The following is a 72,089-nucleotide window of genomic DNA, read 5'->3' as shown; positions in this document are numbered from 1 at the left end:
TGCCAGGGCCGGTATTTTTATCGAGATTAATTATTCCTGTCTCGGTAGAGTTTGGTTTGTCTGGTAGTTGATCTCGCATAAATACACCTCTGAAAAATTTTATTTTTTTTTTCTTTACTTCACTGATCAAATCTAAATTTGAGGCTGGTAGACTCGACTTAGGCCGAATCCGTACGGGGGTCGTCTTAGATAAAGGCCGGATCCTTTTTGTCGTTTTTGCAACATTCTCTCGATTAGCGGAGAGAGGGCGGGAAGTAACCCTCCCTTTTTTTTACCGTATCGTCCTCCCACCACTTTTTCTCCTAATTTGGAACCTATGCCCGAGAGCGCGCCTAATCCTAATGTCTTTCCAATAATCGGAAGGGCCATTTTTATCAGAGGGAGAAAAGGAAGAAATCCGCCTGTTTTGACCATATCTCTGTTGGCGCCTATGGAAAGGCTCACATGAACGCCAGAATTTGCTGATTTGGCCTTGGTAAATCGTTCACGTTGACCTCTAGTTAGCGACAGTTTGTTAGGCCCACCGTGAATCTGATCGTTTTTCAGTGTTAATTTCATACCGCATCGCTTTGATATCGCTGTTTGGAGTTTTTTCATCTGACCTGGGGTCAGAGTTACACTGACGTGTTCGTATGGCATATTAATAATCGCTTAATCTAAATTTGGAATTTGTCACATGTTCTCGACAGGAGCATCGATGACTCTCATTCTGCCGCTGATTCCTTCCAGTATCATTGTTCTATCGCTGAGGATTACCGCGATGGCTCTTGCAGGTCCGTTTGTGTTAATTCTGGCTTTGAAATGGATATCGACAACAGATTGTTTTACCAAGTCGAGATGCTCCAGGGAAAAGTAATAGATAGGATAGCGAGTATTAAAATCCAACTGTGATATTTGCAATCCCGTATCGATATTTTGATCGCGGCCCATGAAACTTAGCAATCGATGATACGCGCGGGCAGTCGAATAGTTGTCAAAATTAATTGATATTTCCTCCGCTGGTTCTTGCTGGCCGTTTATCCTTAGTGAAACGTTTGTTGCATCGAAATTATCAAATATCATGTGACTGCGATTTTGATTATATCTATCTGCGTTTTGGAGAACAACGAAGATGTGCCTAGGTGCCGAAGCGCCCTGTTGTGACGCAATTCTCCAGGTAAATATTCCGTTGATATTAACATCGCAGGAGTCGGTCATCGTTGTCAACCAGGATATGACGGATTTTCCGCCTTGATTCATGAATGATAATAATTTTTCTTCCTCGAGCATCGATGGAGTTATCGCTGGCATCCACAAGGTAAATTTTTCAAGGACCACCTTACCAATATTAACATCAAATGCGCTCACTTCTCTCCAGATAGCTCTGTTATTACCTTCAGGGTCTCGAATAAAAGTCATCGTGTGTTTTGCCCCGTAAATAACTTTTCTGAAATGTCTGCAAAATCCAAAAATGTGAGATAGCGGAATTGCACAGGAGAATCTTCGTTCATCGCCAGTCAGCATAGCTCTCCGCGTGGCAAATCCGAGGTTATAATCGACATTGGAGCCAACTATTATATCCTCAAAAGCAGCAACAACAGCAGGAGGAACAGCGCGATCAACAGGTCGTCTTTTTTCATAAAAGGTAGAATCAGGAAAGTCGGAATTATCCTTGGCGAACATCATACTAGGACCGGCTGATCTGGTAAAATCATCCGAGTACCTGGCTAGGCCTATAATCGTCGTTGCTACATCAACGTTGTCCGTAATTGATTCGATCTCTCTTCCGTCAATCATGTAAGTGGCGCTCTTGAATAAAGCCATGATACCATTGTTAACGAATCCGACTTGAAAATCTCTTTCATAATTGGTATCGTTTGTCCTAACAATTTTACCAACAACTTCGATATACGCCTCAGATGGAAGAAAATATCTTGTTGTATCGTGAACTTGAATTTCCAAGCGATTATTCATATTCGGTGTCACTGCTTCGTACGAGAAATACTGGAAATCCCGCACGGATGTGTCTCTACCTACAGGCTCGTCCATGTCAAACACTTCATTTGACACTTGTGCGAACATTTATTATTAAGAATATCATCTAAAACGAAGACCGCTGCCTGAAATGAAGCTTGTATTTGCTAGATTTGTCTTAGCAACTTTATTTGCTAGATTTGTCTTAGCAATTTCCTTTGCTAGATTTATGTTAGCAACTTCATTTGCAAGATTTGTATTTGCAATTTCCTGCGCTATATTTGTCTTAGCAACTTCCTGCGCTAGATCGTTTATTTTTTTATTTGCTGCGTCGTTTATGGCTTTACTGACTTCGGGTGGCATTTCTCTGGTGATGGGTAATTTGACGGGTTGTTTTTTGCGCACTAAATTTAATATTTTACTTTTGACAGCATTGAAACCCTTGCTGGCCAAATTACCGATACCAGAAATGGCAGTCTCGCCGATCTTTCCTATTGCTTTTAACCCGAACTGTTTGATCACGGGTCCGATTTTAGGTATTATTCGCGTAACGAGACTTCCAATGATATCACCGAATCCATTGCCGTGGATATATTTGTACACGGGCAATCTAGAGTTTACTATGCGGACCTGTTTGGGTCTGCGCTGATGTTTGTGAACAATCATGTTATTTCAATTGTGTTGTTTTAATCGATGAGCTCATCGACAAGTTCCTTGTAAATGTGAGAATTAATGATGCCACCGCGGAATAATCGCTGACAAATATCTGAGGCTTCGTTGATTACTTCGCGAGAGTTATTTCCGGCTCGTTTTCCTCCGATTAATACTTCAAGGCGAGATACATCGTTGACAACACTGTCAGGGCAAATTGTATATCCGCTTCCTGTTTTTGGTTCTGAAAATGACGATGGCGATAACGCTTCCTCGAATACTTCTCCTGACGATGTCCCTGACGACGTTAATGGTGATTCTAAGGGGAGTTGAAAGGAAGGGGGGTGAAAACCCGGGATTAATATATCACTCTTCCTTGTAGATGATAGACTTTCCCTTAGCTTCATTAATTTGTAATCACCAACATCCGATATAAATTTTTCAAAATTTTTATCAGAATAGTCTATTGGTTTTCCTAAAGTGCCAAAATAAATTATCGCCAGCCAATCAACTTTTTCGACTTTATCAGCAATAAATCTTCTCAAAATAAATCTTCTATTTTCAATAGAATCATCCGCAGCCATCTGAATTTTTGAATCATAGTTTCTAAGTAAATGCAATATGTTCGTGTTCAAATAATTATCAGCGGTTACACTAGTATCAAGTTTTATTGGATGAAGTTCATATTCTTCCTTCATCCTTATATCTTCGGAAAGTTGTGCCTTAGGTTGTGCTGGTTTAACTATCGGTGCCTGTGGTTGAATATCTTCTTTTTTCCTTCTTGATTTTCTCTCTTTTTTCTGAGGTGGAATTTTTTCTTTTGGTCTAGCTCCTAATTCCTGTGGTTGAACTATCGGTTCCTGTGGTTGAACTATCGGTTCCTGTGGTTGAATTATCGGTTCCTGTGGTTGAATATCCTCTTCCTGTGGTATTACTTTTCTCTTCCGTGTTTTAGTTTTTTCTTCCTTCTTCTGTTGTTTTCTTTCCTTCGCGTGCTGTTTTATATCTTCCGCTAGTTGCTTATTATGATTATATCTATCGTCTGCTGCTTCTAAAAATCTTCTAAAAAATGGATCCCTTTCACTCGCCTGTGTTTTTTCCGCATAAACTTTATATAACATACCATACCAACTATTACGAGTTTTATATTTTTCCTTTCCTATTTCAGTCAAATATTCATTTCGAATACTAAACATATCTTCCGCAAATTGACCAATTCGATCTATGGTATACAGTGTCGAGAGCGGTCGTGATATTATTTCCCATCCCTCATCGGTGAAATTTTCTCTTAAATTCTCGATACTAAACTTCCCTTTTTTTACTCCCGGTTTTCCTAATACGGTTTTTCCCTTACTTGCTCCAGAATCAATTGCAGGTTGTTGCCCTTGTGCTGCTGCTGCTATTGCTAATCGATCGGGTAATGTTCGTGATTGTTCCTCAATACCTTTCAACATAGGAAAAATTCCCTTTTTCTTAGTATCCGGATCTTTTTCGTCGCCAAATACAACTTGCTCGATTGTTCCGGTAACTGGCTCCAACCATTTCGATGATGCCTCGGCAATTCCATGTTGTACATCTTCGTAACCACGAACATTTCTCTTAAATAATCGTTTTGTCGGGATAAGCTTCTTTAATGCCGCTAATTGCTCTCGCGCTAATCTTGCAGAATGAGGCTCTCCAACTCTACTAGTTTTCGGACTCATATTATTTTCAACTATATTGTTTTAATGCGAGGTAAAATTAGGATCAGCAGCCAAACTTTGCAAACTTCATCGACACCAGAATAAATTCCCCCCCCCCCCCCTAAAATACTTGTTTGGAATCATTGAATTTGCACACAAAAAATTGCAGTCGGGAGTGAATTTACGCAAATTAATTCTCGCAGGAAGGCTTATTTTTGAAATCTGAGGCTTCTACGGGAAATGTTCTCGTAGGAAGCTTTATTTTGGCGGAACCGTCTGGTCTGTAGAACTTCCCTGCTGCTTATATATATATATATATATATATATATATATATATATATATATATATATATATATATATATAGAGAGAGAGAGAGAGAGAGAGAGAGAGAGAGCAATACAACCTGCTATCGAACAAATGAAAAAAAAAGATATTTAATATTTTTTTGTTTCTCTCGATGCAAATTTTTAAGAGTGTTTTATACGTGTGTACCTTCATGATTTATCATATTTTATGTTGCTACAGTATCACGTGGCTGCAGAGTAAAAACAAAACCACAACAAACAAAACACACTCATTTTGAATTGACTGTGTAAACATAAAGCTGTTAAGCTGCAGTTACTCGTCCGTAGCAAACGTAACCACTATGGACAGAACACGTCATCATCTTAGTATGAAACATTTGTACACATACTCACCTGTACACTCATAGCAGTTATTTTCACCTGTACACTCAAGGCAGTTATTTCAAAACGACTTTGAGATGTTCGGATTTAGTCGACTTTGAGTGGTACTTAAGAAACTATAATATAAAAAAAAATGTTTCTTCTAATGACAGTTTATTAAACATGTGTTTCCTACTTGCAGAAAAAAAGAGAGTTAATTTTAACGTATAGTTTATGCTATGATCACTTGATGCCCTATGGACAAAAATGTATAGTATAATGACCAGCATGCGGTCATAAACCGTATAGTTTATGCTGTGATCACGTGATGCCCTATGGACAAAAACGTATAATATAATGACCAACATGCGGTCATAAACCGTATAGTTTATGCTGTGATCACGTGATGCCCTATGGACAAAAATGTATAGTATAATGACCAGCATGCGGTCATAAACCTGATCTGGACTGAATCATCCCCTGCTTATGTTTACTGATATCAACCAATCTTCAACCTGCTATAAATACTATTAGGGTTAGTCCATGTCCAGCTGTGTTCCTCCTTTATCTTACTTTCCATTTACACTACCGGAAAAAGAAACCATCTGATTATCTTCGACAGGCTAATTCTTTGAATATTCATGATCAAACAGCGACGCAAAACAACAATGAATTAAAAATGAAAAGCATCACTTTTTAATATTACAAATATGAAATTAGGCATCAAAGAAAGGTTTTGCCAAGTAAGTTTCCTAACTGTTGTCAATGTCCTTTTCAACAGATTTATAGCGTATGAACAAACTTATTTTGGGATTATTGTGAATTCAGTCAATGATATTTTCGATTATATCATTGTGATACATCAAAAATGTTGGCAAATCAGCACATTTAAGACTATTAGCAAATTAGCATATTCAACTTTGGAATTTAATCTGAACACCACTGGAATTCATTTGGAACACTGTAAATTTGGACTTGTGATAGAACTGGTAGGACCATTTGCGATTTAATTCACAATACTGATAGTTCCACTAACATTGTCACGTTGCATTCTCGGGAAATACATTACTTTTTGTTTTATTAAACGTACTGGATTTCTTTTTTTTTGGTGTTTTTTGTTACTTAGTTTGAGACCATAAACTCGCAACAGAAAAGTATAGGTTCATCAGGGATACGAATAGAATTTTTTTAAAAAAATGATTTAGTTAATTGCGTTTCAAACTATAATTGACTTTCTTTTAATTTTACATATTTTAAAAATTTTGAAACCAGCAAGCTTTCGCAATGTCAACTGAAGTGGAGAATGTTTAAACTTTTACACCGGAACGGTTCAAGTCTTTGAAAAGAGATGCATTGTTTCAGCTTGCCAAAGATCATCCTATTTCGGAAGTAAAAACATTTTTGGTAAAACAAGAAATAAAAAATTATTAAGTTCAATATTTGGTGGAAAAGAATATTTTGGACTAAAGTGTCTTGGGTATAAATGAATTCCAGTATTAAAAAAAACCAGATTGAACTAGTGTTAAGAAAGCTTAAACTACAGAAGGAAATGATGGAAATTCAAATCACACCATAAAGAAGAGAGAGAAATACAAAAGCAGTGAGAGAGAGAGAGAGAGAGAGAGAGATGCAAACGCAAAGAGAAAGAAGACGGGGAAATGGAGATACATAAGAAAAGGAAATGCAAATACAGACAGAAGGAAGGGAACAATTTGAACTGATAGGCGGAAAGTACTCTTACGTTCACAAACAAGTTCAACATTTGACGTTACCAGAAATAGCAGGTCAGTACCCCCTTTTAAAGAAAGAGAAGTAGATAAATATTTTCTTCATTTTGAGAAACTTTCTGAAAATTTGAAATGGCCAAGAGATCATTGGACTTTATCATTACAAACTAAACCTATCGGAAATGCTCGTGAAGTCTACACTTCACTGTGGACACAACATAGTACTAATTATGATGTGGTTAAGGGATGTATCTAGACGGTTTATGAGTTGGTACCTGAGGCATATCAACAAAGGTTTAGGAATTTTAGAAAAGACACTGGACAAACCGATGTCAAATAAGAAAAGGAAAGCGAACAACAATTTGATAGGTGGAGTTCAGCATAGAATGTTGATCAATATTACGATAATCTCAGACAAAATATATTAGTTGATACAGAATTGGATTCAGGGTAACTTCATGAACTATCTTGATGAGCAAAAGGTCGAAACATTAGAAACCTGTCCTCGTATAGCTGATGATTATTCCTTGACTCAGTTTCATTTGTCAACAAGCCTTCATCGCAGCACGTTTTGGTCCAAAAAATAAAAAATATTAGTCTCCTGTGAATAATTCTAAATCTCAGTTTGATATAACTGTTAGGAATCAAATTTCTGGTAGGAATTATCAGACATTAGTATCTCTTCCTTCTGCACTTATTGTAAGAGGAAATGGAACGTTATATCTGACTCCTACCGACTGAAAAATAAACAGCATATTATCGATAAAGCTAATCCAAATGTTTTTATTTCAAAGTGGCGAAGTTCACGTCATTGTATTGAGAGCAATACGTTGGTTGGGTCAAACAAACCCGTGTAATTGTATTCATGTCCAGTGGTCCTATATCACTTATTGGTGATTCTGCCATACCTATCCCTAATAAAATAATGAGACACTGGGGTTTCGCAGAATCTTTTATTCTCAGGTATTTCGCCTTTATTTTAAGTAGTCTTCTTCTAGTGAAAGTGTTCTTATTCAGGGCACAGAGAGCGGTTTTGTTGATATTTCTCTAATTGTTTACATTTGTCTTCAGATTTAGTCTCAGGTAAAGTGACTGTCGGACAGTGAATTCTTAGAGCATTCAGGGTATTCATTTATTACTATACAATGACCTATCTGGGGATAAGCTTGTGATTAATTCACTTGTAATTGACCAGCTTTGTTTGGATCAGAAAGTTTTTCCTCTTGAGATTAAAATCACTGATTTATACACCGCTTGCGCAGGTACTAAAGCTATGGCAAAAAGAGCTCTTGATATACAATTTTCGTTCCTGGGTAGTAAGTGTTATGACTTACTTGATAATGCTTAAAAAGTATTAAAAATGGCTCTTATTCCCCATAAACTTTGATTTTTTGACCAGGAAAGTTATATTTTTAAATTTACCTATTTCCAATGAGAAAATGCGCGAATTTGTATATTTTCGTTCACATAAAATCAGAAAAGACAACATATGAATCAAAATTAACATGTATTTATACTAAAGTAATACAAAAATGACTACAAAAGATTTAAAGTGAGTAGTGTTTCGAGATTCACGAATATACTGTAAATCACGTCACGAATCAGGCGCCAAATGAAGTCTTCCATCATGTTCTCGTTATACTGTCTTTGGTAGCGACGTTCAAAGTCCAGTATATCCTCGTGGAAGCTATCGCCTTGTTCCCCCGAGTACGTTCCTATGTTCTCTTTGAATTTATTAAGATGAGCATCAAGGATATGGGCTTTGTGGTACATCCTGCATCCCATTGTGATGTATTTCTTCACCAGAGTCTCAACCAGCTCCACATAGTTCTCGGCCTTGTGATTGCCCAGTAAGCCCCGAACCACTGCAACAAAGCTGTCCGAAGCCGCTTTCTCCATACTAGCGATCTTTTTGGGGAATTCATAGCACTCGAGGATCTTCTTTATCTATGGTCCGACGAAGACACCGGCTTTGACCTTTGCCTTAGACAGATTAGGAAATAAGTCTTGAAGGTACTTGAAGGTTGCCGACCCCTTATCTAGAGTTTTGACAAATTGTTTCATAAGGCCCATTTTGATGTGCAGTGTTGTCATCTGCACTTTCCTGGAGTTCAGCAGTGGCTCCCACTTGACGTTGTTCCTTCTCACATAGAACTCGGTCCGCTGTGGCCAGTCATGTCTGTTGTTGTGCGCCTTCGTGTCCCTGCGGTCCCCAAGGCAAAGATAAAAGTAAAACTTGGTAAAACTGTCTTGGAGACCCATCAGGAATGTCCCCATTGTGAAGTCTCCGACGACCTTCCAGCCGTACTCATCATACCTCAAGGCGTTCAGCAAGGTCATGATGCTGTTGTAATCCTCTTTGAGGCGCACCGAGTGAGCAAGGGGAAGAGACGGGTACATTTAGGAGCAGCACGGCTTTGAGGCTCCTGGATGAGCTGTCAATGAGGAGGCGCCAATCATTCTGTTTACAGATGATTCAAATTACATCGAAGAGACTGAACACTGTGACAGAAGCAGAGCCCATCTTGACGGGTGAAGAAGCTGGAAAAAGCTTGGTGACGTTTCTTCTGATCTGCGACTTGCATACTTTCATCCAAAGAGTTCCACAGCTTGAGCTTAGACTTCAAACGCTCAGTATCGGATTTGGTGAGACCAAGATCTCATATCAAGTCGTTGAAGTCTTTTTGGTTTGGGTAGTATTGGTTTCTCTCCTCAGTTCCACCTCTGAACTTGTTTTCTGGATCTGCAACATCTTCCTCGCTCTCTGACTTGCTGACCTCTTCTAAAGACGGCTGTTTTCTCTCTCAGGAGGAGTGGGTAGTGAGGAACCGGGGCGATTGTTGAAGGAAGGTCCGGATACGTGATAGCAGGTGCATTCGTGCCAGTCCGATGCTTGGAAGGGTCCACCATGCAGAAATAACAGTTGCTTAAGTGTCAATGTTCCCGCCAAATTCTTGGGACAGCGAACTTCATACCTCTCTTTTCCCCTCTGCAACATCCTACAATAATACATTTATTTCACCCATGTCTAGTGTGTTAGAGATTCTCGTAACATTTTTCATATATATTTTTCCATGACATAGAAAATTGTAAAACATTTTTAAATTAAAACTTTTACAGCAAAATAATTTTAACAAATTTTATAACATAATATTCCGAGCAACAATTATCCATCTTACTTCCAGAGTTTTTGTTGCAGTGCTTGCAGGTGAAATGAGGTGCCAAGGATTTGTCTTGATCCCGACAGGCATGCCGAAATATGCCTTATAGGCCCCACACATCTTAGCAGATGCTTCCACGGAGTCTTATCCGCTCCTGTCTTGAAAAATTGGCCTCAGACATAGGAAAATGCCTCTGTCGGATGCTTGAAGCCTCTTGGTGCCATCTCAGAAATATGCAGATATGTATCCACTTAGGCAGCTGAACTAAACTGAACTGGTGGGCTTAAGGCCCCTGTATTTATACTACTATTTGTATTACAGGAAAGTTTTGGAATTTTCTAGAAGTTACTCCAAGTTTACTTAGCACTGAATATATCTGGAATGTTCTGGAAAATAGGTAAATTTCAAAACATCTCTGTCCTGGTCACAAAAGCATAGCTTGTGGGGAATAATAGCCATTGTCTACACTTTTGAGGCATAAGCAATTAGGAAATAACAATACCCAGGAATTTTTTTTAACACAGTGTTATATGAATATGAGCATTTGTTTCCTGATATTCCAACTGCCTCATTACTGGATGAAAAATTTCAAACAATAATGTTTGAAAAAAGGAATTCAGTATTTGCTGGAGAATGATTTTATTGAACCAAGGAAAAGTAACTGGAGGTCAAAATGTATTCTGATGCCGAATCCACATAATACTTTCCTCATCTGCATCTACTATAGAAAAGTGAACAGTATCACCAAAATAGATTCATTTCCGTAGCTAAGAATCGATGACTGCATTGAAACAATTGGAAATGCAAAATAAGTCACCAAGTCACTGACTGACAGAGCAAAGGAAATGTTGGTATTCGTAATTCCAGATGGACTTTATCAATATAAAGTGATGCCATTTGGGATAAAAGATTCGCCTTGTACTTTTCAGAGTTTAATGAACATGACTTCGTCTGGTTAAGATAAGAAATATCATTATATCGATGATGTCATCATATACAACCACAACCGGAAGAATGACTTGCAAACGATTCGGACATTATTTGACCGATTCTGTGATGCAAATTAATTTAGGTAAACGTGTCTATGTTACATTTATTGGACATATTATAGGACACGGTGAAGGTAAACCTGAGTCCAGGTCAATGCTATCCCTGACTTTCTAGTGCCTATCAGTATTAAGTAACTAATTCGAGTTTTTTGGTATGGCTATATTTTATCGGAAATATTGCTCCAATTTTTGGAAAGTTGGCAAACTCCTGCTCTTGGTTTGAAAACAAACAGCATTTTTCCCAAGGTTTTTAAATTTTCTTTTCCATGAGTGTTAATGATATAATTTAAGTCCAAGTTTCAATGGTTTGACAAATGTCATGAGGCTTTTGATAATTTAAAGACCATACTTAAGAGTGCACCGATTCTTTCAGCCCCAAATTTCAGTCAATCATTTAAAATGTATGTTAATGCAAGTGATATTGGGGTTGGTAGAGCATTGATTGAAAAAGGAAAAAATGGCGTTGATCTTCCCGTATGCTATTTTTCTAAAAAAATATTAAAGATATACTAGAAAAAATATTCCACAGTTGGGAAGAAAGGTTTTGGTTTTAATATTGAATTTGTTGCGCTTTAAAGGGTATATTAATTAAGCTCCTTTTCGATTATTTTATTCGGTGATTACAGCATCTTACATTGAGTAGCACTATATAGTCACATGTATAGAAATATTGGTGTATTATGCATATTTGGTATCATTTATAGGAAAATTTCCTAGATAAATTTAATTATATATATATATATATATATATATATATATATATATATATATATATATATATATATATATATATATATATATATATTATTATGTAAAAGGTTAATTGTATTGCATACATCTTTCCTTTTCTTTATGAGGGGCGGTAGTTTTGCATATGTATGCATTGTGTGACTGCCCTTTGTCTATAATTGAGGGTAGGAGTTTGGGGCCTACCTAACTATTGTCATTTTCTTAAAAACATGTTTACTTGGGTTTGAGTGCTAGACACAGACATGGTACTGATCTCAGAAGGTTGTAGAAACGGATTGTGTTTACAGTTTCGGGTAATTTTCCTAAAAAGATCGTGGACATTTTACATAGGTTATCGAGACATAGATCAAATATGGATGAATATAAATGAATCTATATAAGGTTGTTTACGTTAGAATTATTATTTCCTACTTCAGCTTCTGTCTATTGGAATCATTCTTTAAGATCTGCTCAGTTATAATTTGAGAGGATTTATTTAAAATTTTCATTAGATTTAAAAAGTGCTTATTGACGTTTGGATTAAAACTTAAATTTTGGGATTATTATGAATTCATTCCATGACATTTTTTATTATTTGTTATTATTTCATTGTGATACATCAAGACTGTTGGCAAATCAGCATATTTAATACTACTGTACATCAGCACATTCAAGACTGAAATTTACTTAAACACAAGTAGAATTAATTCTGAGCACTCTAATATTTTCGACTTGCGAGAGAACTCTTAGGACTATTTGGGATTTAAATCTGAATACTTTAATATACTTTTAAAATTGTACCTTGCACTTTAGTGTAAAAAGATTATTTGTTGAATTTTACAAAACATTTTAACTTTCGTTTTTCTTTCTCTTACTTAGTTTCAGACCATAAAGTGTAACAATACAAACGTCTCGTAATACTTTAACAACTCTAAAATTACTTTAGTTAAATCTGAAATCAAACAAGTTTGTTAATTCTCAGTCAATCGCTTAATAGGAAACGTTTCTGAATGAATACAATGCTAAGTGACAGTGATTACTTTCTCAAGCATTTTAAGTAGTATAGGAGGTCAGGAAGAAGTTAAAAAATTGGTGAAAATGAGTTTGTATTCTGTATATTCAGACTTTTAAAAGACGGATGACATATGGAAAGCGAATTTTAGGCTTAATAGATCACCTCTTTCGCGTATTAGATAACAATGCTAAGTAATCAGAAATGAATGATCCCTGTTAGTCTTTTAATACTGCATGCTGTAAAAGGATCAAGGTTGATAGTTCTAACAAGCATACCTACCCTGAAAATAAAAAGGAATAGTAAAATAATATCTTGAAAAAATCTCAGAACCAAATATAAAATGATCGAAAATTAATCAAAACATACATCAGCTCACTTCCTGAGAGCACAATATATAATATCATATTTCGTGATAATAAAAAATAAACTCAACAACACGATATATCAATTTAAGTTATAATATCAAGCAGTAAACTATCAGATCCCGCAATCTATCGAGTTTCTATTCGAACTCAGTAAAATATCGTAGTCATGGTTACAAGAAGGTCATCGTACGGCGGAAGTGAACCGATGATCAAACAAGAACATCAGCACGAAATGTATCATCACGTGCAGTATTCCAACATATTAGGTTAAACGTCAAAAAATATGTTCCGACCCCCGGCCTTTAATCACATGAAATTCCTGATTTAACTGATAAATTAATTTACAAAGAATATGTTTGAAAGTCCCAATTTATTCCTAAATAAATACTAGCTAATAGTTACTAACAAATACGAAAGGAGAAATGTCTGAGTTGGAGTGTGTACTTAGGTTCAGGAGTGAAAACGGAGGCACTTCTACACTTCTAATGTAAATTACATAAGATTTTCAAACATCTGGACCTTTAATATACATCAAAAACAGAAAATATTGCTTGTTCTGGCCAATCTGTTATTGGAAACATCTTCGTCTCTTTCCGATGCAAGTCGAATGCCTTAAAATCCGAAAATAAAATACGAGAACGTTCCTGCACTTGGTCATTTTTAATGTTATTCCTGAAACCTTTCAATGGACAAAAATTGAAGAAATCGTTCAGTTTTAATGACATGAGAGAAAACAACTGTCATGGTGGCAGTTCAAGATGGTCCCTATTTTTAAACGAGACCATTCTCTTGCACGTGACGGAAAAGACCAAGGACGTTCCAAAACAATGACGACCATAAGCTATAATAGCAATAATTCAATCACGACTACCGTGTTGTTTAGGCTAATTTCCCCATAGGACGTATATGTGGTTTTATCCATGAAATATGTGTATGATAAACATAATCTTACATGAACAACGATTCCATATATATGCAACTCGTGCCATAAATTAAATTTAAAGCCTTGGTGTAAAATCCACCTTTACTGCAATGTGTGTGTGTGTGTGTGTGTGTGTGTGTGTGTGTGTGTGTGTGTGTGTGAGCTTACATATAATACTATATCAATAGTCATTTAACCACGTGACCCGAAATAATGCTTGTTCTCGCCGATGAAAAGCAGCATTTGCTATTTGTATAAAAGTAACACCACCTCTACCATAAAAAATAATAATGCTATCATAATGATTCAAAAACAATCCGAGATCAGACAGTAAGAGATTCAAGTTCATCCCGAAACACAGTTTGCCAAGCATAAACTAATACTTTGATTCTATTCGATACTATATAATCCAAAATACAATCTGTTATTCTTTCTCAAACACTGTATGGACAGCTGCCTTTGCCAAAGATCTTAAAATAATCAATGGCCTCCATAACTGGAAACCACTCTGGCTCAATTGAAAAATTAGTTTTCCCCTGAACTGGAACTGTCTGAGCTCTCCAGCAAGCTCTGTAAAATGGCGTCAGCTGACTGGGACTGAATTTCACGATGTCTAATCTGCTCCTCCAGCTTGTCACCAACAAACTGAAGATTCATGTCAATAAATCCAAGGTGCTCTTCAAAATTACCGAGGACAGAGCATTTTCTTGCCTCTTGAAAGTAATCTAAACTCCTTTTTAGGTTGTGTCTCTGTTTATGGTATTCTCCCCGTGCGATGAAAAATAGCATTTGTGACCAGTTTGTCGAGTCCTCCCAACAATTGTTTTCAAAGAGGTTTAGATAATATTCAGACAAAGAGATATCAGCCTCACTTACAATTCGAGTTTCAATATATCTGATTTTCTTGAAATCAACACCGAGGGAAAAAAGGGCCAGAAACAAATAAACTTGGTTCAGAAAGGACTTGATGCCAAAGAACTGTTCTTGCTGGTAGTGACTGATAGCAGTGAGAAAACACGTCTTCACTCTTTCAGCTATTGACTTTGCTGACTTTGTGCCCTTTGCAGTGCATCTAAGAATGGTTCCCAAGTACATTGCCTCGAAGAAGTATACAGCTCCAGTGGACAAACATGGACTTAGTGTCATCATTGCCTGATGAGCTTCTTCCAGTAGACTCGAAGCTTCCTCAAATTTTTTAGCTTGAGTACACAGTTCCATTTTCAGTGGAAGAATTCTCGCTAAATGCCAATTAGACATTGACGTCTTTGGAAGAATTTCTATTGCCTTGTCAAACATGTCGCATGCTTTGCGTGGATCATTTTTGTAGAATGTTGATACACACATTTCGCTTCGATACAATAGTACCTTAATGTCTGGATTGTCATCAAACTTTTCGAAAGCCTTCTTCGAAACGAGATTAAACGTTTCCCATTCTCCCTTTTCCCGAAGGAAGAAAAGTTTATTCCATAGCTTTGTACACAACCGCATCAGCCTTTTATCATTTGGTAAGACCTTCTGTACATGCTGCAAAATAGGAATTTGCGAATCGTGATTTGGTCGAGCGGTTGTGAATAGACTCACTGGAAAATCTTGCTCATGAAAAGCGTTTTGTTGTCCTTTTATGTTTCTGCGTTGATCCTTCTTTGTCTTCTCCAAAAAGCCCTGTTCTGCTTTTTCACTTTCCAAGGCGTTTAGCAACAATCTTCTGGATTCAATACGTCTACATTTTTCTTTTGGATTATCTAGGTCAATAATATCGTCTTTATTACAATAAGCATCTTTAACTATTCTGGGCTCTGAATATCTTCCGTGGATTCGTTTTTCAGTCAAACGACCATATGCTTGGTCCGCCATCTCCTGACCATGCATTTTTTCCTCACACGAATAGTACTCGTCATCTGAGGTTTCCTGTCCATGTTCTATTTCAGCACATGAGTAGTATTCATTATCCGATGCCAAGGATTCACAGAAATTGTCCTCACACGTACGCACTCCAGCATTTGAGGTTGATTCCGACTGACAACAACAGGCCAGAAAAGGATCCAGTCCATCAGTTTTTATCTCAGATAAAAGATATTCATATTTTTGCTCTAAGCTGGAGCGAAATTTTTCGTTTACAAGTTTCAGGTTCGGATTTCCCACCAGTAGTCTGAGTAATGTGCAAACACGTTCTTGTCTTGGTACATTGTTGTTGTTTATATCCTCAAGCTCGTCGTCCGAAATTATCCCCTCTTCATACAAGAAGTGAGATACATCGTTTGGAATAAGATTCTTTTTTAAAAGACAATGGTGGCATACGGCTTGAATCTCCGTCCCGTTATTACAGTTTTGAAAATTGTCTTCGTTTGTCCTCAGTTTTTCAACGATGAACTTATAGTCTGGTTCAAGGGCTCGAATAAATGTATCGAAAGACTTTTTTGATGAACCCCTTCGTTTTAATATGAATAAAAGTCGCGTGTTTTGGTCTCTTGTGGTTACTCTCGAAATGATGTCTTCTTGCTCCCCTGAACTGATAACATCTTCCTCGAGCAATTTGTCCAACACACTGCTTCCAGCCAGGTCGAGAGTATCCACCAAAAGGCGGTGATTTTTTCGAAGGACTAATTTATGTACTTTATTCATGGCTGACGTTTACAGCATACCTAAAATAAAAAAAAACAAAATTATAAAAAAATTTGTTTTATAAATATAAGAACATTATTTAAGAGCAAAATTCGTTTCAAACATTGGTGACAGCCTGGCGAGAAGCTACCAGTCGAATTATTGTCTAATTGGATTGGATAACACTTGGTATTATCTTCAGAATAACTTCCGATTTCTTTGGAATCGAGTAAGCGCCAGTTTCCCAACAAATGAGTAACACGTGCACACATTTTTAATAAAAAAAACTTTTGTCAAGGTCGAGGTACATTATTTATAATCTTAAGCAACGTATGCGCACAGTTACGGGCTTTTGGTGTATGGGCCTTTTGTCTGCAGTCCGCAGGCATAGTAACTGCATCTCAAACTTGTGGAGGTTTCATGTCCCAGCCTGAAACTGAAACTCACGCGGACAGAGGTGAGACGTCAGTGATCTATATAGGCCAGCGCCATGAGACCACTAGGCCACCCGGGGCCCTTTATATACTTATACTTTACAGTATCATTCTATAAAAGACAACCACGCTGCTCCACTAGGCCACCCGGGGCCCTTTATTTACTTATACTTTACAGTATCATTCTATAAAGGACAACCACGCTGCTCCACTAGGCCACCCGGGGCCCTTTATATACTTACACTTTACAGTATCATTCTATAAAGGACAACCACGCTGCTCCACTTCTATGAGCAATTTAAAATAACTTTCTCTGTCAGAGAAGATAACAGTTAATTAAAATATCGACAGAGCTAAGAAAGCTTCTGACTAGCACTGTTTTATCTCAAATAAGTTTGGGGGTGGGGTGGGGTGGGGGAGGTGGTGTTAAAAATATTCACAGATAACGTAATACAACTGCATAGTATTTACTACATAATTCATTAATATTCTAGGAAATGTTTAAATTATAAATGTTATGAATATTAAAAGTCATCGTTAGACAGTGAAAATTATCTAAGTGTGAGACCATAACAACTCAAGGCCCCGACATGTCTTCAATGTATTTTTTTTTTTTTTTCGTCTTGACTAGCACGAGTGAGGGGAGATTACTGGTCCCGATTAACTATCATCAGAGTTGCAATATGGTATATTTCGATGGAAAGGTGAATGTCTTATGTTGTTGTTGTTGTTGTAGGGTTTAACGCCATTTTTCAGCACGATAGGCTATACATGGCGGCCAGTATTAATGGTGGAGGAAGAACCCGGAAAACCCCGGAAAGAACCACCGACCCACGAGAAGCAATGTCTTATGTGATTCAACAAATAATATCCATTTACAAATTGTATCAATGATGTCGCTTTACAGACTGTATCAATGATAACGTTTTATATTTCTTTTACTACTGCATCCATCCACATTTTACAGGAGGTATATAGAAAACTATCTTAATCTTGAATGTGTCAGTTATTCATTTTAATTGGATCTATTTTATGAACGGAGTAACTCTGACGTAGTAAGGATTGTATAAGATAAATCAGATTACAATCTGCACTCACGTATACGTCTAGCCCAACTGCAAACTGTACAGACCCAGATCTGCCGTTACATACTTCTCTGGCAGATCTGGGTCGCTGCAGTTTGTTAAGAGTAATTAATAGAACACCAATAAAGACCCTGATCTACCGGAGCTTATGCGTCAGCAGATAATGGTCTATGTTGCTTGCAGTTGGACTCGCCTTTTAAGCGAGTACATACGGTCATCTAATTGTGCTCAACAGTTACAAGGTACGCATAGACGAGTATCTGAAATAATATTTGGAGCATTGCCATCAGGAAGTCCTCTTGACTTTCTCATTCAATGCAAAATCGGCAACGGTTCTCGGTAGATAAGAACTTGGCAAGGCTTGAAGCAGGAGGGGGAGAATGAGGTTAATTATGAAAAATCTGAATGCTGTCAAGTTCGTTACAGATTGTGTAACCACTTCAAAATGTGGATAAACGAATTTGAATAAGGTTGTCGTTTGGCTGAAATGCCTAACTATGTATAATTGAAAACAAATCTGCCCAAGAATATATCTTGCAACACAAAAAATTTGCAGCTATGTATAAGAAGACTTTTTAAATACAAATTTTTATTTACTTATATGAATATTAAGATCCATCAGTGAATTTCAGCATAAACCTCGGGTATGCTGTATACTCTCAGCATCTCGTCTGGCAATGCGCGTGATGATGATCATCACCCTCGTCCATCGTCAGCTTTATCATTATTATTATTATTATTATTATTATTATTATTATTATTATTATTATACCCGTATTATTATTTTACCCTTTCAATTTTATTATCAAAAGTGTTATGATAAAAGTTTTTGTATTATAACCTTCTTCTCATCTCTTGCTATGAGAAGGAATTACTCAAAAGTTAACAAATGTCTTTGCCCAGAGAGAGAGAGAGAGAGAGAGAGAGAGAGAGAGAATTTAGACTCTCTTCAAAGAGGTGTCACTCATAATGGTGTAGATAGGGCTACATCTTGGGAAAAATAACGATGCGAGAGGTACGTTGGAATCGACTGCAAGGAGAGACAGACTCTTTCTGATTCTGAAAGAACGAACTAATTCTACGCAAGCACGTTCTTAATTTATACGCACTACATAAAATAAATCAAATATACATAACACTGGGTGGCTGAGTGATCTAAAGTGCTCGCCTTGACCGACCTCTGCCATCTCAACTCCGTCCGCGTGGGTTTGAGTCTCGGCCTCGACCTGTATGGGTATGTCAGAAAGCTTGCTAATAGCTTTCCCGCGGGTCGGTGATTCAAACTGGAGTTTTCTGGAGTTCATCTTCCGCCAGTTATTCTGGCAGCCATGCAAGCTATGGCGTTAAACCCAAAGCAACAACCATTCTGAAAATCAAGGGAACTAGTCATATGATAAGAAGATTCTGAGATTTTTGCTAATGATCTAGGTCGAAGCCTTCTACCCCACCCCCTTGACATTGTATTCACATCACACGCGAATGCATGCGAGGCACGCGCGAACACACCACCGAACGTAGCTTCAGTGGCGTTACTCGGGTTGGTGTCACCCAGTGCGATAGCTCATGGTGTCACCCCATGGTCCTCCTTCCGTAACAGACCATACAGAATCCTTAGCAATGTCATTTTGGTGTCACCCCCTCTGATGGTGTCACCCGGTGCAGTCCGCACCCCCCCCCCCCCCGCATCCCACTAGCGACGTCACTGCTGTGCCTGCTAGTCATGTATTTAACTATGATCGGTTATCCGCTTATGAAATCCGACTAGACCGAGCAGTGTGTGCTCTGTAAAATTTGCGATTTTTCATTTTGGTGTCACCCCTCTAAGATGGTGTCACCCGGTGCGGTCCGCACCCCCTTAGCGACGCCACTGCGTAGCTTTAACATTTTTTCAGTCATATCGCTACGATGTCTGCAGTGTGACAGTTTATAGCGATGTCTAGCGCTGGGGCATTATGCCGCAGACATGTAGCATGATGTTCCACCCAGTCACATTATCCTGACACTAGGCCGACCAGTCATAACACTAACCTCTTAAAGCTGAGCGCCTAGCGAGGCAGCTGCTAGAACCATTTTTTAAGTCCGTGGTATGAATCGGCTGGGAATGGAACCATGCAACTACCTCCCGCATCCGAGGCGGACGCTGTATACAAATGTAAACTATTTAATGAAAATGGAAACGAAACTTTAAATATGCTTACCTTATCCATTATATCCTATTTCACGTTGTTTGTTATCTTTTTATCCATTTAAATCTATTACTGAATTTATTTTGACAGTACAACACAGTATCGAAAGTAAAAAAAAAATCGGATAATCCCATACTCATAACATAAACTGTATGCCTTCAGTTCTATCATCCATGACCACCTTTGTTAAACACTCGCAGGAAGTCATATCTAAATTTAGCACACGAATCAATGGTAACTCGGGCACCTGTACATAAATATTTGATCCCTCATATAAAGAATACGTTGTTGGATCAATCACTGTTTAGTCCACTCACAACCCATATGTCAGAATATATTTCGTAAGATCTAGTATGAGAGTCATTTTCCCGGAAATACATGTACAAAGGGCTCCCTGAATGAGAGGCAATTCAAGGGGTTGCCACTCTCTTTACATGACGAATCAGTAACGCATAATTTCTTAAAAACACGTGTAGGTTATATTATCACAATCTCATTTGAGAGCTTCAGGTAAATTAATTTTTCATCTACCGTAAAAGTCGAACATCTCTCTTGTACCATTCATTCACCACTGCACTTTGTACGCAGCAAATGGAAATGGTAGGTTATTAAAATTTAATAATGTGCTTTTTGCTAATTCTGTGAACGTATTTATTATTATTATACAATTTCTATATTCATGGTACACAAGGAAAAAAAACTACCTAAACGCTTTTGGATAATAACAATATTAAATATACTTTCATATTTTAATGCGACAAAACCAAGCACAACGTCTGGCAACAACATCATATGTAGAACAAATTCAATAAGAACAATAACGACGGCGATGACCATTAGAATGCTCATACTTGGTTGTTGTGTTTTGTTTTGTTTTGTTTTCTTTGAGGTTTGTTTGTTTGTTGTTTTTTTAGGGTTTGTGTTTCTAGCTATTTTGCTTTTTAATATTTTTTTCGATGAGTAAAGAAATGTGACAGTATAATACACTGTGAAGTTACAGAGCAGCGATTACCCAGATCCGCAAGATCAATGGGTTCAAGGTACAAGGCACATCAAATAAAGCTTTAATGATTATACTGATATTTCAAGCTGCACTTCGCATAGCCCAGTAAATTTAACATCGGCGTTAGAGATTCTACATTTTAGACCTCATCAAATGTCTTACTACTGTACCTTTAGGGTATGCCCTTCCGTTATCAACGATACCGCTGGGCATAACTATGATGGCGCTCACTTATTATGCAACTGCAATGCGCTAAATGTAATACTCTGTTCTCATTGGTCGACCAAAAATGGATAATATCAGGTGGCGCAGTACGTCATTTCGGTTTACCAGTAAGAGACTAGTTTTCTACGTAGCACTGACATAGGGAGCTATAAAAGTTAATTAACATGCCACAAGATACATTAAGGAGTTCCAATTGGATAAGTTCATTGATTTCTCTTAATACGGATTTCCCTTTTACTTCGAAATAGAATACCTAGTTACGGCCATTACCCCAGCTCCAGCGTGATATCGTATTACATATTATTATATGCTCATTTTTCTCTCTCCGTTAACTGTATATTTTTTACATTGTCAAATTCGTGCAATATTTTACGATACTGCACTCGCGCGGACTTCATGTTGAACTCACTTGAATGAAGTAACTACTTTCTATTTGTAAACAAACAATGGATACATAGGCCAGAACTTTTTATTTATTTTATTTCTCTGAAGATGAAGTAAACCAACTGTTTGAGCCATTTGAAAGTAGAGATGCCAAAGTTGACAATGTGGATAAATGGATAGACAAATAAAAAAACTTTCGACGAAACAGGCGACTGAACGTGATATCAGAAATGGGCAGCGATGGCTGTATGATAACTACTTTGTAAACAAATCATGTACACTTATGTAGTAGGCGCTTAACGCTGTGGTTGATTAAATTTGTTTTTGTATGAACTAAAGCAGATGTTTCGTGGACTGCCACATACCAGCTGATTTGCTACATTCCGCGTTAACTTTTTTGATACAATGTTTCGGATTTAGGCGGGCGATAGACGCCAAATTTCATAAAATTACTGGGTTCCTACAAATAACATGCAAGTGACAAGGAATAAACTGTCTTCTTTAGCTGGTAATAAGAATGACCAAAAAATATACTTACAGTTTTACATCCTGAATTTCCTGAAAATGTAATTTCTTAGTTCTGCAAATCCGAATTACATGAGCCATGTCATGGGTTCTCAAGCTTAGTTTCACATTTCGAAATTGTACTGCAATTTCGATTATATTCCAAGTGTAATTACATCATCCTTACTGCACTCAAAATGAAAAAAAATCAACACTATATTCCATAGCGTCTTTTTGATAATTGCAATTGAAAGACTTCATATTTTTCCCACATAATGATTTCAAACTGAACATAAACGCACATGCAGATGTCAACATGCGGCTCCATCGCCGCTGAAATCTGATGTACGTCATGCAGAATTGGCACAGATAAATTCAGTTCATAATCACGAAATTTCGTAGAAACGATAAAAATACCAAAATCTATTCATTCCAGATCAAATGGAAAAGTTGTTGCAATGCGCATTCATTCACAATATGACTCCAAATTTCAATTTTAAGTAGACCAAAACGCCATTTTCTTTCGAAAGTTATGTCTAGCGCGCGACTAAATTCAAATTTATCTAGGCGGAGTTATGTGCGCATTAATAATGTTGTTGTGTAATGAAGAATCTGCACTTGTGTATTTAGTTTGGAATACGGCATATATTCAGTTACTTTGTTTTTGTTTTTTGTAGTGTATTTTTGTTTACATAATTAAGCCCTAATTAGGAAAAGAAAATGAGCATATAACAAAAAGGTTACTGCGTATGTATGGGAAAATATGAACTCGTTTCGAAGTTCGTGCAGAATTTCCATCCGAAAAACTTGTTCATATTTTCCCATTCAAATGCAGTAGCCTATAATTGTCACACTGTTGGGACACTTTACATACTGATACGTCAACATATTAACATATCAGATGATTTGAATCTGATTGGTCCAAATAAACACAGGAAATATTTTGCACAGTATTCTCCTTACAGATTGGTTACGGCCGCGGGAATGTTCGTTACAGTGCCTTTCACTATCAACATTTGGCGGCCATCTATCAAAGCTATTGCCCAAACGGCACTGAGAGTAAAAGAGTTACTTCTCGTAACAAATGAAGTCAAATGTATCAGTCAGTGCATGGCGGTCTGTGAGGGTATGAACCTGTTAGTAACACCCCACCCCTATGATCAGCTTGATTAAAATGTGAACTTAAATAAACTCACCTCTGTTTCTAAACATTTTGGTCTCCCAACTGACAGAAAGATATAAAATTCAACCATTCTTCCACACAAAAAACACTACAAATCAATGCCAATATTCGATCACAAATACATTAAATCTGGAATTACTATACTCAGCAACGTCTGAAGTCTAGATTTAGCACAATTTCCCGTTATATCTGGTGTAGCCGATAATATTTCAATTCTGAATTCTGCTATTCCTTGACTAAAATCTCAAACACCTTGCTTTTGTTGTTGCTGTGATGGGCTTAACACAATTTTTAGCACACGATAGGTTTATACATGGAGGCTGTTATAAATAATGAAGAAAGAACCATGAAAATTCCGGTAAGAAACACCGACCCACGCAAAACTACTGGCAAGCTTTCTCACATATCAGTATTGGCCGAGTCCGAGACTCGAACCCAAGCGAACAGAAGTGAGATGGCAATGTTTGATAAAGGCGAGCGCGTGTGAAAATTCCTTAAATAAAACGTATGGTTGCGATGCTGTTACGTAAATAACACAACAACCTTATCGATATCAGAGATGTAATTCCTATGTGTGTCACGGAATTGTGTGCACAGAGTTGCATTTGTATTGCAATTTAATGCCAACATAATATGGCTCCTTGTTGCCGAGTACAGCATTACCTATGGTGTATGTTTTGGTTCTGTGGAACGATTGTGACATGTTTAGCTTAACGCACTTAGTCAACCGACTTACTGTGGCACATGCAAAGTGCTGACATTAGCCACTGACTAACCGCTTGTTTACCGTCAGTGGTTACCGCCACTTGCCAATGTATAACGTTCTAACGATTCAATATAGCCATGGGCTCCTTGTCATTATGCTGTCTCATTTACTACAGAATTCTCTGAGCTGTATAGACTTATAAAAATGATACGAGTAGCTGCCTCGCTTGGCGTTCAGCATTAAAGAGGTTAATATTAGTTCTGGTCGGCATGGTGTCAGTATAATGTGCCAGTATAATACCTCTCTCTCATCCGGGGAATCCCATCATATTTCAAAACTGCTATTGTAAAGTCTCTGCTGAAGAAACCAACACTCGGCCATAACGATTTAAAGAACTACCGCCCAGTTTCTAATCTCCCATTCATATAAAAAAAATCTTAGAAAATGTTGTTATATCCCAACTTGTCTCTTATCTGAATTCAAACTATCTTTTTAGAAATGCAAGTCTGCGTATCGCCCTTGCCACAGGACTGAAGCTGCTCTTCTAAAAGATGTTAATAACATTCTCTCTGCTTTGGATAGCGGAAATATTAATCACCCTTCTTGATTTGTCTGCTGCAGCATTTGGCACGATAGACCATGATATATTACTCCACCGTCTCCAGCATGTATTTGGTATTCATGATACAGCCTTACTGTGGTTCAAGTCCTACTTGGTCAACAGGACACAAATTGTGTCCATAAATGGAATACACTCCAGCCCAGTTGACCTATGTTCTTGGACCTGTTCTCGTCATTATGTACACTCAGTCGCTCTCAAGTGTTATAGATCATCATCCAGTGTCTCACCAATTGTACGCTGACGAGACCCAAATATACAAATCTAGCCACCCAACTGAAGTTGATGCTACCATCCAAGGTGTAGAGAGGTGCATTTCTGATGTGAAATCATGGATGACATGTAACAAGCTGCAGATGATGATAAAACAGAGGCCATTCTGATCACACCACAAAGACTTTCTCATTCACATCCTTTACCTCAAACAATAAAAATCAGCAACATCAATATTAAATTCACACTGTCAGTACGAAACCTAAGTATTACTCTGGACAGTACTCTCACATAGCACCATGTTATGAACATATGCAAGGCTGTATGTCTTGAGCTGAGATGCATCAGCTCCATTCGCAAATATCTTTCAGTTGATGCCACTAAAACACTTGTGTGTTCATTAGTACTTTCAAGACTGGACTATTGTAATTCAGTTCTGTCTGGTTCATCTCAATATCTACTCCAGAAACTTCAAAATGTTCAAAACACAGCTACTCGGATCATCCTTACCGTACCACGATCAGAGCACACCTCCCCGCTGCCCTGTACCCTACACTGGCTATCCCTTCGATCCAGAATCAAACACAAAATTTGTTCTCCACGCTACATCTTAATGATGGACTCCAGTCCAATATACCTATCCGACCTCACCCATGTGTACACACCGGCAAGATACTTACGCTCCTCTTCTGACAATCGTATACTCATTATTCCCACTATGAAAACGAATTCATATGGACGTTCTTTTGCATACCAGGCCCAGTAACATGGAACGAATTGCTCACTGAACAAAGATACAGTGATCCCATTCAAGAGCGCTCTTTAAACTCACCTACTTGGACTGTAAGAACAAACTTAAAGATCTAATAATGTTTCCTACCTTAAATATTTTCAGCTTGTTTTATGTTTTCTAATTTCATGGAGGTTTTTTTGCAATCATATCATTATATATGTTTTTTTTATGTTATAGGTGTTGTCTGATGTTGTAAAGTGCTTAGAGCTTCTAATGATTAAGCGCTATACAAAGTCCTCATTATTATTATTATTATTATTATTATTATCACTATAAACTGCCACACTGCAGACATCGTAGCGATATGACTAAAAAATTGTTAAAGCTACGTTAAAATCTAAATCACACACACACACACACACACACACTGTGATGTACAATTATAAATATATAAATTTATGCATCTTTCTTTTCTATATATCGTCAATGTTTTGTAGGGAGAGTAGATTGTCACATTAAATGATTCTGAAGTTTATTCTAAATTTTCATGTGACCAGACAATTTTCACATAACACAATGTGATCAGATTTATTATAGTATATATATATATATATATATATATATATATATATATATATATATATATATATATATATATATATATATATACACCACATACATTAAAAATAAGATGGCCTTTGAAGTGTTGGTATAGAGCAACTTGATAAACCAATAGTATTGGTATATCAAATTGTGATTTGCCCATGGCGTATGAATACGCATAATGAACATGTTTTTATCGCTGTTATACTCTCTAAATATGGATATGAATTTCTTGGAATATTACATTTAAAAAGGAAAAAATAACAAGAAAATGATTTTCATGTAAAATATTTTTTATAGAAACCAACATTTTTAAACCAAAAAAAAGCAACCATACTCAATCCAGGATATAAATATTAATGAGCTCCACCATTTGTCGTCTGCTGTCGTCTCTGTCATCACTGCTGTTTCCAGTCTGTCCCTCTGGCAAAAATCTAACACTGCAACTCTGTGGAAAAAAGAAAACAATATCTGATAACGAGCAAGATGATGAAGCAACATTTAATCTACTAAACTGTGAGTTAATTTAAGAGTTTGATAGAGACATGGCTGAGACATTTGTAAATGAAAATGATGAATGTGTTAGGGAAGACAGATTTGTACACCTTGAGCCTGATGATATACTGAAATTTATAGAAAGTAAGCAGAATGCAAACACTTTAAAAAAAGACACTTTTTGATGTAAGGATAGTTCTATACTCAGTGTTGCGAGAAAAGATGGATCTGAGTTTGAACCGAACAGCTTAAGAAGCATCATCAGCTCCATTGATCACCACCTTAAAATCAAGAAATATGCAATTACAATCATGAGAGGAACAGACAAACTTTGCATTAACAAGGGAAGTTCTTCGGGCAAAACAAAAAGATTTAAAATCTAAAGGAAAAGGAAATATACCCAATCGGAGTCAACCAATCACAGACAAGAAATAAATGCCTTGTATAGCAAAAAAACTAATGGGGATGGAAACACCTGATGCCATTGTTAACACATTGTGGTTTAAAAACTCTGTGTATTTTGGTTTGAGGGGAGTGACTGAACGTTACAATCTGAAATGGGGGGGGGGATGTTACACTAAAGAAAGATATGAATGGCCTCGAGTATCTTGAACTCATTGAAAGGCAGACAAAAACAAGAACAGGAGACAATGTCAAGGACATCAGGGATATTAATCCTAAGATGTATGAAAACAAAAACAACAAAGAGAGAGATCCACTTGCTATCTACAATCGGTATGCTAAGACCAGCAGACTCTTGTCAACGTGAAGATCCTTTCTATATTGCGTCCAACACTATGCCAATCTCAGCGACAAACCCAAAATGGTTGAGGAAACAAGTAGTTGGAATTAACAAACATGGATGCATCATGAAAAAATGAAAGGAAAGGCAAATATTACAGAAAGAAAGAAATTAACGAACACTAATAGCCGAAAGTACCTAATTCAGAAGTTAAAGAGACAAAAACATTCCCTCAACTGCAAATTTCAGGCCACAAAATGTACAGTCTATAAACAGGTACTCAAACATTAGTGACAAATAACAACAGACGTACTATACCTGAGAAACACCAGCCACCCAAGTAATGATGCTGTTAACCCCCACAACAAAGAAATTTCCAACTGCACAGCAACTGACTGTAGGATATCAATTTACAAAACGTGTAATATTCAACAGACTCAGATTATCAGCAACCCATTCTACGGATCAAACATCACCGTACAAAATATGTTTGTTATGAACCTTCCGCAAAATGTGAACGAGATCCCTAACTGGGTCAACTTCTTTCAGTGGGCGAATTCTCAAACAGGACCCACACAGCAGAAACGTAGGAGAATTATTGAAAGTGACACTGACAGTAGTCAGTAGGAATAGCGAAATATAGATACAAACGATATAAATTAAATGGGGTTAAGGTTAAATTGTTTAATTACCTCTTGTTCCTCCATTATTTGGATGTTTCTGGCTCGAACCGTACTGTTGCTATAGATGCAAATGGCCGCCATGTTACTGTTCATGACAACGAACGCTGCAAATTCAATGTTTGCATGTACATTATTTTGAAAAAAATGAATGTTAAGTATCAGCCTTGTGTCTTGAACATATAGGAATTAATATGAATGAAATGTACAGGAAATTACGAATTACTACAGAACTTCTTGTTTGAGCGTACATACATGTGAGGGGTTGTGAAGAGTTCACTCCCCTGAAGTGCACTGTTTATGGCCGTCAGTTTTATCTCCCATATAAAATGAAAACTTGTACGTGGTATAAATAAAATATATGTATATTATGTACGCTTTATCAATGATATACCACTCCAATCAATCAATCAAAAATCACTCTTTGTATAATTTGTTCATTAAAAGGAAACTCGGGCAAGTCTCGTTTCCTTTTAATGAAAAATATATACATCTCGTGGTATATCATTGATACAGCGTACATACTATATATATATATATATATATATATATATATATATATATATATATATATATATTAACTGGCATAAATCTGACCACTATGCCAGTACAGTAGCAAAACATCATTTGTAATGACATTAATCGTAGTATGCATGTACCGGCATAAAGAAATTAAGCATATTTTTGGTTGCAGATATAGTCACACCAATAAAAAACAGATCACAGATTGGCGACATCTGACACAAGTATGAGTGAATCAAGCTTGAGTATGAGTGAATCAAGCTTGAGTACAATTCAGCTGGACTTAGATTAAATAAAGCAAAGTCTCAGAGGGAACATTTCAAAAGCAGATTTCACATCTGCTATTGCTGACTTGGTGAAAAAAGATGACCTAACAGAAATTGTCTCAATAATTGTAAGGAAATTGTTAGAGAATGTGAAGGAAGATCTGAGAAAGGAGATAGTTGTAGAAAGTAAAAGGGTAGTAAAGGAGAGGACAGGAGAGTTGATGGATAAGGTGGATTCCCTGGAATTCCAAAACCACCAATTGCGAGAAAAATTACAAGAGGCAAAGAAGAAAAATGATAGAATTGAGAGTGACATGAAAGATTCTGACAGGAGATCAAAGCAAGCAAATGCAGCTTCAAACCAAATCGAACAATTTTCAAGGAAGCTTAACGTTAAAGATTTGGGGCTGGAGGAGGAGGAAAATGAAAGTCTGAGAGAGAATTCCGAAATTGGTGAAGGAAGCCACAAAGATTAATTTGGACAACAGGGATATAGTGGCTGTCCATATGAATCCAGGCCGACAGGGACAACCAAGGCAAGTGATCGTCAAATTCTGGAGTCTGGATTTTACACTTCCATTTATCAAGAAGTGGAAGGATTTTAAACAGAACAAAGTAAGTAGACTTGTAGAGGATGTAACTAGGATGAATACTGAACGTATCAATAAATTATCCAGGCATCAAGAAATTGACAGTGCATGGTACTTTAATGGATCTGTGTATGGTAAAACCAAATCAGGAAAAAGGATAAAATTTGACATTTATGTTGACATTGATGAGAAAATTAGAATTAAAGTGTCATAAGCAACTCTATGAACTTATGAAATTGACCAAATAGATATGTGAACTTTCGTTTTGATAATCCTTTTTCTACTCTAATTTGTTTTAATATTTTTCTATAAAACACTTCTTTCCCTCACCAGTTTTGTCATTAATTAATAGATTTGTTTATTCGCTCTTCCATTGTGTCATATATCTCCCTAATCAATTCACTCACTAGTTCATAAATCATCTTTAACTCATATACACATTCATTTACTCAGTCGTTTACTCACCTTCTTCAACACTACTCTTCCACGTTAAATTTTTCAGTCTCCCATTCTTGCTCATTCATTCAATCACCCACCACTTCCATGTATGGTCTCATTCATACTTTCTTTTTCTTCCCTTTTCCCTTCTTTCATTCATTAATTTGTAATTGATACTCATTAATCTGTCCCTATTGGCTTACAAATTTGTCTTAGCTCCGGAAAGGTCTTTCAGAGGTGCATAAGAGTTATCGCAAATGGAGTTGCTTCACTTGTTGTCTAAGACTTACAAAAATGATACTAATAGCTGCCTCGCTTGGCGCTCAGCATTAAGAGGTTAGTGTTAGGACTGGTCAGCCTGGTGTCAGTATAATGTGACTGGGTGGGACATCATGCTACATGTCTGCGACATGATGCTCTAGTGCTAGGCATCACTGTAAACTGCCACACTGCAGACATCGTAGCGATATGACTGAAAAATTGTTAAAGTTACGTTAAAAATACATTTCACACACACACACTTGTTGTGCATCGTATACTGTATCAATGTTAATTGCAGCCAAATCTACAGCATGTACTGTATGTAACTCCATGGATGATTTTATTATGGATGTTTGTATTCTGTGTGAGTGTGAAAGTCATGCATATGATAAACTCAAGGTGATAATTACTTCATACATTCCTGTACAAGAACATGTATATGTAACATTTCTGCTGTTTTCATCGATAATAACATAAAAATTATTTCTATTAATGTTAGAGGCCTGCAAGGTTCAGTCTTTAAATGAAGGGATATTTTCCACTGGGTAAAACAAAAGAATGTATCTATAGTATTCTTGCGAGAAACTCATAGTACAAAGAACGATGAAATATATTGGGCAGCTGAATGGGGATACAAATGTATATTTAACCACTGCTCTAGTAAGAGTGCTGGGGTTGCAATATTTTTTAGAAATACTTTTGAATTCATAATTCATAGACAAAGATGTGACAATCAAGGGAGATTAATTATTTTAGATATTATAATTAATGGCAACATAATAACTCTCGTGAATTTGTATGGTTATAATGATGATAATCCTAGCTTCTTTAAAAAGTTAAAGGAGGAGATCTTATTTTTTGAGAACTCATCAATTATAATGTGCGGAGACTGGAACTTTGTTCAAGACTTAGACTTGGATACCTATAATAGTTTACACGTCAGACACAAACAGTCTAGTGCCCTAGATTCAAGACCTGAAAAACGAATTGGAATTAATTGATCCCTGGCGAAATTCCAATCAAGACTTAAAGACGTACACATGGAGGCATAAATCTCCCTTGAAACAAAGATTAGATTACTTTCCTGTATCGGATCGCATTCATATGAATGCAGCTGATGCGTGTATCTTACCAGGGTATAAGACTGATCATTCAGGTATTGTTTTGAGTGTGGCTTTTCAATGTGTCCAAGGGGAAAAAGATATTGGAAATTTAATGCCCAGTTGTTGTGGAACATTGTGTATGCTGATTTGGTCAAAAAGTGTATAACTGACACTGTAAATGAATATTATGTAGGGGGAAATAAAGATGACTATCTCCATGTTTCTTTTTCCTGTAATGATCAAATGTTCTTTGAAATTTTGAAAATGAAAATAAGATCTTAAACTATATGTTATTCTATTAGGAAAACGAAAAGAGAAAGGGAAAAATTGAAAATTGAGCAGGAAATAATAGAAATTTGGGGGGGGGGGGGGAGAGACTGTCGAATAACTTAGATGGGGAAACTCTGAATAATGTAGAGAACAAAAAAGCAGAATAAGAGGAATCTAGGAAAAAATATATAAAAGGTATTCTATTAAGATCTAAAGCTAGATGGTACGAATTTGGGGGAAAAAGCACAAAGTACTTTTTAAACCTTGGAAAAAGAAACTATGTCAATAAGACAATAAAGGAAATTATTTTAGATGATGGGACAAATATATCTGACCGAATACATATTTTTGGAAGCTCAAAATCAGTTTTATATGGAATTGTACAAAAGCAGAATTGCTCAGCTTGATGATGAGGCTACTAAAAAAAAATCAAAATAGATTTTGTAATCACAATATTAAACTTAGTCAAGAGGAAAGAGAATCATGCGAGGGTCTGCTTACAATTAATGAATTCGGCATGTCTTTAAAACGGATGGAAAATGGAAAACGTCCTGGGGCGGATGGATTCACTGTAGAGTTCTATCAGTTCTTTTGGAAGTCTCTTGGGGGATTTATATGCAGATCAATAAATATTACGGATATGCTGAAGGAAAACTTTCAGATTTTCAGACTCAAGGAGTCATCACATGTCTACCAAAGGAAGAAAAAGGCAGAATATGTTTTACAAACCGGAGACCTATATCACTTTTAAATATTGTCTATAACATTGCTTCGGGAGCCAATACAGCTAGATTAAAAAGGTTCTTCCATCAATAATCAGTGATACTCAAAAAGGATATATGAAAGGGTGAGTCATTGGAGAAAATACCAGGCTATTATACGACATCATGGACCAACTTGAGAATGAAAATAGATGGTCTATTATTGTTAATAGACATGACAAAAGCTTTCGACTCAATTAACTGGACCTTTCTGGAAGAAGCTTTACAATCCTTTAACTTTGGTGATTCCGTTTGTAAGTGGTTTAAACTGTTTTGTAATGACTCTAAAAGTTGTGTTATAAATAATGAGCATATGTCATATTATTTTAGACTTGAAAGAGGATGTCGTCAATGAGATCTCCTTGCACCTTATTTGTTTATCATTGGGGTTGAGATTTTAGCTATAATATTAAAGCAAAATGTTGATGTACGGGGACTAATCTTTGACGTCAGTGAATATAAATTGGGTCAGTATGCCGATGACGCTTTTATTCTTCGTGATGGATCTCAATATTCTCTTGAAGCAACTATGAATATCTTACAAGGTTTTTTTTCTTTCTATCCTCTGGACTTAAATGTAACATAACAAAAACAAAAGCTATTTGGATTGGAAACAGGAAATTTTCTAATGAAAGAATATGTCCCAATACGGACCTAACTTGGTCCTCTTCTAACTTTACACTCCTTGGCATAGATCTTTTTCCAGATATACAATAAATGGTGGAAATTAATTACATGAAGAAACTAACAAAGGCAAAACGAATACTGGTAAGATGGAGTCAAAGACATCTGTCAATAGTTGGTAAGGTAATTGTTATAAAAACTCTTGTTCTGCCAATATTCATACATCTTTTTTCAGCACTTCCAAACCCATCAGCAAAAGTTAAAGCAGAACTAAATCACACATTATTTAAATTGTATGGGATGGAAAGGTAGAGAGAATAAAATGTGATACACTAGTATCCCTTGAAAACGAGGAAGGACTAAATATGATACACATATTTTCAGTATTAGGTATATTAAGATAAGATGGGTAAAAAGATTGCTGGAAAAGGAAAATGGAACTTGGCAGAACTTAGCCAATACAACTATACTCAGAAAAAAGGATATTTGGAATTTAGGGAGAAGGAAATTAGAAGAATTTAGTAAGCTCATTAAAAACAGGTTTAGAGAGATGTCATTTTGGCAGTATCTAATTGGAAAGAGGAACCGCAAAGTCCCGACGAATTATCTATCCATGAGTTTTTTTTAATTTTGTCCCACCCCCCACAAAAATATTCTATTAATATAAATCCTGGATAGAAGCCGGTTTTGAAAGTCTGAATGATCTAGTAGATGATCACGGTAATTTAATACCTTTTGAAATAATAAAACAAAAAACTAGAAGCGATTATTTCGTGAAATACTTCTGCTTAATATCCTAAATTCCAAAAGCATGGAAAGACGCAAAAAAAACCCATTTATTTAGTACATAGTAATTTTGGTAAGCAGGAAGATAAAATAATGAACTTGCAAAAACAAAATTCATTCAAGTTTGTTTACAAAGATCTTTTAAAAAAAGATAAAAGGCAACACACTGCTAAGCAAGAAACTTGGATGCAAGTATTTAATAAAAATATAAGTAGTGAGGAGTGGTCTGAGATTTATAGCCGGGCGAAATGCTGTACCAAGGATACCAAGATGATCTCTTTTAACTTTAAATTAATCCAAAGAATAATCGCTACTAATGATTTTCTGAAAAGAATTAACATATTAGATGACAACAAATGTACTTTGTGTAAGAGTGAAAGTATTAACCATCTCTTTTGTGATTGCAATATTACTTCACAGATTTAGTACCGTTTAATAAAACTTTTTGCACCGTTTTGCCCAAATATTGTATATTTGTCCAAAAAAGAAACATGTTTAGGAAGTGAACAACTGGATAGTTTGTCTAATTTCGTGCTTATTTTGGCAAAATATTATATTTATACATGAAGATTCAATATGAAAGATCCTTTAATTTTGCTTTTAAGCAAATAGTTGCAATGCATAAGAACATTGAAAAGGTAAATAAAAAGGAGGATCAATTTCTTCAACAATGGACTTCAATAATGAACATGTAACTTGTATCTGACCTGATGGTAAACATGAACAAAATACTGTAATATCACAAAGTCCATGTCACCTGTGCCATATGCATGTGTGCGTGTGTGTGTGTGTGTGTGTGTGTGTGTGTGTGTGTGTGTGTGTTTCCTCTTTTGCTGTAGATTATAGTTATTATCCCTAGATTATCTGATAACCAAAAATGTTTGATTGTAACGTGACCTTGGGATAGATCACTGACCCAGTGGTCAGCCTATTACGGGGTTAATTTTTAAAAAAATCTGTCTGCGTGGGTTCGAGTCTCGGGCTCGGCCAATGTGGGTATGTGAGAAAGCTTTCCGGTAGCTTCTCGTAGGTCTGTGGTTCTTTCTGGGGTTTTCCCGGGTTCTTCCTCCGCCATTTATACTGGCCGCCATGTATATCATATCTTGTGCTGAAAAATGGCGTTAAGCCCTATAACAACAACAGCAACAACCAAGGCACACATAAAATATATTGGGGTGTTTGTACCTAGGCACCCATTACATATAATGGGGTGTTTGTGTCAACCTTAGCATTGTAAGTTACAATGATAAAACTATTTTTCTTTCTTTCTTTATTCGTTCCTCGCTCGTCTTGGTGATACCTGTCATGAAAACGATCGAGTCTCAAGTTGTTCCACAAAAAAGTATTTATTCTCACACGTTCTGATTGCATATCAATAAGCTTCCATGATGGATCGCGGCGTCTCCTGCCAATGGGATTAGTCCCTATCTAATGTGGCTGCTACTAAGGAGAACAGTTTTTAATTAGAACTAGGAAGTAAACTACGATACCACACATCTCCCCTCTTTGAGACTATCCGAACATAACATTTTGCTTATGAATAGATAGGGGAAAAATGAAATAATTCCGCCAATATGAAAACATTAAATAAGTCAGCAATGAATTTACTGTCTTTGTATCTGAACCGTCCACTGAAAGAATTTAACGGAATTGATTTATATAATGGGTTACTGTAAACTTGCACAGGATAGTTCTGATTCTAATACTATAGAAAACCTAAATGTCCAATTCTATTACAATAATCAAGAAATCGAAAACTAAATTACGCATTGGCACATTTATAAATGTCACTTTCTTAGACAAAATCACTGAATCTGGCTGGTTTTCAGACGATTCTCCCACTTTACGTCTGCACTGCAGTGTTTGGACTGTTGGGCCCATTTGGTACAGCTGGCTTGCTGGGGGTCGGCTGCATTGGGTAACGCCGGTTGGTAGAATCATCAGATGGTGGCAAGGGCTCCATGTTATTGAGAGACTTTGTGCTGGACTCCAAATGAGTCCTGACAGGACATTGTGGGGACTTTGTTGCAATGTCTGTAGACGAATTTGTATTGACTGGAAGTAGATTCTCAGGGCTTTTCATCCGCTGTACATGGATTCGATTGCGCCTCTATATCCTTGGGAAGTTGTTTTTTTTAATACCAAGTAGCTTCTTCGGTCTTTGTCGGCTTGAATAACTATGCCTGGTGTTGACCACTTGTTATCATTTCCATGCCATTTGATTCTGGCTGTCTCCCTCAGTAATATCTGGTAAATTATGTGTAGTGTGGCGCCGGTTGTAAAAAAATTCATATCTTTGTTTTGTCTTAAGGTCTCTCTGCCTGATGATTTTGAGTTTTGGACACTTGGGTTTAACTTTTTTCAATAATGGGTAAAGTGGTCCTCATCTGACTACCATTATCAATTGGGCTGGGCTGGCACCTGTCGCAGCTGTCGGTGTGGCTCTATAAGCCATCAAGGCAAGGAATACATCACCCTGTTTAAGTATGGACTTTGATATTTTGACACCACGTTCTGCTTAACCATTCGCCTTTGTGTAATGAGGACTGGTAAATACTTGTTAGTAATATAGTTGGGCACTTTATGGACAGTGGAAAACCCAGACAAAAAGGTCGCGGGCACGATTACGGACAAGGCTTTTCAGACCCTCCTGGGCATGTTTACGGACAATGGGAACTGAACATGGGGAATATTGGGGTTGTATATGAACAAAAGAAAGTGAAGTTGTTGTATAGGGACAATAGGAATGGAACAGGTAAGGTGATGTCACGGTACTGAAAATTGGTAACAATGTAGCAAGGGACCAAACAGCGGGAGAAAACCTAGAACGCTTGGAGGGAACGGGACTGGCGGAACATATACATATATAACACATACAACATACAGACATATATTGATGAACATCAGTCTATCACACAAAAAACTATATAACCGACAAATTTTTTTGAAGGCAAGAATACAAATCTTTTCGACGCATATGATGGGCCCTGAATAAGCCCTTTGGATTTCGTCTGCTAATTTCTTCTATTCCGCCACCATCTTCTTATTTTCTCCCCTACATTCTTTGTCTTCTTCTCCTTTTTATCATCCCCTCTTCCTTCTCTACTATCTCCTCTTTATTTCTCTTTACATTCTCCTCTTCTTTTACAATCTTAGCATTCCATGTTCTCATCCGCTCTTGTTCTTCTATATCTTCCTTTTCTTCTTTTTCTTCTTTAATCATTTCCCTGACTTTTTCCTTCACCTTTTTTAAATTATTCATTTCCATTTTTAAAATGTGCTGACTATAGGCACATTCTCTATTCTGTTCAGCAACACTTCCATCATGCCTATGGTATCCACGACTTCCTGCAACTTTAGCATCATGTCCATATGTTTGCTGACCATTTTCTCTGGTTATTCAAGGCTGAATGGCGCGAATGAATGAATGAAAAGAATTAAGGTCGCCTATGCATCTAATCTCCAAATCTTAATTTCATTCCATTAGAAAACTAACTGAGTTTATCAACTCCCAATCAGATTCGATTTCACATAACTGACATAGACAAACTAGAGAAATAACCAAAGAACACAACTTCAAATCAGATTTGCAACGATCTGACGAATTGGGTCTAAAGGAAACTCTAATTAACCCCAAAAAGGCCAAGAACTTTATCAGCTCTGTAAAGTATATGGCCTGGAGGTCACTTAGATCGAGGAAAAACCTAACTCCCAGCAGTGGCTATTTGCTCAACGTATCATATCGCAACACTACCCTAAGGCTTATCAGGAATCGCAGCTCACTATCCTTGTGGATTATGCCACTGCGTTGACAAGAATGTATGGTTACGGGTCATTTCCCAGAAAAACTTATGAGGATCAACATACGGCAGCATATACATGGGACATGGAGAACCGCCGCAATAACTTCAGGCTGCTGACCTAAAAGCCCTTCTTAGGGCTACCAAATTTCCTATTTTTTAAGAGATTCCACTTTGGCTTGGAATCCCGATTCCATAAAACCACAACACTATGCCAACGTTCTCATCCACCGCTTCAAAAATTGAAACCAGATACGTTATAGTGATAGCAATTTTTTTTGTACGTCGCTTTGACATTTTAGTATGTAGATATTTATAGGGAATTAAAAATAATTACACTATGGACTAGATTTTAGAACAAACAGAACATAGGAAAATTTCTAAGGCTCATTGGATTTGACCAATTGCACAGGTGGCTTACACATTACTGGGTATATTTACTGTCCACTAGTACAACAGGACTAAATCTGATTATAAGGTGGCGCTCTACAGTTTCGCATTTTGCATAATTAGAATTTTTAAAGACAAAGAATTTCCCCGGCTTTCCTCACTGGTTATACTGGCTATTTAAAAAAGACCTTGTATATCTTAGGTATAATTCAAAGAACCATTAATTCCCTTTCTTTTGGTGTATGATTGATGGGTGTAATATAGGTTATAGAGTACACAGCTTGGCCTTATTCCAGATGAGTACATTTCAAAAAAGTGCTAGCTCCACTTGGTCATTTTCACTTCTTGAACTTCAGAGGTAAATTGTATAAAAAAAGAGCCGATAACTTTTTTTTTACATTTTAGATGTTCGGTAATTCATTCATTGCACTTTCAGAAGCTGGTATTGCCTAGTCTGGCAAAATTCATTTTCCCTATTTTGATAGCTGCTATGGATAGTGTACTTTAGACTAATTCAGACTGATTTTTTTTAGCACAAGGGAGCAGTCATTTTAGTTAGAAGTTTGCTCAGACCATGCACAATTTACAAACGTACAATATCCAAAGAAATGTCATCCACATTACATTAATGTAGCATAGAGGTATGCCAACGTTCTCTCCATTGTACATGTTTTAAATGCAAACAACTTCACCTTACATAAGTCACTCTCTCAAAAGTACATAATAACTGGTGAGCGCCCCCTAAGAGTAAGAACTGGTGTTTTAGGGGTGCTACGCATATCGGCTATACAAGGTTGGTTCTGATTGGTGGTTGAATATTTCGGTCGGTTTTTGCTGGTCTTTAACTTGTACGAATTAGATATGTAAAATCAAATCTGATTGGGAGTAGAAATGTTTGGTCGGTTTACTAACTTATTTGTCAGGGATGTAAAGTCAAATCTGATTGAAAATTGAATTCTTTGGTTAGTCTTTTCACTGTTTGAGTCGGTTATGTAAAGTCTAATCTGATTGGAAGTTGGGTTCTTTGGTTACACTGGACAACAAATTTTTACAAAAGTCATGTTACTGAAATAAAATTAGTCAATTCTTATCAATTTTTATGTGCTGAACACGAATATGACAGTCAAATTGCAAAATTGGCTCTAGTTTTTTTGTAATCTGCAAGAAATTAATGTTTACATAACGAAATGCATTCCAATAGTAAAAGGTCAACTGTAATAGCCTACCTATAAAAAATCAAGTCATTGACTACATCTTAGATTTCTTCGCCTGTCTCTTGTACAGCTGTTCGGGAGCATCTCTGAGGAGTGTCCAGCAGTAGTCAGCCAGCATTGTAGTGGACCATTTTCCCTGGTATCTTTGTTCCATTGTTGCGATATCTTGATGAAAACGTTCGCCGTGTTCATCACTAACAATACCACAGTTGCTAGGAAAGAAATCCAAATGGGAAAGCAGCAGAGGGGGCGAGTCCGACAACTTTTTCGACAAATTTCGATTAAGGCCTCAAAACGACAAATAGAGCCTTCCTTCGAAATCTCACTTTTCGAACAAAAAAAAAATAAAGTCTCCGTTTGGCAAATGGAGCCTTAGCGTTTTTTGCTCGAAAACGCTATATTTCGCCACAACATCTCGTTGGTGTTTTCCCGTGGTAATCATCGGGCGTCCCGCGTCGATGTCATCGCCCCCTCTGCTGCTAAGTGGTTATTTACAATTTAACCGAATATTTGGTCAAGTCCGATACGATATCGTGTGCGAGGATCATGTAAATTTATCGTTACAAATCCATGTGGGGTCGACTGAGCATGACTAAAAAAGTTTCGAAAACCATTAAAGTCCATGTCACCGCCACACCATGTCTGCCAAATATTTCGTAGCGTGTGTGTATCAACGCCGTTGAACACAGCAAGAATATTACAGTTGTCTCTAATTACTTTTGGAATCTGAGTGTATCGTTGAGTGACATATATCACGTCAGTGTTTTTATGCCTGCCTCTGGAAAATATCCTAGCTGGGTTTTTTTGATTGTCTAACATAACATCATCGTACACGACTAGATTGTTAACGTCGCCATCAATATCATCGATACCTGGTGCATCATTGATATCTGTAATAAACTCAATAACATTTTTTTTAGCGATCGCTGATGCATTCTCGTTGAAATCTTTCAACACCTCGTAGCATCGTTGATCATCTACGCTAGGAGCAACCAAATACAACTTATCCCACTTCATCCATCTCATTATTAAATTGAGTAACAATTGCGTCTTGCCGGATCCAGATGGTCCGATGATAATCATCCGGATCGAGTTTGGTAACGCTGCAACATGCTTAACTGGTTCTCTTGTTTTAGTCGCCGAAAAATCAATTATATTCATATCTCTATACATAAATTATGGATCTATATTGTGTGAAGTGTAGAGTACGTACTGGCACAAATGATATGACAACCGCTACAACAAGAAATAACAGATCGGCCCTTACTGGCAAGTGTGTACAATGCGGTACAAAGAAATTTAGATTTATTTCTATTAGACCCGGAGATGTTTTAAAAAAAAGCGAGGAGGTGACATCGCAGCCAAATTGGCAAAACTCCCCGGAACACCGTGGGCAAAGTATCCAGGAGAAAAACACCTCCCAGGATATAACTACTGTGGCCCCGGAACACGATTAGATATTAGACTCGATGATCAAAATCAGCCCAAACCCGGTGAGTATCCAATAAACGCTATCGATAAGGCGTGTCATGCTCATGATGTTGCTTACTACAAAAGTAGCGATCTGCAACAGCGTCATATCGCGGATGTAAAATTAATTCACGCGCTAAATGCTATTCCTGATAAATCCGTCAAAGAAAAATTAGCCTCATGGTTGGTAAAATCGGCTATGAAAGGTAAATTAATGATTGGAAGCGGAGCTTCTCGCGCTGGTAATTGAATACGCTAGCGTTTATAATAACAACATGGAATCCATCTATTATTCTCCGAGAGGATACTGGAAGGGGAAGGCCGCAATTGGTAAGCTTGCAAGCGCTGCAAAGGTAACAAAGGCCACTGCGGCTAATTGGTTATCCAAACAGGCTATATGGCAAATCTATCTACCACCGCCTAAACAAATCAACTTCTCGCGCTTTGATGTCAGCGTACCTAATGAAGTTCATCAGGCTGATATACTATTTCTGCCGCATGACAACGGTTACAAATACGCGCTAACCGTAGTTGATGTTGCGAGTCGATACAAACAAGCGGAGCCGTTAAAAACAAAGTCAGCAACTGAAGTAGCCGCTGCGTTTGAAAGAATTTATCGAAGAGGCCCTCTGCGCTGGCCAAATCTATTACAAGTTGATCCCGGTAGTGAATTTCGCGGCGCTGTTTTATCAACGCTGAAACATCATAGCGTCGCGATACGACGAGGTCATACTGCGCTACATCGTGATCAGGCAATTGTTGAACGATTCAATCGGACTCTTGCTGAACGGTTATTTGGATATCAATACGCGAAGGAATTCATCCAAGAAAAACGATCTCGTGAATGGGTTAAAAGGTTGCCAGGTGTAATTGCAGCGTTAAATAACGAGATTACCCGAGCAATCAACATTAAGCCCAGCGACGCGATTAAATACGAGTATATACCCGGAAAATCAAAAATAAATAGCGTTTCCAAGCCGATTCTCGGCAATGTCACCGTGAGATATCTGTATGAACCAGGAGAGCTTGAAGGCGGTAAAAAAAGAGCTACTGATCCTATTTGGAGTGTTACCACACATAACATATCAACGATAACACGATCAACTGGTAGACCACCGATCTATAGACTGGATTCAACTGCTCCTCAGCGCGGATTTACACGCGAGCAACTACAAGTGATACCTGACGATACTCAATTACCCCCGCGTGGTCTTAACTAGCGCCGTTGCGTCTATTGCACTCAAGACAGGTCAACCTCACATTGTTTTTGACATGACCGAGACTGTTATCGATCCTGTCCACGGTAAATTGGCGAGTGTCTTTATCCGAATAACGCCAACTCATTATACAATTGCAACTCGCGCAGTGATTATTCTGTTGTTGTCGTAACGCAATTATTAATTCGGCATCAATATCAAAACGCCGCTGTTTTTTTTTATCCTGTTGGCGGTAACCCGAGAGTTTTCTATCAATGACGCTTGCATCGATGGTGACTTTGTCGTCACTGACCTTGTCAGCGACTCCGTCAGTGACTCCGTCAATAACAATTCTTCGAAGCTGATTTATCCTTCGTACTCTGGACACTGCAAGATAGACTAGATTCGACCATTCGATGCGATTATCAACCATCCAAACAATTGTGTCCGTGATGGTTAGTCCCTGCGAGGAATGTATTGTTGTTGCGTATCCTAGCGTCCACGGGGATTTATCAGCACGTAGCGCGTCCTCGACGACGCTGATATCAACGAGCACAATATCATTCAGCACGAGAATTTGTTTTTTTGTCCCTGACGCTGTCAGGCCTGGAATTTCAACTTCAATGTTCTGCCGCCGTGTGTCCGCGGGTCTATAACATAACGGCACTGGACGCGTTGGAAACTTTTCCTTATGCAACGTAAACAACTTCCGCTGAAGTGTGTCTCTGACTATCTTTCTACTCGCTACAATCAAATCGTTTGGTCTCCATGTTTCCCAGAATTCATTTAACGGCGTTTCCGGAATCACCTCGCGGATTATTTCACACTGAATTCTATCCGGCTGTAATCTGATTAATTTTTTAACCCCGCGCAGTTGTTCATCAAATGCTCGGTAATCAGTATCGGTTTCTTCATAATAGTCCACAAAACCCTTTAACCAATCATGTGGGCCCTCGCCGACAAATGGTGGTGGTTGACCATGGTCGCCACACATGATCACCGCTGTATTCGCGAGCAGCAACCAATCAAGAAACATTTGTAAAACATCTAACGAAACAGTACATATCTCATCCCAAATGATAACCCCCGGAATAAATTTTTCACCCATTCGATCAGGAGTCCACTCACCACCGCTGTATCGAAAAAAGCTGTGATAAGTAACGGCGTCAACATTTCGTTGTTTTATTTCTCGCGCTAGTCTATGGGTCGGTGTAAGCACGATTATACTTGCCCGCGTTCGAAATAATTCAATTGCCCGAGTCGTCTTTCCTGACCCGCCACAGCCGCTTAAATAAACTGTTTTATATCTACAAATTGGATCAGAACACGGTGGTGCATTAGACCATTCTGATAAATTATCACCGCGTAAGTAATTATTTTCAACGGTGACATTTGCTGACGGGGAATAATCGCGTCGTATTTCATTTTTAATTCTCCATATACCCCAACTCTCGTCCGGACTAGTAAACTCGGCTACGTTTCCCTTATACGCTACGTCTATATAAAACGAATCAACGGCTACTCTAACCGCGGTATCGGGGAATTTATTTATCATCGAGAATAAATTGATAGCGGCATAACCCAGCATAGACGCCCTCAAATGTGGATACGCCGGGCTGTCTCCATCGCTGTAGGTAACAACTGTACCCAACCTCGTTCCATTGGACAAGAAAGCTGTTTTGCAGTTCACGTATCTATTTTTTGCCACTGCGTCCTTGATTACGAAATCATATTCTGCGTCATCTATAATCAGCCGTGAGCAATATCGTTTGTAGTCGCAGTTTTTTCCACCTTGTGTGAACTTACCAATTATTCTTCTACCGAGATCTTTTGCCTCTCTGTTTCGTTGGTTAAATATCCTCCTGGACCATTCGATGATATATTCCTCGTCGGCATCAATGTTTTTTCTGGACTCGTCAATTATGCTATCTAGACGCTCCGGTTCTGGTAACCAGACTTCAGTCTGCGCCCGGTATGATATAATCGCGTCACTGACAATCAACGATACAAGCATGCTACAATCAATCATATACCGTAGCAGCGCTATTGGCAGCCACTTCTTTTCAGCCATGTGTCTACCGATCCAAATATAACAACAGCGATGGAGTCCTGCCGCGAATTCAAATGATACTATGCGAGCGAATCCGGTTAAATCAAAATCAGGCAGTGGTCCATTAATAGCAACACGAGTCATTTCATGTCTGGGGTGTCCAAATCGTTTGAAATACTCAGCTGCGGATCCATACCCGAGAAAACTCGCTGGATAACAGGCAACCATATCAACGGAAATCATAGCGTCGCGGTTGTATTCAGTGTTCCATAATCCACCGTGATAATACTCCAAACAACTGGATTGTACATCCGGCAGAAATTCCTTGCGCGTTGGTCTCCACGCATTTTTCCTTGCTGCAACATGAGCTACAACCGATGGAATCGTAAAACAATTTGTTAGCAGTTGTTCATCATGCTCCTCAAATTCCATGGCGGTTTGTTTCATCTTGTTGTGAAACGCTTCAGTGCGATATAATTCACCGTTTGGTCTTACAAACTGATCAAAGGTATCCGCATCGTTTTCAGCGCTGCGAAGTAACCACACTGATACAGGGTCATTTTTACACAAGCAAGCAATAGCATCAAATAGTTTCCTCTCCGCGAGAAAACCATCCCGGGAGAATTCTTCTCCCAGGAATTGTTCTCCCAGGAATTCTTCGGGTATATACTTTACTGTTCTATCCCCTGGAAATATTGTGATCGCGGGCGTCCATGCGTGTTCGTTATGATCAATAATTTTGATTGGGGCCCCATTTGATTTGTACTTTGATTCGTATAATACTTCACCGGTTATCGTTGTAACGGTTATTGGAAATCTCAACGACGTTTCTAATCTCGCTATGTCGCTGATGGTTGCTCCACGCTCTTTTACGGTTAGTTCCCACTGGTTGATTTTGCTACGTCGTAAATCAGTCAATTTGTTTCCTTGACACGCATTTGTAAAATGCTCTATTATTCGTTCTGCTACACAATTTATCCCAGTTGACTGTTTCATCGGTTTCAGTTTTCCGATATCAGGTTTCTTATTTAACGGGTATATTCCATAAACAACTGCTGTTTCAGGATACGCTCGTTCATAGTATGGTCTGTCAATTCCGGTTAACAGCCCCGGCTTGGAGTCGCGGCTGACAGTGACTGTTTTCTTGTCGCTGAGAACTGGTTCAAATTTATCACGTATGATCCAATTACCTGATTCCACCCGGACAATGAATTTTACTCTGAAGAAATACTTTTTACCGTCAAGTTGTGATATTATCGCTGCTGCGCGGTTGTCGTTCATGGTAGCATCAACAATGCCATCAATTCGAAATGTTGACCAACTATGAGATGCACCATCACGCTTGAATTCATTGATACAATCGCGTATTTTACTCAACAGGGTTCTATCGTTTATTAGCGCTTTTGGTGCGTCCTTGAGGACTCTATCGAGATTGAACTTAATATTTTTCCGGGGCTTAATTGCTGCTAATCTCTCGAACTCATCCATATAATTAAAACAAGTATTTAAATGAAAGAATATAGTATAATGAATCACTGCAAATGGTTGATGATTGGGTCGACAACCCCGTGCAATAAATCATGTAGAGGTGAATTCTGCGGGTATCATTTACAAAGCGTTCGTAATGGTTCTCTTGGCCCCCTCCCGTGCTTGGTTTGTCACGTCGGTGTAAGAGGAAAATCGCAGTTGTGTATCAATTGTGGCGGAAAGCGATACAGGGAACTAAAACGCTATTATGACAAGCGAATTAAAAACGCCGTCATTGACCCCACCGCAGACTTCGTCATCAAAACCCCCCAAGACTACGTTGAAAGATTTATAATTAAACCAAATAATAAATTAGACAAGTAGTATTATTATACAAATGGACCAAGAATTTCAGCCGCATCCTGTGCTCGTCAATTACGAGGCATCTCGCGACGGCATTGTTAGAAACCGCAAACTGAAGAAGCCGGTTGGTACCGTAAGTAATCAGGGGTATCTGATGTTTGGTGCCGGAAAGAAGAAGTACCATGTTCACAGGGTGGTATTTGAAGCATTTAACGGATTAATCGAAAATGGACTTGTGATTGATCATATTAATAATAATAAGACTGATAATTCTCTTATAAACTTGCAAGCCATCTCTCAGAGTCAAAATACCAAAAAAGGCCAAACCGGTAAATACCCAAAGAAAGCAAAACCCGTAAAGTCATTTGATACAACAACTCACGAGGAAAAAATATTTCAGTCGATGAATGAAGCCAGTAGATACTTTGACATTTGTATCGCCTCAATACGAAAAGTAGCAGAACGAGTATATCAAACAGCAATCTCAAAAAAGACCGGGCATATAATTCGATTTTCATATGTAGCGGCGCCTATGGCGCTGACGAAGTCACCGGCGCCCATGGCGCTGACAATAAATTGTCCATTCCGGAAGAAAACGAATTATTAAACACCTTCGGAATTGATACGCGGGTTTTTCATTTTTTTTTATTTAAAAACAAGATGTTTTATAGGAATAATGAATATCGAAGACATCAATAATATATTAGCCGAGATTTCAAAATTAAAAAATCAAGGAGTTGAATTATCTGATGGTCTCGACAGTGAAAAAATATTATCCGATTATGAGATTATTAACGAACAGTCGAAACGGGGGCGTTTTACCCTGGCCCGCGAGTACTTTTTTGTAAAACGATTACAACATACGATTAATGAAAACTTGTACCACAATGACGCAAATGCATTCATTGGACTATTTACTGCCGTTGAAATAATACGAAAAAAACTCGGACGTGTTTATGAACGACGCCGGGAGATTTCTAGTAAGATCAAAAACATTAGAAGGATTATAGACGAAAACTCCGTGGAGCCCCCGGCGAGAAATTAGAAAATTGCGGATCAATTTACAATAATGGTAGGCGAATCACTCACTACTCGGCTAGCCAGAGAGCGGCTAGCAGCGCTTAGAAAGTTTATACCGTTACGAGACAGGGTCCGAGAACAACTTCAAACGCGACAACAAATGCAAACCGATTTTACTGTTGGAAGCGAACAACTGTTTGCCCCGGTAACTAAAGCGACTAAGGATGTTACAGCTGCAACAGAACGAGCAATATATGGGGATATTCCTAAGGAAGGCGAACGGAAAGAGGCACCTCTTCTTCCTGTACTTGAAAAGATAGCAGCAGAGACAGAACAAACACAGCAACGGATAAAACAACTTTCCAGTGATATAAAAACCCAACGAGAGTATGAACGATTAGCTGATATTGATGATTCTGAACAGGGTGATGTTGGTGAACTTCAAAAAATTTCCACTCAAAAAGGAGTCCCTTTTATAGATAAACTCACTGAAGGGGCTATAGCACAAATAAAACAACCTCAATTACTGAAACCCGACAATTATAGGATTTTTGGTAATTTTGCCGCTCAAAGCTATCATTCAAGAAAAGACTTTTTAAAAGACGAGTATAAAAACAGTAATATAAAACGAGATGACTGGGTTAATTGGTTGTATAAAACGAATAGAGGGGTTGATCGCTTGGATACAAAAGAATTGGGATATAAAGAATTTAGAAGGGGAATTGATGATTATGATATACAACAACAACAACAAAAGGGAGAAGTCCGAGAAAAACGTCAAAAAAAAGCTGGTTCTAAAAAAACAAGCGGAGAGGGGTATCCAAGTGGTAGTGGTCTAGTTGAAAACGCTAGTGTTACCTGTCCTGGTAGTGTTCTCAGTGATATATCACGGCTAGAGGTACTAATCGGAGGAAAACGAGCCGGAAATAACTCTACGGAAATAATCAATGAGGCCGCTGATATTTGCAAGCGGTTATTTGCAGGTGGTATCATAGACATTAATTCATATCGAACGCTCATAGACGAACTCGTGGATGATTAATTGGAAAACTGGTGTTTTTAATAAGGATGATCATACACTACAACCATGATAAACCAGTACTCGTCTACGTGGTAAACTCGCGATTGCCTGTTTACCACGCGTACTATGGAGATGGTCTCGGTAGCACCATTGCGGGGTTATTTACAAGAATGGCTCCAAAAGTAGCGCCGTTAGCCAAACAATTAGGAATGAAGGCTATTGATGTTATTCGTGATAAGGGTATTAGTGCCATTGGAGATGTTGCCGGAAAGGCGCTTTCTGCAGCAAAGGACAAACTAATGTCGTTGGTGAAATCCAGGAGAAAAAAACAGAAACCACCGGTGATGCCATCAACGACGGTGATGCCTGCAAATGTCAGTAAAGTAATAAATAACGCCGTGGAAGAAAAACTAGAGTCGTTGGCGGCTGAGTCATCCACTAACGCGCTCATGAACGCGATAGCGGGAAGTGGTCTACGACGAAAAAATCGCAATTGAAAATATCAACATGATAAATAATAGAAATGTTTGCGCGAACCGCTGATCCCGCGTTTGATATGGATGCCCCAGTGCGCAGGGATGATTCTGTCCGTGATTATCAATATTATTCTTATTATGCAACGCAACCGAATCTACGATCGCGAATTGAACTTCAAGTCCAAGATACCAGTAAATACTTTCTACCGTGTGAAGCGTTTATCGAAATTGAGGGGGAACTCGTGACAAATGCTGCCGATAATGCACCATACGACAACAACCCGGCTATCCGAGTTGGTTTTGTCAACAACGGCGTAATGGCGTTATTTGAGAGCGCAAAATATCTCATTGACGGGCGAGAAATTGAATCAATAGAACGCGATGTTGATGTTGCAACGACGATAATCGGGCTAGCGAGATACTCAGATGATTATACAAGGTCGGCTGGTCCGTCTATGATGTTTGCGAAGGATACTACCGATAACGCTGAACACAATCAGTTTTCTAGGGTAAAGGCAACACATGCCACCGCGGTTGATCCAGCACCGGCCGGGTATGTAAGACCAGCTGGGAGCTTCGATGTCATAAATGTTATTACTAATTACAATCTAGGGTTTGCAACACGAGTAGGGATGTTGCAAGGACAACGCCGACAGTTTTCATGCGCGATTCCACTGCATCATATATTCGGATTCTGCAGAAACGTCAGAAAAGTCATCTATGGGGCTAAGCATACAGTAGTACTCGTGCGAAAGGGCAATGATAATGATGCAATCTGGCATGATGCTGGTGTTGCCGACGGTAAGGTCAATATAAAGAATATAGTATTGTGGATGCCAGTAATGACCCCATCAATCACCGCAGAACAGCGATTACTCTCATTCATGGAGACAGGTGGTAAATCACTGTTGAGTTGGCTCACAGTAACCACTGATGCTAAAGAGGATAATATGGATGGTATATTTACATGGCACCTGGCATCCAAACAGGGTGTTTCAGCCCCGCGTCATATATTTGTAGCGCTACAGAATAAGGCGCGATTAGGCTCCCAAGAACGCAGCCATATGATATTTGATCAAATCGGTGTCAATGAGGTCTCGTTGAGAATAAACGGACAGCAGGAACCATCCGAGGATATACAACTCAATTACGGTGACAACCATATCGCACGTGTGTATCATCGATTGCTGTCATATATGGGTCGTGATCAAAACGTCGACACTGGTTTGCAAATATCACAACTTGATTTTAAAAACCTGTATCCGATTTATTATTTTTCGTTGGAACATCTCGATTTAACGAGACAATCCGTCGTTGATATACACTTCCGAGCTCGTGTGCAACGTCCTGGTGGTATTGCCGAATATAGAGCGGTTGCTGTCATTCTCAGCGATAAATCAATGCTGTTGGAAGGTGTTGGTGGACGAATGAGAATCATTGATGCACCAGTGGAAAACATGTAATTGAAAGCACAAACGCGTTTACAATAAAATGTCGTATAGTGTCGTCAGTGTAGAGTTGACTGATGGTCAAGTCAAGAAATTACGATCAAAGTCGGCTAAACAATGCGGGACCACAATAACGCTGAAGCCGTCACAGATGGCAGGTGGTAATCATAAGATATCGTTGACGGCGCGTCAAATAAAACATTTCAATAATGCGATGGAGAATAAAAAGGGTGTTCAGGTAGATTTTTCGGCCGCAGCGATCAAAAACATGGAAAAGACCGGTGGGATATTTCCGTTGTTAGCCGCGATTCCAGCGTTGATTGCCGCGGCCGCACCAGCAGTGGCTAAGGCGGCGGCGTTAGGAGCCGTTGGTACCGCGGCGGGGATGGCATTGAAGAAGGCAACCGGGAAAGGCTATAAAAAAAAACAACCCGTGGCCGGAAAGGGTCTAAGACTACCGGGAACCCCGTATTCATGGTACTCGGGAAAGGGTCTAAGACTACCGGGAACCGTTTATTGACTCGGGAGTCAATGACTCCTGAGTCTATGACTCCTATGTCTAATTTTGATTTAATAGACGCCGCAAACGCGCTAGCGATAAAAAACTTCAGAGGTGTTTTTATGAGGGATCAATTACCGGCGGCACCAAGGAATATTGAAACCGGCATAATTAACCTCGATGGGTCCTCCGGAGCGGGAACTCATTGGGTTGCATACGCGATTGATCCGCGTGCAATCGTCTATTTTGATTCATACGGGTTAGCCCCGCCGAACGAGTTTATGCGGTATATCCGGGCGTGTTCAGCCCGGGCGTTTTATTCCACGTTGCCAACACAGCGATTAAGTGACCCACCGATATGTGGCCGTGAGGCATTGAACGTACTCGCGGCGATTTCATCATCGCGAAAACCACCTCATGTAGTTGTAAACGAATACACTAGTGGGGTCGTAGAGACCCGGCGGGTTAATTAGAAACGCCGTTTTTTTTTACAATAACGATGATTGATATTTGGGGACGACCGGTTTCGGCGCTGAAGGAATCCACGGAAACGCTCGCCACCGATGACATAAAAAAACTAATCGAGGATGAAATCGCCGATACGTTGAATTTAACCAGTGTTGACCCAGGCGAAATAGTTGTATTTCAAGACCGCCAGGGTAAATTGAAATCCGGTAATGTGTCCCTGGATGATGTTTTAACACGACAGCGTGACGCCGCCGAGGGCACTATCGCGCTGTATACCGGCGACGGACGACTCAAACCGGGTGAACATATATCGGCGGTAACATTAGTCAAAGACGGTTTTATAAGGTTGGATAGATCGGTGACCGAACTTGACGCGCAGGTGAAAAAATCTGCCACCGAGGTGAAAAAATCTATCACCGATATACAGCTCACTACCGCTAGTTTTTTCGGGACCCCGACGGTAACCGAACCGAATCTTGCAACAATAAAAAATACTATTTCGGAGTTTACAACGCTGTCGGGCCAATTTATCTCGTTACGGAAAAATGTTAACAGGATCGATGACAACTTTGATAAATTCTTTGGTAAAAAAAATACCAAGCTGGATGAGATTACAACAACTATAAATGATATCACTGCGTATGGACAGGAAATAAAAACAATCAAAACTGATGTTGCAGCGAACAAAGGGAGTGTAGACGTGCATGAACGGGAAATAGAAATAATCGGCGCTAATGTTGCAACGATCATAAATAATGTAGACTCGCATGGACGGAAAATAGAAACAATCAAAACTGATATTGTAGCGAACAAAAGGAATATAGACGCGCATACACAGGAAATAAAAACAATCAAAACTGATGTTGCATCGAACAAAAGGAATATAGACGTGTATGGACAGGAAATAAAAACAATCAAAACTGATGTTGCATCGAACAAAAGGAATATAGACGCGCATACAGGGGAAATAGAAACAATCGAACTTGATGTTGCAGCGAACAAAAGAAATATAGACGCGCATACAGGGGAAATAGAAACGATCAAAACTGATATTGTAGCGAATAAAAAAAGTATAGACGTGCATGAACAGAGAATAGGAACGATCAAAACTGATATTGTGGCGAACAAGAATAATATAGACGCGCATGAATGGAGAATAGAAACAGTCAAAACTGATGTTGCAGCGAACAAAAAAGATGTGGACGCGCATACACGGGAAATAGATACACTCATTACTAAGGTTGCAGCGAACAAAAAAGATGTAGACGCGCATACACGGGAAATAGATACACTCATTACTAAGGTTGCAGCGAACAAAAAAGATGTAGACGCGCATACACGGGAAATAGATACACTCATTACTAAGGTTGCAGCGAACAAAAAAAATGTGGACGCGCATATACAGGAAATAGATATACTCATTACTAGGGTTGCAGCGAACAAGAATAATATAGACGCGAATTTGCGGAGAATAGAAATAATTGGAACTGATGTTGAAGCGATTAAAGACGGACTACCGAGAGTAGCAGAGCAATTCGAAAAAATAAAAATTTCTCATGAGAACATCATCAACACAGTATACACAATTCGGCATGGATCATTCGATTGGACTCCTACACAGAATACAGTAAATACTACCGCAACTGTTAAGGGCATTTATCGATTGACACTGGTTTCAATGATGCAGTTTAATATATTATCGTCGAGTTCATCCGGGTTTAACAATACAATATCAACAATTATAGACAAGAACGCAACTGAACAGTTTACAATTTATGCCGTTGATGGAAATTTAGCCCGGGCAAACATCACATGGTATGTGGAATTTGTAGCGAATCTAAGTAATTAAAAACACTAGCTCTTTTAGAATAAAATGACCACCAGAGTAATTGAATCAGAGGTATCACCGACGTCACATCAATATCGATTCGATACCGCAAAAGAATTCTCCGCGAACTTAAAAACGCTTTCCGAACAATACCGTGCAAAAATAAAAAAATACCGTCGTAAAATAACCACCATCGACGCGGTCGTGTACTTGGTGTCGGGTATAGTAGCTGGCACCGGTGTTATTTTATCCACGGTGACCACGATAGCCCCGATCGCTGTTCCAATCGCTGTCTCCGCGATGACAACAGTTGCTGGAGTCGCCAACGCAATCACTAGAAAGATATCATCGTGTTTTCAGAAAAAACTCAACGAGTATACAGTAAAACATCAAATAGTATCCGACGCGTACTCGAAATTATCCGGGTTGATCTCATTATCGATTGATAATTTGTTCGTATCCGATGTTGAATTCTCCACGATGGTCCAGTTGTATAGCTCCGCGATGTCAAAAATCGAGGATTTTTAACTGGAAGCCGGAACCACCTGGTTGCTGAAATTAGACACTAAAGACAACGAATAATAATAATGTCGCTGAACCCCGAAGGGTTTCAGTTGCTTCAGCGGATCGCGGAGAACACCACTCCGGTACAAACAAATATGATATCGATAACGTCAACGAAACCCGAATTCAGTGTGAACTTCCCGTCGCCGGTTCCAGTGAAGGAAATAGCGCTGGCAAAATTGCGAATATATCACAGTTGGCCTAATATTCGAGCGGACGCATTTAATGGACAACAACCTAATAACTCGCTGGTTTTTGCACGGACAAATAAACCCGATGGGACCCCAAACTGGGAGGAGGTTACAATACCAACTGGGTCATACCAAATAGAGCAAATCAATAAGGAATTTCAACGCAGGATAAAATCGATCACAGGAAAAGAATCAAAAATCGCTATTACGGTTCATGAACCGACGTTATCGTCGACGATTGAAATAAGCACACCGGGGTATATGGTTGATATTTATAACAGTTCAATAAGAACCATACTAGGATGGCCTAAGAATCCACCCGCGGACGCCCCCCCATCAACTATCCTCAGATACGATAACGGAGATGGTGGTAGGCATATTGCTCCATACAACGTAAATATTGCATCGGTGATAGCGATTAATCTAGTGTGCGATGTTATCGAAGGGAGTTACCAGGTGGATACCAAGCAATCAAATCAAGCTCAACAGGGGTATATCCTTTATTCGTTTTCACCAACAGCCCCTCCGGGATTTTTGATCATTGAGAGTCCGATTAATCCGGTCTATATGCGATGCCATGATCGGTTTTTAACGAGAATTAATTTCAGACTTACCGATCAGTCAAATAACCTAATTGATCTGCAAGAGGAGGAGTTAGTGATCACTCTGTTTGTAAGATCATAGCAGCAGAGGGGGCGATGACATCGACGCGGGACGCCCGATGATTACCACGGGAAAACACCAACGAGATGTTGTGGCGAAATATAGCGTTTTCGAGCAAAAAACGCTAAGGCTCCATTTGCCAAACGGAGACTTTATTTTTTTTTTGTTCGAAAAGTGAGATTTCGAAGGAAGGCTCTATTTGTCGTTTTGAGGCCTTAATCGAAATTTGTCGAAAAAGTTGTCGGACTCGCCCCCTCTGCTGCTGGGAATGAAGGAAGTGAATCTTTAGAGACATATTGCAGCCAAGTTTCTTATACTTCATCAACATGTCTTCTACTAGTTCCTTATAGTTTTCTGCCCTAACATTTCCGAGGAAGTTTGTAGAAACTAGGCGAAAAGCATTCCATGCTTGTTTCGCGTCACCTTCCAGCAAGTTGTTGAACCGGTCATCTTTGAAAAGCTCTCGAATCTGAGGACCCACAAAAACTCCCTCTTTAATCTTTGCTTCGCTGAGTCGAGGGAATTTTTCATGCAGGTATCGGAATGCTGGCAAAGTCCGGTCAATGGCTTTCACGAAGTTCTTCATCAAACCTAGTTTGATGTGAAGGGGTGGTAGCAAGATTTTCTGAGCCTCAACCAGAGCTGGGTGTTGGATATTCTTCTCTCCAATGGCTACATTCTGCCTGTGAGTCCATTCCTTCCTCATGTAGTGCATTTCCCTTGCTCGGCTATCCCACTCGCATAAGAAACACATGTATTTTGTATATCCTTGCTGCAGTCCCATTAAAAGGGCAACTACCTTCAAATCACCACAGAGGTGCCAGCTGTACTTGTTATACTCAATGGAATTCAGTAGCTGCCTTAAGTTATCGTATGTCTCTTTCATGTGGACAGCATACGCTACTGGAATAGATGGAAGAATGTTTCCATTGTGCAAAAGCACAGCCTTGAGACTCAGTTTCGAAGAGTCCACAAATAGTCTCCATTCTTGTGGGTCATGAGTGATTTTTAAAGCATTCATGAGGCCCTCAATATCGGAACAGAATTGTTGGAGTCTTGATCCTAGCAATTCTGCCTTGTTCTTTGATAAGTCCAAATCACGAATCAGGTCATTTAGTTCTTCCTGTGTTATTCTGTGTGGGGTTGATGATGCACCACAGTGAAAATCTGGATCACTGCATGCTGATGGACCAGGAGAAGAACAGGTCGACTCACCTTTGTCTTCGTCAGATGAATCAAGAGAATATTCTGCTGGAGGTTCTGGAATAGGAAGTCCCTCACCATGTGGAACTGGTCTCAATGCAGACGGAATGTTTGGGTAGACTATTCTCGACTTCTTTCGCTTCGTTATTCCGCCGGAAAGAGGAGGAACCAAGCAGAAGTAACAGTCATTTAGGTGGTTGCTTGGCTCTCTCCACACCATTGGGACTGCAAACGGCATTGATGACCTTTTGCAATTCAACCACTGTGAAAGCTGTGTTGTACATGTAGCACAGCATATATGCGGAGCCCAAGGCTTGTCTTGGTCACCAACCTTGCATCCGAAGTAAAGATGATATGCCTTCTTCACTTGAGAATTGATACTTTTCTTCTGGTTGGCAAATGTCACTTCCCCACAAATATAGCAAAAATTGTCCGCGGTATTAACACACTTTCGAGGCATTACTGTTCTTTATTGTACGTAAATGGATAAAATAATAAGTTTTATGTAACAGTAGCTTGAACTGTCTCGCACAACGTCTAAAATATTTTAAATGCTGAACCTATCTGATTGGGCTTTATATAGTACACTGCTTACGTCAGCTTCAGCAGCCGCCTGGCATTAGTATAATAGGCCTACACATGTATAGTACACTGCTGACGTCAACTTACTTCAGCAGCCGCATGGCATTAGTATTGCATTGCATCAGAAAATGATGCAATCAACTGTGGATGATGTGAGCATGATGGTATTATGCAATGTTACATCATTATTCCGGATGTTGCTGCAGTCCTACTGGAGAAATTTACACAGTGAAACATAGAAAATGAGGTATATGAATATCTTCAAAACGAGAGCCAATACAAATTTTTCACGGTTATATTCGTGTTCGGCACACCAAAATACTACAGATTAGGGCCTTTTCAAGTCAGTAATGATTTCACTGTTGACCAGTGTTATTTCTCTAGTTTGTCTGTGTCAATTTTCTGAAATCGAATCTGATTGGGAGTTGAATAACTCTGTTAGTTTTCTAATGGAATGAAATTGAGATTTGGAATAACTATTGTGTGGGAAACAAAAACGCTTTACTGATAATTGTATTGGATTTGAATAACTATTGTCAGGAAAGAGAACGCTTTTCTGTTATTAGGTGAATTGAAAATTGTCTGTTTGGTTACGTCTGCGCCACGTTTTCCTGGAATTCTTTCCACACTGCCTCTGTCAGACAACATAATTAAAAAGTGACATTCACACATAAACGCAGGGTTATAATGGCACTATTCCTATAACTCCGACCAATTTATTATGCTGACCTTCAGGACTTGACCTTTCGCGAAGCACTATATGAATTGGCGACTTTAATTCTTTTCATTCGTTCAGGAGCCAATGACGTCCACTAGACTTTATATTTGTCAAGCAAGGACGTAGACCGAGTTTCCTCTGACCCTTGCCACCCCATTTTTGATATTTGGACATTTATGTTGGGGTGTAGGGTCAGAGTCCATTCCTTTTGAAAAGATGGAATTCGGCAAAAATATTTGGTGTCGGCATGGGCTAGCCGCTTACTAGCCTACCCAGCAAACTTGAACGACCTTTCATCGAGATATACCTGCATGAAATCGATATAAATATGATTTATTTTCTCAGAAATTGCAATCATAGCATTCGTTATGCCTTTTACGCGATGACAGGCGAGACGAAAGTACATCGTTACTGATATTGACCTCGATTTGGCCATTTGCTTTCCTAGTCACGTGACTACAAACTCTCGCACCCTTGATGTCAATGACATCAGATGTCATATGGTCACGTGATATCAACAATAAACAATTTCTAGTGCTGCTGTAGGGAAACTAATTGAACATATAAATGAAAGTCATGCAATGTTTATAGAAAAAGAAAAAACAAACTTTTCAAAATATTTAATTGTGAAAACAACGACCGAAAATCTGTAAATGTTTCAGCAATTTGAAGAAAACTAGATTCACTACGCATAGAGCACATGTCAATGTGGTAGTCTCGTGACACCAACAAAAACATCGCTGACACGTGCTCGGTACTTACTGAAAATGAAAAATGATTTTCCCCACCCTCCTGAGATACCGACATGTTACTGGTCGTTGTTCAGTTTTGTACGCAGCATCTGTTGCATTTATCAAATGGAAAGTGGTACTGTTGAGATTCATTCTCAGGCGGACACACACACACCGTTCAGCAAATACCTCCATTGCAACTTCATGTATAAGTGCAAACGATATATCATTTCAGTAGCGTGTTGGGTCCTATGTTTTTTGTTTTTGGCCGTTGTATAAATCCCATATTTTTTGTATTATTCTTTAGATCCGTTTCGGTTTCGTTGCATTTTCCTGGCGTGTCAAGCTTCCATTCCACACAAGCATGAAGATGTGTGTTCTTGGCCTCATTTCCGTACGTCAAGAGTTTTGCCAGGTACACTCGGTAAAGGTAGGTATACATGCTGTTTCTGACTAGTTTGTTATCCAAGTACAAATCCACTGAGCTGAACAAGGAATGCATGACATTGTTGACGAGAGCTATTGGCTCATCGTCCCTAGGACTTCCGTCCTTATCTTGAACTAGGACTTTCGAGTACAGGTAACTGCTATTCAGATCGATGTAATCTTCGGGCTGTCCTTTGATTTCAAACTCGATGGGAGCTGATCCTGAGTCCTTGACAGAAGAAACGGGATGAAATTTAACCCATTGGGATTCTTGCATTGTCATCACAGTGGTCTGCATGACAAACAGATCCAGTTCCGACTTGGAACAGGCGCAAGATTCTCGGTGCATCATTTATTTTTCTCTCTGTGATTTTTTTAATAGTCAAAAACGTCTAAGTCTCAGACGGTTCGTCTTTTCTTGGTGTTTCTAGCTTTATGAGCGTGAAGTCCTTTGAAGAGGTGTTTTCGTTGTCTCTTTCGGCTGTGTCCTTCCTGTGGCGTCAGGGAAGCAGGAATGCCTGACTCGACAGCGTCCAGGGAATTTATAAGAGTTTCTCTTCGGCCAAAAATGTCTTTGCCGGTTTGAAGCAAGACATTTTTTCCTGCTCACAAGAAAGCTTCTTTGGGGTTTTGTATATCGATGATGGTATTTTGGAAAAATTCTTTGCCTTGCGTCAAAGCGGCATTTTTCAAAGCGTGCAATCCTCGTGTCACTATCGGTTTCAAAGATGGAGCCACCGAACGAAAGGCCGATTTTAGCATATCTCCTTAACCATGTCCTTGTTGTCGAGGGACACCTCGGTATACTGGATACATGACTTTCGAGTCGTTAGGGAATCGTTTTCGGAAATGGAGTTTCACCGTGACTTTCCCTTTGGAGAATGGAATATTTAGTCCCAGATCTCCTTTTACAGCAATGTTGACAGTGTCCGAAACGACTTACAGACGGGAAAATAGTGAGGATGTACAAACTAGCAGTGAACATGATAAGTGTTTCCATCTTCCTGGTCATTGGTCGTGACAGAATCCACTTTGAAAGGAATGACACGCAGTAACGGTGTGAAGGTGTGTTCCTCCACGTTGTACTCCACCACATCGGAGTACACAAAGATCAAATTCAAGTCCTTGGTTCATTTCTACAGGGGATTTAAAATGCTTATACAATCTATCGTTGTTGGCTATGTCTATGGACTTTGGAGACCATATGAGGTCTCCACCCAAAATGTCAAACAATTCAGGACGAAATGTAATGGAAAGCGTTTCATCAGCAGGCGACGAGCTACTTTATGGTACTCAATCGTTTCCACCAATTGTTGACCGCTAAAATAATAGCCAACCGGAATTTCCATTTTACAGCTTTGGCTAGTGATGATTTTTTTGTTTCTGTAAAACTTGTTATCTTCGGCAATCAACTCTTGTTGCACTTGATCGCTCAGGATTTCGACGTGAGAAGTGTTCTGATTTTTAGTGATGTTTTGGATTTGTGTCCGGTGAATCATTTCCACCAAGCCACTTACCAATGGGCTTGGGGTTCGAATTGGATGGTCTCAGGTAATTTGACGGTTAAACGGCATAAAGTGTTGTTGGGAAACATCTCCATGGAACTGTAACTGGGTAACGTTAGTTAAAATTAGTTGTTGTTATTCATAATTCCAGAGTTCTGCTGACCGAGGGGTCCCTCGAAGTGAGAAGTGCCTAAAAGAGGATCGTTGTTGTTGGAGTGGTGACTGTCAAAAGAGTGACTGACGTTGAACGCATGTTGTTCCCGTTCGATGAGTATTTCAGGGAAGGATTGGGAAGAAGGTAAGCGATGCAGCTGCTCAATAAAATAGTCCACAATTGTTTGTCTCCTTGTTGCAAACTCAAATTGGCGATGGCCGCACCGATGACACAATACACCACAAAGATTTGGCAGCAAAAGACGATAAGCTTTACGTTCTTTACACCACACGTACAGGGGTTGCTTTCGTACATCTTGCAGAGAAGAACTCTTTGAAGGAGTGGTCACTGCGATGGTAGCGATAGCTGAGGCTGTATGGAAGGTCATGATGGTCACTCCTTTTTATATTCGATGACTTGCGAAGCGTCGACCCAAGAATCCAAACTGGGAGGATATCCATTCCAACGTACTTTAGACTTCTTTCACACGTCGTTTTCCCACTTTACGGGTTCTTCGTTCGAGAATGATTTCGATGTCGCACACTTCATCTCCGTTTTAGGTCACGCAGTGTAACTCGGGCAAGTAAAACGTTCGTTTTAACACTTCCCCGTTCCCCGTTCATGCCTTCCAATTTATAGACGTCAGGATGACGGCCACGCACTCGTCCACAGACACGAAACAATTCGGTGGTCCAGTTGAGTAAGTAACTTTTGTCGAAAGTGCGTTTGGTTTTGCCAATGCGCACCCAATCTCCTGCTGCTAACACTCCACTTTTCTTTGGGACAGCCACCGTCGGGGACGAACCAAACATGCGTTCAAAAACGGTCACTTCGTTATCGGGAGTCACTTCTTTGGGGTGGGGTGGGGGGGCACACCCAATGTTTAGATGGTAAGATTGGTTGTACGCTTGAACCAGCTGCGTTAAGATTTAAAAGTACTTGAGAGTGTGTTAATGCGTAAAATATTTCCAAATGCGTTCTTTCAAGGTGGGTGGAAAATGTTTCACGATGCTGGCTTTGGTTTCGGAATTCTCGATGGTGAAGAAATGAATGTCACGTTTCTTCAATTCTTTTCGGAAAGCTTATTTCAGAAATTCGTTGCCTCGATCGGTTTGCCACTAAAGAGGGTGACGACCACTTTGTTTCAACACCAGTTTGAGGGCTGAGACTGACTCACTGCTCAATTTAGTAGTCAATGGACTGACCCAAGCAAATTTGGAAAAGAGGTCTTTGACACAAAAAATATATGTAGCCACGATTGCAGGTGGCCAAATGAAAGACATCGGCTAAGTCGGCTTGACATTGATGACTGATGCCCTCTAATCGGGTGCGACTTCTGGAAAATTTTTGTCCAATGGGTTTGTGTAAATTATACGTGGCGTGTTCTAACTATCGTTGCACTTGAGGTCAATTGAGACTTTTCAGTCGAGTTTTGGACGCACGATACAATTTCTGAACTCCTCTGTATCCTGCAGGATGGGATGGATTGTAGTAAATTCTTGCTAACACCTTATCCATGTTTAATAAGTCATCCACTCTTCACTGATGCTACTTAGGCTGGGGTGAGATGGTGGTTTGGAAAGGGCTTTACGTGTCCGACGTACCACGGGAGTAGAAGCCGCGGGTAGTGGTGGAGGTGGGGATGGAAATGGGATGGCTTTGATCTTCTTTTATTTTTTCTCACTTCTGGTTTCTCTTCTCTCTTTTTCACTTCTGTCGAAGGAGGAGTGGACATCATCTTTTAAACCCAATTTGTCAGTTATTCTCGATGGCGAGTGGGGGAAGGGGTGAACAAGGACGCTGAAATCCTTCTAGGAATGGGAGCTGCTGCCGGTGTTTGAATTACTTTTCGTACCTCTTCTTCCGCAGGCATTCGTGATGCTGCGTCTGTCTTGATCACTGGGGTGGTGGTGGTGATGGACTTTTCACCAGGGTCTTAAAATCTGTCAGAGTATGCAGAGCTGTTTCTTCTAAAGCTTTTTGGTGAAATAGTTGCAGTCGTTCAATAGTTGACAGTGCTTTTGCGATTTTTCTGTTTCAGACAAATTGTTGAGGTCCATCAATGACTGAAATTTGTATTGTATCTGGGATATCTAGGTCAAATGAGGATTGGGAGGTAAATGCGGGACCCGTTGTTCTTGCCAGCGATGGTATTCCATCTATCGTTTATACGGCACTAGAGCCAGTCTTCGTCCTTCCATCGGATTTCAATGGTCACGCCTGATATTTTTGGACACAAAAGGTCCCATTTATGTTCTTGGTCCATTTCATTTTGCTCCCATGAGTCGTCCCAGCATTGTTCCCAATACACCTTTCAGCAAGGGTCCTAACAAATTGGGCAAAATTCCTACCAACATCTTTTTGTTTTGACGAATGGGTACTTTCTTTTGAACCATTTGGCGAAGAACGTGATGATGTTTGGCTAAGCATTTTTACTGGTGTTTAGACAAAGGTATATTTCCATTCAAGACTTTTAAACAACATTCTCACACAGTATCGATCACGTCTTTGGAAGATGTTTGAATGAACTTTGTCGCATGGGTGGAGAAGCTTTGGACAGGAAGGACAACATGTCCCAATGTTTGAGTAAACGGGTCCATTTCTGTTTTGTTTTTTGGGGGGTTAGAAGAGGGATGGCTTCTGAGGGTGACATCTTTAGGTGTTCAGGAGCACAAAAGCACTGATTCCCATTCTTTGTATCAAGTCATTTTTATGCTGGAATGCGTCGCCACTGATTGTCTTTACGTCGCATCAACTTAATGACAGGTATAACACGTCATGGAGGGGTTCACAATGGACTAAATCGGGACGGTTCTTGATTGGATAAATCCAGTGAACTCTGTAACATGCCCGATCTCTCTTCGACATTGATGTTGGGAGCAGGTAGTTTGTTCACAGCTGACACTGCAGCGAAAGAGGAGGAGGGTGTCACTGCTGGAGGAGAAGATTTTGACGACGCCGGTTTCCATTCTTTCATCAAATGAGGAACAACGGGTGTCAAATTGGGTTTGGCTGGCATCACCAGCAACGGAGAAGGCGATGAACCTGAGGCTAATGGAGACGCGGTCACAGTCGCTGCAGGTCGTGGTTTGCGAATGTAAGGTTGCGTCCTGGCCTAAGTGTTTCTCTTGCGGATAGAAGCTGTTTTCTGGAGGGTTTTCTTTTTCTGCTGGCTTTTTATTCTGGGGTTGTGATCTAGTCTTGACACCGTTGTTCTATCTCTTCTTTGGGATTCGTTTGACTATTTTGAGAGTGGTTTTTTTTCTTGGGGAGGACTTAGGTGGCATTAGGATCTCGTATTAAGAGGGAGCGAATGATGACACCTCCTAGAGAACCGCTATCTCCAGGTTTCAAAATGATTTGCTTTTTGGTTTGAGTGTCGATGCGGGGACCAGCCAGTTGCGTCAATGCTACTTTGTTTCTCTCAGAACAGCGTTTTGTTTGATGAGGAATGTGAATGATGCCTTGAAGTAATTGATATGCTGCCACCGTAAGCCATCGTAAGACTTCTTTGAGACTGGGTTCTAAGACACGACAGGCCCTTCGTCTTGGTACCAATGGTGAAATAGATGGGCTGGTGGGTTTTAATCCACAAGTAAGTATGCATGTGGGGTTTGAGTGGCATCGTCGTATACATGAGTCAGCCAGTGCGTTTCTAACTGTTTGGATAAGACTTGCACTTGCGATGTATCCCGAAGACTGTTAAACAAGACCAAAATATGAACATTGACACTGGCATTATGATGAAGCCCTTTGCGCGTAAACCACAGTTTCATTTCTTCTTCGTCTCCTCTTAATATGACATCGAAAATGACCAGATGGGTTTGACTGGGGTCAGACACGATTCCGTCGTCTTCGCCAGTAATGCCTTCTACAAACATGATGGGATCGCCTTGACTTTCTCGCAAGAGGCTGTACGTCGATTGCCACTCTTTGTAACACCACACGATCCGTTCAGGTGGACGATCAATCAAATGATGTTTATGTTCGATCAATCGTTTGAAAAATTCGGGTTTGAACCGCTGGGTCCGGCAATTAACATGTTAAAGATATGGCGAAGATACAAGGCCTCCCAACTGGCACGATCTTCGTCGATGACTTTGAAAGTGGAGGATGAGGAGCAGAGACAGCAAAGGTAGCCATAGTGCTAGGAATGTCACTTTTGACACGAAGACAGACAAGACACGAGTTTCCGTACATTTTTCAGGACACGTTTTTTGTTAGTTAAAATGGAACACGAAAGACAAAACTAAATAAAAGCCAAATGGCTAAGTACAACGATAAAATACACATCAAAAAACGATCAAAGTGAAATATAAACAAGTCTCTGTACAACATGTTTTTGGTAACCAAGATGTCCTAGGGAAAGTGTGTAATGTTCTTATAGACTCTACATGGGATAATGTCACACAAGTGTGCTCTCGGAATGGACTTTCGTGAATGTCCATGACGGTCCTGTCCTGATGGGAGTGGTAGTCCTCGGTGAATGGTTCTTCTTCTGGCACTGTACTAACACAGGTTTAAAAGTTACATTTTCACTGGACGTTTGAATTTAGGATCACAACTCTTGGTCACAATTGGCTACTACTTTGGTCCAAGCCTCGAAACCCAAACTTGTCCAGTTTCGTACATCTGTCAAGTGAGGGTGTAAGTCAAAAGCTACGCACACATCGTCATACACGTCTTGGGTAGCTAAAAGTTGACGAATATTTTTTTCCCGTAGAGGTCCAGAAGTATCAAGATGAAAACGTAAGGCTTTTAACAAAATGAATTTCACGTGCCCATGCTTTATTTTGTGGTAAGTACTGTTCGTAAAGAGTCCACATGGAATCGACTGGTAAACGAAATCCCATAAAGCAAGTCACTAAGAAACACACTACACGTCGACCAAATTCACGGGACACAGTTCTCGTAATAAGTGCTCGTAGTCCTCCACCTTTTGAATGCTCTCATTGATTCCCTTCTACGGAATCTGTTGTATCAACACTGATAAAGGTCTTAGCATGGTAGCCTGTTTTTATACCTCTTTTTGTCGTAGGCATTAAGTGTACTTTCTGCAGAGATGACCGGACTCCAGTGGCGAATCTATATGGATTAATCACAAATTTGCACATCACAACACACCGTTCAGACGTTTCCTCTTGAATTACATTTACGTTTTGCAAAGGATTTTGGTAACCCTCGAACTCTTCCACTGGAATTCGTTGCATTATGTATACCTTGTAGTATATACAATCAGTAACAAACTAATCCTCCTCGCCCACGAGTAGTTTCATCAATGTCCAACCACTGGAACACTTTCATCTGAAACAGTCCTCTTATAGCATTCAGGTACCAGTGGTTTCAACATCGGTGACGTCATGGATGCAATGGTTTGTTGCGTTTCACTTGTATTTTGACCAGCCCACAGTAAATGCGTTCTCTAAACTCCACAGGCAAACCACGAATGTTCTCTTGCAAAGTAACCAGTCGTTTGAGTGCTGATGACAGGCAGGGCCTTTTCGGATATGAATAGTTAGCGGTACTCGAAGGAACACGCTTTGGCAATGAGGCAGGCATCTTTCAAAAGATAGATCCCTCCGTGTTTTATGAACAGTTATCGAAATTTTCCACAGCATGGCCGTAAAATGTCCACGTAGGAACGACAATAATTTCACATATCTTCCTGAAAGTCAAAGGGGTCTGATGTGTGAGTCTGGTTCCAAGCGTAGAAAGCTTCTCGTTGTTTTGTGCGCATATTGTTAGGGTCGTAGTAATGATCCTCAGGCGAATGGGATAGTACGGCATATTGATTTGCATCGGTATTGAAAAAGTGCGTAAAAAACCTTTGAACCTTTCTGTCATTCCAAACGTTTTAGGCATTCGGCTCAAAAGCATGACCAAGTAACTCATCGAATCTTTAAACTTCACTTGTCCCACTTGCATGAAAATGATTTTAGCATCGTTCAAAGTCACTTTCGGACGTTCGGTACTTTATTCCGTATAGTATCTGAGAAGAAATTCCCCATCGTATCCCGAGAAATTGTGAGCCATCACCGTGGAATGGCGATGACATTATCCGTAACATTCGATGTCCTCTTGGCTCCACGTCTCGTCGATTGGGTCTATGATTCATTGGGCGAAATCGGCCAGTATGTTCGGTCTGCGAAAGATTCTTTAACGTGCTCCAGGAATCTTGCTGCAGTGAGGGCAATGACTAAAGATAGACTCTTGGATGCACTTCTCGCACGCTCGATGAGCCACACAGAAATTAGGAATGTGAATGCCGGTCTCTTGCATGTATTCGAAATCAAACAAAATGAAATTGCCTTTCTTCTGATCATCGTCTTCCTCTTAATGTTTGGAATGGTAGTTTTGAATGTAGCATTGATGTTTCAAGTCTACGATTTGGTGACACGTGTGACATCGTTTCTTTTCTGAACATACGTGTACTTTCGCATTATTGGTATGTACGCCTTGTCCACAAGTAGGGCATAATCTCAGGAGTTGGCGAGCCCTTTTCTGCTGTGAACCTTGCGTCTTCAGATGTTGTTGGTAATAGTAACGGCTCACAAAAGTTCGCTGACAAGTAGGACATTGCACTCGTTCTTGTCCTTCGTCAAAACATGGCTGAGAGGCCAAACATTCCTCACATTTAGATCCAGAATGTTTGTTTTGTTCTCTGTTGTCATAGCCATTGTCACATGTATCACAATACAAACTGTATCACAGGAATCCTGAGATACTGGTGATGGTATCAAAATGTTTATCGTGTTAATATACGTTATGTATTTTCCGTCTTTGAAATCATTGCTTTTTGGAGCTGAGAAGGTCATCCACCAATAAAACCTTTTTGAGTCCGGTCCCTTGGGGAAGAGACACGTGGGTCATGAACAGTGTGGCTTTTCCATCGGTGATGTGAAACTTGTCGTTGGATTATTGCACGTGTTGAATCTTATCGATGACTTTGTCAGTTCTCATGGGCTGCTAAACTCTACCCAAACGGGAGACATCAAGCTATCGTGATAAATGGAAAGTCTCAAGCGATCGTCTTCTTTGACTTGACATAGCCGTTTCAATGTATTAACAAAGAATCCCACACCTCGGTGATGAACCCTCTACTTTATCCAACGGTACGTCGGACTTGAAATCTTTAAACTTCACCGTGTACATGTAAGTTGTAGTTCAAAATTGACTAGAGCAGCGCTTGGTTGGGTGTTGACTCTTTGGGTCTGGATTCGGGCTCACTCATGTCATCTTCAAAATCGCTGCCATGAATTTGAGCAAAGAGTTCAGCTACTGTGCGAGGCGATAAGTCACGTTTCTGCCTCTTACTTTCTTTTCCTTTCTCCAAGAAATGATGCGATCGTTTCATCTCGACCTCAAAATATCAAATGACAACATTTTAAACGCCATGGTTTCCTTTAAATCCATGTCAGACCAGTGAATATATATATAAAGGATCAGTGTCTTCTTTTCCAGTATTCATTTCACTCTCAAACCGACCAGACAGATGGAAGAGCCCACACAGATCGAACTTCAGATCATAGCTTTGCGAGATGTCATACGAAAGTTTTCAGACACGCCGACGGTCTACTCCCCCTTCCTTTACTTACTATATCTGTAAGAAGAAAGGGCACTGGTCTGCAGAGTGTCCAGACCGTCAAGTAAGCAAGACAGGTGTCAGAAAATACAAAAGTCAAGATACCTGCCAACATTGTCAAGAGAAGCGATATTGGTCTTCAGAATGCCCTAAGAAACAACAGGACCAAGAGGACGAGAGGGGTTATGAACAGGAAGAAGAGGTAACCTCCCCAAAGGAAGAACTCAAACAGGTACATAAAGAGAAAAAAGAGAAAAGAAAACGAGGAGAAAGTGAGGAAAAAGAGGAGGAAAACCTGTGAAAGTGCGAAATTTAAAAAACAGAAAGAAAGAGTGAACAAAGAGACAGAAGAAGTCAACGAACTTTTTAAAGAGTTAGATTGTAAAATTTGTACAAGGATAGACCAGAAAGAAAACGTTGGTCTCTTGGTTTTGGTCTTTTAGAATAAGAACCTACACTCATGCGTTCACACACTCACATCATGGGCAAGAAAGGATTCTGAGTTTTAATTGATTCTGGCAAATTGAATAGCAAATTAGTGGAAGATAGATGCAAAGCTTAGAACCCCCAGTCAGCAATGCCGAATGGTTGAATATACAAAAAAGTGAAATTCAACGAATAACAATTTAATAATAATTTAATAGTCAAGTGCTACAAATTTCCCACGTAGTCTCCTTCCGCCCGACCATGTGATTGCCTACTGCATCATTTGATTAGTAGTGTGAGATAGCTTTCCACCTGTCCTTGTATTCTACTCATCTGTGTATTCTTCTCTCCTATTCCTCCAATTACTTCTCCTCTTGCTCACCACTTTCTCCGAATTCCTTTTCTTCTAGATTTCTATATAATCCTTCTTCTACTCTCCTTTCTCCTCCTCGACTCCTTTTCCTCTTCCTCCTCGACTTTCTCCACCGGCTAGACTTGTCGACTGCGACTGCTATGCTAGTCTCACTTCCGTCTTCCCTCTTAGAGACTCGGGACTTAACTGAACTGGAAGTTCTGTCCCCCAAAAAGCTTCCTATACGAAGCTTTGTCTTTCTTAGAATCTCCAAAGTTTTACCGCCACATTATGAGTGGCAACCTCGGAGTAACGATATTTTGCTCAGCAATCTTCTTAGATGAGACTAAATTTTCACTTGCCGGTTAGAAGTCCTAATTAGGATCGAAAATGTTATCTCAATTCAGATTGGGATCGCTGTGACCCGATCTAATCAAACTTAGTGGACAATGTCCTTCTCGCTGTCTGTCCACGTGGGGACGGATTTAGATCACACTCCATTCCCTCGCGGGTTCATCTGATTTTAGGACTCAGCTGTAACACATAGGTGGAAAGTCGCTTGATATAACTTCTCTGCCGATCCAAGATGCCGGGTCTTCTCTCTGGTCACGTTAACCATGCATAAGAGATTAACTCTAGCCTGCGGCAATGTTCATACATCAAAACATGGCTTGTAATAATACCTTTAGTTTATACAATATTTACGAAATGGGGCTGAGCAAACGTGACGCCGTATTATTTATTATCATTTGGACACACTAGTTAGTTTTGTCCTGAAAAACAAATGTAGGGGCTATGCAGGGAAAGAAATTGTTATCTGAATCTTCGAGGAATAGCTTTGGCTAGCAGGAATGGAATTGGAACAGGAGAATAATTTCCGAACTTAGTACGTCATAGGGAACATCTCGTTACTAAGAATAAATACCTAAGTACGAATTTGGAACACTTTATCTGAATGGCTGCTAAAAAAAAAATAAGTGGACTGAATTCCAAAGGTCACCAAACTATAATCTTTCATCAGTGTCTAACAGAACTCCAAAGGCCGCAGTCAGATTGCGAAATCGGACTAATTACAACAAAAAATGTACGAAAATAAACTAAATTACTATATTTGATATTTCATATTTATAATGATAATTAATATAAGAAAAAGATTATGAAATTAACGCTGTAATAGATAACTGTAAACAAGGGCTTAAGTCCTTCCCAACAATGTCAGTATACGTAAATCATTTTTGAGCGATGAATGAAATTACATAGCTGTTGTACTGTATGTTGTACAGCCAGACAAACGTCATATCTAATCCTACTCACTACAAGTTTACAACTATTTGTTCGGTTTGAGGCGCAATAGGGGAAGCTATTTTAGTAGTAAAGTCGTGCACACGTGTATGTGTGCATATATAGACACATGCGCACATACACATACATACCTGCCTACATGCAAATACGAAGGGTTGAATGAAAGGAGAACTTACCTTTAAAAAATCCAACAAACTGTTGCCATCATTGATAAAATGGATACTTATCATTAGAAACGTTTGAGAGAAATAAATCTACTCACCTGTGTTATTCTCTTAGATTGTTAGAGTGTATTGTGTAATTAACGCTTTCGTCTCTGACACACTAAAGATATATTCTTCACATGTGAAGAACATTTGTTTTGTCCAGTTCACAATCCATTTCGCAACATGAGTGTCGAAATGTTGCCATCCCTGATATCAATCATTGAGAATCAAATTCAGGCTCCCACTGGTGGTAAGTGTAGGTCAGTGTTGGCAAATCTGACTAAACACGATATCGTGTACACCTACTTAACAGTCAGTGCCTGCCTTAGGCTGATTGGACCGATTAGGCCCAATCAGGCCCCGCGCTCTCAAGGGCCCTGCGCGTTAGTAATTTTTAAATATATATCTATAGGGAGAAAGTAATTTTAAAGCGATGGAAGACAATTTTAATTTTAACGTCATATAAAACTAGTTAAAATTTGCATTTTCAAATGCCGTGCTGATAGGGAGCCCCGCGCGTAAATCCAGCGGGCCCCGCCTAAATAGTCCGGATCAGGCCGCGGGTGTGCTAAGGCCCTTACTACTTACTGTGATGAAAAACATGAACAGCCAGAATATTCAGATCTATAACAATAATCGACATATTCTCCAACATCTTTTTTTATTAAAAAAGAAATAAAGAAACAAACAAACAGCCAAATAATACAGTGTATGTTTGAATTTAGTTTCATAATAAATTATTTTATAAGTCTGTTCAATATGAATAACAACTTCAGATACACCAAAACAAATTGAATAAGTTCTTTTTAAGATTGAATAGTATCTGTTAAATCATGCATTTCTCATAATAACTAATTGTGTCTAGTGGTATACAGAGTTCAGTCATCAAATCGTGCTTAGTGGTGTATACACCTTAACTATTAAAACACATTGATTGGTATATATAGTTGTAATACTAGCTACCCGATCATGTTTAATGGTATATACAGTTGTAATAATAGCTACCCGATCATGTTTAATGGTATATACAGTTGTAATGCTAGCTACCCGATCATGTTTAATGGTATATATAGTTGTAATGCTAGCTACCTAATCATGTTTAATGGTATATACAGTTGTAATAACAGCCATTCAGTTAAATTTATATGTATATACAGTTGTAATAACAGCTATTCAATAATGTTTAATGGTATATACAGTTGTAATAATAGCTATTCAATCATATTTAGTGGTATATACAGTTGTAATAATAGCTATTTAATCATATTTAATGGTATACACAGTTGTAATAATAGCTAGTCAGCCATATTTATTGGTATATACAGTTGTAATAACAGCTAGTCAATCATGTTTAGTGAAACACACAATTATAATAATAACAATAAAATCATGTTTAGTAGTATATACAGTTGTAATAATAGCTATTCAATCATATTTAGTGGTATATGCAGTTGTAATAATAGCTATTCAATCATATTTAGTGGTATATACAGTTGTAATAATGGATATTCAATCATATTTAGTGGTATATACAGTTGTAATAATAGCTATTCAATCATATTTAGTGGTATATACAGTTGTAATAACAGCTTTTCAATCATATTTAGTGGTATATACAGTTGTAATAATGGCTATTTAATCATATTTAGTGGCATGTACAGTTGTAATAATGGCTATTTAATCATATTTAGTGGTATATACAGTTGTAATAATGGCTATTTAATCATATTTAGTGGTATATACAGTTGTAATAATAGCTATTCAATCATATTTAATGATATATACAGTTATAATAACAGCTAGTCAGCCATATTTAGTGGTATATATAGTTATAATAACAGCTAGTCAGCCATATTTAGTGGTATATACAGTTATAATAACAGCTAGGCAGCCATATTTAGTGGTATATACAGTTGCTATAATAGCTGTTCAGTCTTATTTAGGGGAATATTCTTGTACTCTCTTGGCATCCGTCCGTCTACGGGAGACGATGGCGTAGCTCGAAAGTACGCTTTTGCTTATCCTTCTTTTTAGCTCTCTTTTCAGCTTGTTTTATTCTTCTCTTTTCCTCTGCGTTTTGAACTCCCTGCCTGACAGCTAGACGCCAGCTGGAACGGTTGTTTGCACAGCTCTCCCAGTCGTTGACATTGATGTTTGCTGTCTTCATATCCTTCTTGCAAACATCTTTGTAGTGCAGATGTGGTCGTCCAGTTGGTCGTGCACCTTCTGCTAACTCCCCATATAACAGGTCCTTGGGAATGCGACCTGGGTCCATTCTCTTGACATGGCCGAGCCAGCGAAGGCGCTTCTCGCTGAGTATGAAGAATATGCTGTTCATGTTGGCGCGTTCTAGAACCTCTGGGTTGGGTACTATGTCCTGCCACTGGATCCGCAGAATGCGCCGCAGACATCTCAGGTGGAAGCTGTTGAGTTTCCTCTCGTGCCTTGCATAGGTGGTCCATGTTTCGCTGCTGTAGAGAAGTGAGCTGAGCACGCAGGCTTGGTAGACACGCAGTTTGGTCTTCTCTGTGAGGTTGGGGTTGTTCCAGACCCTCTGGTTAAGTCTGGCCATCACTGCTGCTGCCTTGGCAATCCTGCCGCCCACCTCAGAATCAATGGAGAGTGAGCTGGAGATGTTAGACCCGAGGTATGTGAAGTTCTCGACAACTTCCAAATTGTTCCCATCGATGGAGACAGAGGGAGGGGAGTCTGTGTCCTGTGCCATGACATTCGTTTTATTCAAACTGATGGTCAGTCCAAATTCCTTACAAGCATGGGAGAGGCGGCATACCAGCTGCTGAAGTCCATCTTCCGTGTGTGATGTCAAGGCTGCATCG

The 72,089-nt window shown here is 39.1% G+C and overlaps 1 protein-coding gene across 4 annotated transcripts; it reads right to left on the bottom strand.

Annotated features, from left to right (window-relative positions):
* Window positions 1-12,707: 12,707 nt before the first annotated feature.
* On the bottom strand, window positions 12,708-69,565 carry LOC149806311 (uncharacterized). Of its 4 annotated transcripts, XM_089951463.1 has the most exons (4): window positions 69,309-69,565; window positions 28,329-28,423; window positions 26,737-26,847; window positions 12,708-16,562 (listed from the first exon to the last, which is right to left on the bottom strand). In XM_089951463.1, the coding sequence occupies exon 4, from the start codon at window positions 16,540-16,542 to the stop codon at window positions 14,446-14,448; it is 2,097 nt and encodes a 698-aa protein (XP_089807589.1). In that variant the 5' UTR covers window positions 16,543-16,562; window positions 26,737-26,847; window positions 28,329-28,423; window positions 69,309-69,565; the 3' UTR covers window positions 12,708-14,445. The 4 variants fall into 4 exon arrangements, with proteins under 4 accessions (XP_089807589.1, XP_089807598.1, XP_089807604.1 ...); XM_089951472.1 differs by lacking the exon at window positions 28,329-28,423; XM_089951478.1 differs by lacking the exons at window positions 26,737-26,847; window positions 28,329-28,423.
* Between the last annotated feature and the right edge of the window lie 2,524 nt (window positions 69,566-72,089).

The sequence above is a fragment of the Sinohyriopsis cumingii genome, chromosome 1, assembly GCF_028554795.1.
Source record: "Sinohyriopsis cumingii isolate HCF-2022 chromosome 1, ASM2855479v2, whole genome shotgun sequence".
In the NCBI taxonomy this organism is placed as follows: domain Eukaryota; kingdom Metazoa; phylum Mollusca; class Bivalvia; order Unionida; family Unionidae; genus Sinohyriopsis; species Sinohyriopsis cumingii.
The sequence above is the reverse complement of the archived record's forward strand: the minus strand, read 5'-3'. Positions and strand labels throughout refer to the sequence as shown.

What these genes read in the sequence shown, in the direction of transcription:
- LOC149806311 (XM_089951463.1), bottom strand. Translation starts at nt 16,542, where the DNA reads ATGAATAAAGTACATAAATTAGTCCTTCGAAAAAATCACCGCCTTTTG.